We start from the raw sequence: 70429 nt of genomic DNA on the forward strand, positions 1-70429 counted from the left end.
TTTCATACGCGTCCTTTCGAAAATAAGTTAGTATTACAGTTATCTGGTATACGATCAAATAACTATTCGGGTAAAGGGGTAAAATTACTTTGCCCAACTCAACCGCCCCTCACCCCCCACGTCTCCCTCATCCTATTAGGACTAAATTAACAAGTTTGATACTCTCTCTCTCTCTGTAAATTTCATGAGAGGCTATCTTCCCATTGATGGAGACGAGCCACAATGTTAGTGCTACATTTTGCCTCTAGTTTGTGAGTTTTGTCAATTTTTACTCCTATTAGTTTTGTGGTATGCTCAATGCTCATGATACTTTCGTGTTGTTTAACTGCCGTTTTAAGAATATTCCTCAATTTTCAACTCTAACAATATCTCTCAAAAGTCTCAAATTGATTTCTGTCATGGTGTTCATATTTTCAGAAATCTGCGATGAATGATAATTAATTGGTCGAACAAAATTTGCATCGACCTCTAGTTTATTTACTAAATTTGTGCCCTGTTTGAGTTATATATCGGAATTTGGATCTTCATCAATTGATCGCAATAATTTTTTTTGGGATCTTTTTATGATTTTAGTTTTGTGTCGCTTTGGGAAAGTAAAATTTGAAAATTATAATAAACACCTGACGAGTGGTGGATAACTACGGTATACTTGTCACAGAAAATGCGCAATTTTTTTTTTTGGTAAAGAGTGTGTCCAAAAAATTGACAATTGTATATATAAATAAATAAAGGGATTATTTTAACCTCCGCTCAAAAGGTATATTAATATCCGGGAAAGACGTATTGATATTTATGAAAATGCATCAATATCCGTGAGATGTGCATTGATGTCTGAATTTATTTAGACTATTTGGAATTATTGACACATTATCATCTGTTTAGTGGCGCGGAGGTTAGCAAGACCGAAAAAAGAGAGCTGAAGGTGTTGTGCAGTGGTGTGCGTAGCACCGTACTGCGCACATCCGAGCCGTCAGATGTCTCGGCAATGAACGGCTCTCAATCATTAGTTGCCAGGATGAGATCCGAACTGTCGGATGCACGATGAAACGGCTCGAAAATGCACAACGTGATATTGCACACATTACTGCACAGTACCGACCCGAAATCCGTGAATGAGTATTGAAATTTTAATTCCTTTGGCATATTCTTGCGTTAGACTTAAGAGCAACTCCAATGTATTGCGGCTATTGCCAAATGTCAGATGCAAAAGGCAGTCGTATCACCTCATTGTAAAGCTCCCCAATACAACATTCTACAAGGATGACCAAATATCTTCTTTCTTTTTATTTATTTATTTATTTATTTATTTATTTATTACAAGCGATGGGAGCTAGAGAACAAATATCTGAATTACGTCCAATTCCAGTTTCATTAAGAGGGCAAGTAAGTAAACAAAGAACCCCGGCCATACCGGAAAATAAAGTAATTGATCGTTGGATTAAAATGATCGAGTATTGAATGTATCTACCATTTGTTTACCAACCTTCCAGACTTTTCACTTTTTTCTTACTCTGATCATAAGATTGAATTTGACTTTTGAGAAGAAAAAATTTACGGAAACCTGCTCTTTGCGCTGGGTCAAGGTCAGTAGGTCACTAAAGGTGGGCATTCGAAATTTAAGTCTACCATATGTAGGTTTTGCTAAAGATGTCAAAAGAAAACCTACCAAGTTTTGGATGTCTAGGTCAGCCTGCGTGCACCTCGACTAATTTCCGCTTTTAAGGTAACGATCATGCGTAATCCTCAGTGACCCCAATGTTTGAAATATTTGATCTCTATGAAAATAAAACCTGTGAATTTGTGATTTCATAGAGGAGCATTTATTGTTTTCTGACAACTACTTAGTCAACCTGAACCCTCCTCGAGACTCTCTCTCTCTAACCCTCTGTCAGGGCTTCGTTTTTTGCCTGCCGCCGCCGCCGCTTGGGGGGGGAGGCGCCTCCCTCCCACCTCCCCCTGGGCTCCTCTTTCCTCTCTGCGCCTGCTATCTCATCTCTATCACTTTCTTCCCAGATCGAAATCCCTCTCGGTTTTCCCCCTTCGTCTGTGTTTTTGGGCCTCCACCCTCCTCGGCGTGGGAGGGTGTGGTGGCGGGGCTTCTGCCCAGCTTCCTCCGGCCGGAGGTCCCTTGGTTCCTCCGGGAGCCTAGCGGTGTTGGGTGGTCCGGAATGTTCAGAGGCTGTGGGTGCTGGTGGTTGATGATGCAGATCTGGGCCAACTGTGTGGTGGTGGTCGTCGGTGGTATGGTCGTAGCGGTGGAGTATTGTAGCTGCTTTTTCTAATGTTTTTCGCAGGTTTCTTTTCTTATTTTCAAAAACGATCGGAGATGATGGCGATTTGATCGGTGATGGTTTCAATCCAGTGTTAGGGAGGTGGATGCGGCCCCCATGGCTGGGATCTTTTGCCGTCTTTGTGTGCCGAAGTCCGGCCAGCGGCTATTCGGAGTTCTCTTTCGGGCGTGGGGCTGTCAGTTCGTCGCGTTGGATTGCTGCTGCTCGTGTTGATTGTGGTTCCTGGGGTTTAGTTTGGGTTAGGCTGTTTTGGTGGTGGTTTGGTGTCCTTAGGCCCTGATTGTTTTGGTCCTCATTTTCGTAGGTCGGATCCAGCCGCCAACCTCTACATCTGGGAGAGGTCGGCTCGGCTTAACGGCGAGGCTGTTTTTCGGTGTTTTGTACGGCGATGGTGGCTGATGTGGTTAGGGTTGGGGTCTGGTTTGGATGGGCCGGCCATGGTTTTAGGCCGGGTTTGGGTGTTCTGGGCTTTTGTTGTTTATTTTGGGTATGGGTTGGGCTTTATTGTTATTTTCGTTGTGGACCCTATAGACCTTTAGGTATTTCGGGCTTATGCCTTGTGATGTTCATCCAATTTTTTGTTGGATTCCCTTCCCTTATTTCCCATTTTTAATAAATTTCATCTTTTGCCGATCAAAAAAAAAACTACTTAGTCAACCTTCTTGGGTTAACCTATCATGGTGGAGCACTAATCAAGTTGTTAGTATGGTAAAATAGCAATAGCACCCTGGATTACGTAGGTCCAACCCAAAGTGTTTGGCCAAGTTGATAGTATAAGAGAAAGTAACAAACATTTGTTGTCTATGACATACGTGCATTTTTGATACTTAGTCAACCTTCTTGGGTTAACCTATCGTGGTGGAGCACTAATCAAGTTGTTAGTATGGTAAAATAGCAATAGCACCCTGGATTACGCAGGTCCAACCCAAAGTGTTTGGCCAAGTTGATAGTATAAGAGAAAGTAACTAGCGTTTGTTTTCTATGACATACGGGCATTTTTGAATCTCATATAGACTAAATATTTGGGCCACTGAAGGTATTACCCGGTCGTTAATTTTAGAATTTTAAAATTAGTTGAGTATGCATGTGTATTTTTGAATCTCACATAGGCCAAACATTTGGCATTGGAGTTATTACCTAATCGTTAATTTCAGAATTCTAAAATTAGTCGAGGTGCAGCAAGTTTATTCCAACATTTGGTTATAAAAAAAAAAATTTGATCAGTAGGCCCCATGAGGTACCAGACTTTACATCCACAACCCTTATCATTACACATCATCATCCCCTCCTTTTAAACACGCGTGATATTAACAGATAAAGTTTTTCTCCAACAAAATATAAAATAAAATAAAAAACAGAGAGAATTACTAGAAAAGATACCAATTTCCCTTTTTTTTTTAATCAGAAAGAAAAAGAGAGTACTCTATAACTAGTGATAAAGCACTACTCCAGTCCAACACCCCCTGTGACCAGTGCATGGTCCTTCTTCAGTAATCACGTCCACACACGTGTCTTTGCCGTCTTCCAAGGCGGCTACTCATCTAGTACTAGCTTATTGGCATCGGCTTCAGCATCTCTGCACTTGATGGCTTCTTTCTTTCCTTCTGTATTTTTTCATTTTTCTGGTATTAATTTTTTTCTTTAGAAAGGAGAGAATTTTATTACTCTGAAAGGTGAAGAAACGCCTAACTTAGAATGTCGAGACTCATTTTTCGAGATCAATTTCATCGTTCGTTATGGAAGGATTCAATTAAAATGAATATTAATGTCTACTAGCTTCTAACTTTTACATGGTATATCCATGTTCCGATTTTCTTAAATTTTTGTATTTTGTTGGAGACTTTGAAGAAATTTATTAACTTATTTGATTCACTAATTTAATTTGAAAAAAAAAAATACCTATCCACATTGCCCAGGAAAGGTCAAAGCAAGAAAAAGACATCTCCTATCCAAGTTTCACTTTTTTTTAACTACTTCAGGTGTCCAGCCTAGTTTACGAGCACCTCAATTAGTCTTGAGGGACCAATCCTGCGATGTTGTTTTAAAGTCAAAACAAAGGTCTGTATGAACTAATTTTGAAGAAGTTAATAGCACTCGAATGAGGCAAAAAACTCCAGAGACGTTGTCCTGAATTACGTAACTCGCAGCTATAACATACAACTATATTGGATAATTTTCATAAAGAAGAAACCATGATCAAATTCAAGATAATATAGTAATGGTTTACTTCGATCGATTCACCAACCCTATAGAGAATGGTGCTACTACCTCCAGGGGTAAATTCAAAGCATAATAAATACAGGTATAAAAAGCAATCGACAAAAATTAATCCCCACTTGAAGGATTATCAACCTTGTACTTGTCGAAGCAAACCTTAAGTTCACATTACTCGTCCTAAATTTAGAATGACTTCTACCTTCGCATCACCAAAACCTTTTATATCAATTAAAATCAGTTGAAAGAGTGTCTTGTTTTGCTTCCGACATTCTTTCCTTTACATCTTCCTGAAAGTGTACGTATAAATGAAAATGCCATATACAACAACATTTATTTTTTATGATCCACTTTTTCAAGTGTCGTTTTTAAACACACAACTAGCGCCGGGCATGCGCTCAATACTTATCACACCATATTGTTTATTTATTTATTTCAATGTAAATGTTGCATGTTTAATTTTCTTAAAACATATGTAACTATTATTCTTGATTAATATGGTCAATTCCCTTGATCATCGTCGATAACCTTTCATCATAGTTTTGTCATATTTGTTCTTGCTCATAAACTTGAAAAAATTCTAAGTTCAATTTCCTACAATGCCCATTTCTGGTTAAAGTGCTCTTGCAATATACTACTATTGATGAAAAAACATCGAGGGTGGGTTTGAGCTCCCATAGTCCCATACCAAACATACTCTTAACAACATACATACACGTGGTCGCATGGTGTGATGAAACAATATTTTCTAACGGGGTGACGGGTATCTTATGAAGCACTTGTTCTAGCTTCAAGTGTGGCCTCTACTAATGGACGATAGGTTATGGTATCTTAGGATTTGCCAAAGTTTGCGTAAGTTGGCCTGAACACATGTTCGTAAAAAAAAAAACATAAGAGGGAGCCAGGGAGGGCTGTACTCTTAGCAGTATTTATTTCCAACTGAACCCAGGCAGGCGCACGACGCGCCGCTGGTGACCCGGAGAGAAAAGGCGCTTTCGCCGGTAATTAAAATTAAAATACTTACATAAATTAACCACAATATTACTGATTTTTTATTATTAGGTTAAAAAAATCATAAAGTAACACCTCGGATTCTTAGCTATTTCTTGCGAGTTCTCACATTTTGACACCTATTCAAATCCATCAATTAAAAACAAATAAAATAACTCGGGTTTCGCTTGGCGATTTTGGTCTGAGACTTAGGGCGAATTTGCTCCCTTGTAAGATTTCAAGTTCGATTCCCCTTATCAATAACTATTGGGGTCAACTCACTCCCATGCGTAAGTGTGTGAAACCGTTGTGACTGTATAAAATAATTCGAGGTGTGCGCGGCTAGCCCTGGACACCCTATTTAAAAAAAACGATTAAAAGGAAAAAAAAACAAGAAGCTAAAAAGACCGTCCGAAATGCAGCGATCATTCGACGCACAGTCGCACACGGTATCTCTTGAATTTCCTAATTAATTTAACCAAATTACAGTCTACTGTATTTTCTTTCTTAATTAGTTACCATTAAGGAAAACATTTTCTTAATTCCTCGTCCTCCTTCAACCCCCCTTTTTCTCTCTCTTTTCGTTTGGGGTTTCCTTTTTCCATTATTTCCACCAGAAGAAGCTGAAAAAGGTCTCTTCGTTATGGCCGCCTGAACTCCTCTCTCTCTTTCTCTCTACACGTATCTCTCTCCCTTCCTCTCGATTACCTGAGGGTGAGTCTGATTTCCTTGAACCAGCTGTCGAGCAAATAGTTTCCGAAGAAAAGAAACAGTGGAGCAAATCTGTTTTCTTGGATCGCTTTTTGGCTTCCTCGCCAGCTCAGATTGAAAATTTCCAAATTCTGCTTTTGGCTAGTGATTTTACCTGAATTGAGAACACCTAGGTTTGTATCTTTACTTTCCATGGTTTTCTTGTAATTATCATGCTTGGATGACTTTTATATTGATCGATTGTCACAGTCTTCTGCAGCTTCTTCGAATTTGGAGGATTTGAAGGTTAAAGTTGGAGTTTTGAAGTCTTTCGCCTTCAGCTGACGATTTTGATTGACACAGAGTAAGTACCTGGTTTTAAGGACTCCAAAGGTTTCATCTTTTGGGCGGATTTTGAGCTCAGCTTCTCTGTATCCATGTACTTTATTTGCTCAGTTTTTTGACCGGTGAAATGAGAGTGGAATTCAAGTATTAAATTTCTTTTTTCGGTACTTCGGAATAACAAAGTGTAGAGAGAGGAAAAAAAAACTATATATTTTTTTTCAAGTATCCTTTTATATGTTTCCACTTTTTGACAATGTATTCAGAGGGAAGAAATATGGAATTTAGTAGAAAAAGTATATAGAGAGAAAGGATTTCGTAATTATCTTTTGATTTACTTTTGGAATTTTGAGGTGTGAACCGAAGGGCTGATAGGACTGGATTCATGGACTAGGGTTATCAGGATGATTGCGTTTTGGTTGGTTATCGGGAATATAAAACGATTGAGTGATCGTGATTGTAATAGGTAAGTGGAGATGACGAGTCTCTACTTCCAACCACTTTGTGTGCGCTTATGTGCCATGCCCTTACAGGCTTATAGTACTGTTGAGATTGTATGACAAAGAAATTATTAGGCGCGAATTGCCGATAAAGGACCTATGTCTCTTTTAGTTAATCTCAAAATTGCGTATGGTAAATTATTGGAAAAAGCTTTATAAAAAAAGGATGTGAGGTTAGTGTAATTTGATAGATACAATCAACTCAAGAAGAGTGACTGTTTCGACGATTTTACTGTTTAGTGGCAGTCTGCACACGAAGTGGAGGATTTCACTGTTCATCTTAGCTGCCACTCACCCTAAGAAGTGTAACCATGATAGCTCAATTGTTTTCCTCATGTCTTGATTGTTTATTAACGGATACACGCTACTTGATGTATTGTTGCGAATGGTCTGTTCTTTTTATACTTTTTATTCATGCTTGTTCTTGCAGGCAAAACTCTAAATATGGAGAAGAATGAAGATTCTGGTAGCCCTAGTTGGGGTGCTTCATTCTTCATGCAAACAACAGAAGATGTTGCAAGAGTTGTTGCTGCTGCTGCAGCTGCTGCCACTGCAGCTCGTTCACCACGACCATCTGTGGTATTCTCGTCGAAAGACGATAACGGTAACAGTCCGCTGCAGAAACTTCAGCACCATGTTTCTAGAGTGCTGAAAGGCTTCTCACAAACTCCTGAAGTGCAAAATGGAACTTACAACCCTGAAGTACTAACTAGCCAAAAGCGTCAATGGGCAAGCTTTCAGTTGCAGTCCCTGGTATGCTTATTTGTCTCATGTAAGACCCTTTGGGTCCAATTTGCTCATCTCTTCAGCAGTCAGATGCCATTTTTGCTCTCAAATTTGTTCCTATCTTGCTTACATCCCATATTTTCATCACCTACTGCTCATTTGAATTTGCAAAGCTGACACTGTCCCCCTCCTCCATCACAAAAACACAACTAGACTGAATAAATCCTGCAGTTTGAGTTTAAAGCTGCCGCCTTCGTTTCCTGTTTGTGTTGAGATATATGTGGATATGGTGCATTCCAATATCCAGAAATGATGTATGACCATGCCCTTTATACACACTTTCCTGGAAAGGATGATTGGTGTGTCCATTTTTGTTTGTGCATTATGGTAAATTATGTTATTTAATTCTGCAGGATCATAGGCCTTTGAAAGAGCAATCAAGGCTTTTTGAGAGCTTTGTGGTTGTTGGACTTCACCCTAATTGTGATATTCAGGCACTTCAAAAGCAGTACTTCGGTCGAAAGTCTGAAGGTTCGGGTAAATTTCGATGTGGTCAGCATCAGTCACGTGTAGAATCTATCGTTGAACCACAGGTGCTGATTCTTTAATGGAAAACTTGGAACGTAGGTTAAGACAATTGGACTGTTTTGATATGTGATGCCTTCTGGTTTCTATTCGCAGGTCTTATTTGTTTATCCTCCTGAAAAACCGCTTCCACTTAAGTATAAGGATCTTCTTTCATTCTGCTTTCCTGGTGGCTTGGAGGTTGGTTCGTTACGAGATTGGTGATTCTGATCTTTATTCCTTTATGAATTTTAATGTCTTCCACATGTATCTATGTTGTCCCAATTAAGGCATTGTGACTCTCTGATGCACCTTTTCTGATGGAGCTTGAAGAAGAGTCAAATGGTTGAACAATGTACTTAGAATACACAATGAACAAATTTACTAGATTGTTGGCACTAGATTATGGCACTGTTGCATTTGATAACGCTCCAATACTCTGCAAGTAGGGTATGCCTTTTGCAGTTCTGAACTAGATTGTTGGTTGGTGTGTCCTATTTTTTTTTTTTTTTCCTGTAGAGATAGAGTTAACCTATTCCATCTTATATTGTCTTTTTGTTCAGTAATTTCCCATCATTCCATGTGGAAGATACTATTGGGGCTTTTTAAATCTAGCTACTTGTGATTTCAGGTTCATACTATTGAAAAAACACCTTCAATGAGTGAGTTGAATGAGATTCTTCTTGGGCAGGTACTCTAAAGCTTCCCAATCATACTAGCAGATAATGCTGTTGTTACCATCTCCATCCCCACCCTCATCCTCATCCCAAACCTTTTCATCAAGTACTAAACAGATAAAAGTTACTGTTTAATTCAGCTTAGCAGCCTAAGTTTCAACTGTTTATTATGCTTTGGCATGGTATTTATTTCTCCACTGTACTATTTCCGCTATTTCAAGATGAAGTCAGTCTATTGTTGAATTTTCGGTATTTCAAGATGAATTAAGGCTATTATTGAACTTTCCGTATTATCCTCTAGTGCGTCACATATGACTACCAAATCAACTTTGTTTTGTAAATCTGAAAGGCCTAGGCTTTGCAACTAGTACTTGACTAAATCAGATTACATTTAAGTTCATGCGCATCTGTTGCTAGTGACGCGATGATCTTAGTTAACATGGTGCTTGTTTTACAGGAACACCTCAAACAAAGTGACTTGTCATTCGTGTTCCGGTTACAGGTAACTTGTCACATGCCAAATCTACAGCCATGGTAGTATATGGCCATGAGTTCGTATAAATTGCATCGATAGTGTGATTAGCAATCTTCAAAATTCTTCCATAAATGTTTTAAATACATGTTGAAATACTATCGATTTGTGCTAATTTTATGATAATTCCTATTTTTACTTGGTTAAATTGCTGGAGCCCTGATATGTTTATTGTTCAAGTTTTCTTTAAATTTCTGTGTTTGTATTGTGGCTTATACTTGAAAATTGTGGAAGTGTAACCACTGAAATGCTGTCAAAGATTACCTGGTCACTTTTCAATCTGCCCAGCAAGTATCTAGATGGCCTATCATTAGAAACCAACCATGCCCTAGGGGACCTATGCAGTCATTAATTTTTCTTCTTGTGGAAAATTTTAGTTTTATAGTTTGGTTATTTTGTGTTTGGTCTTTATAGTGAAAAGTATTTTATTCCATTGCAAATATGCGCATTTTATTTTTATTCCTTTCAGATATTCCAACTGTTGTTTTTATTCATGTCATTATGACCAACTTTTTATGTTTGAGTTTTCTAAAATACACACTTGGATACTATCTTCTTATCTAGGTTGCTGATGATTCAACATTGTACGGTTCCTGTGTGTTAGTTGAGGAAATGGTTCAAAAACCCTCTGGATTGATTTCGATGATTTCAGGAGGACAACCTTTCCGCTCAGGTTTGAGCCGCCATATACTAACCACACGGCGGTGTTATTGCATTCTTTCAAGGCTTCCATTTTTTGAACTGCATTTCGGCATATTGAAAAGGTAGTCTTCTAGCAGTTACACCTTTACCTAGCTTCGGCCTAATTCATAATATGGAGTACGTATCGTTGATATGTGTCTGTAGTTTTATTATATTTTGTCTGTATCAAATTGGTATATTTTTTTTTCATAGTTGTTTGATTAAGATTAATTTTCTGCCTAGATAACATATCCTGGTGTTTGGGTGAACTCATATTGGAATTTTGCATGGGTTGTTGTACTGTTCAACAGTTTTAATAGGCGTTATGCATTTTGGTTTAGAAACTTAATTTGACTTCTCTTCTTGTTATTGCTCCTCCTCTCCCTCTCCCTGTAGCATTTTCACTGAAGAAAGATTGGAACGGTTAATGAAAGGTATCAGTGATTTAGATTTGGAATCAGCTGAGGGGCATGGGGGAGAAGAAAAGTCTGAAGAAAGTTCTGATGGTACTTTACGGGAACATGGAGCAGACAACATGCTGAATGGAACAGTAGATACTTGCCGGTTGAGCCCAGGCATGTCTATCCCACAAGAAGTTATGGATGAGGGGTGTCACATTGAGCATAACTCGCTCAATGATAACATGCACTTGCTGAAGGAAGAAATGAATGGCAGCTCGATTGATCCAGTTGATCCTGCAATGGAGAAGCTCCCAGTTGAAAGGGAATATGGAGATACACGTGAGATTTCTGAAGCTTGTGACAGTTGCGTGAATGATTTTGTAACAGACAAGCAGTTGGTGGAAAGACATTTGCCGAATGCCGTTCTTCCATTGCTGCGGCATCAACAGTGTGAAAGCTCTGAATCTTCATCAAGGTACATCCTAGTGATTCTTCCATCTCATTGAACCAGTTTTCTCTTGATATGACCTAATATTTCCTCAAGGCTTGCTGCAGTGAGAAATAATTATTTCTTACGTGACTCTTTCCAAGTTAAACCAAAACAACTTCCTTTCTGGGGAAAAGCCTGGAATTTCCTGTGATTTTGTGATTTTGACATTTTGTGATATGTGCAATGGATCAAAATTCTTCTTCATCTGTTCCTCTTCTTCTTTTCATAAAAGAAAAAGAGAATGAAAAACAAATGAAATTTTCTGGAATGTGCCGGACATCCAATTGTCATTGTATTTTGTAGAAGGCCTAAAACAAACTGACTTTAATAGATGTCCATCGAAATAGGCCTGGTTCCATTCTTGGTGTACCTTTGCTTAGGTACTGAAAATGCGCTACCCTTATTCGCATGGATAATATTACCTATTTCTTTTCCCTTGTATCCTAATATGCTTTTCATTTTAGTCTTCCTCTAGTATTACCAGCAACCTGTTCGCAGCCGAGATGCCTTGGGTCCTTGATTGTTTGGTTCTTATTGCTGATATATCACCGCCAAATGAAATTATTTTATGTCGTATACAAACTTTTAGAGCTAACTTGAATACGATCACGAAAATGACCTGGGTGAGATGAGCTACTTTTGATATGCTTTAAAAATTGTGTAATGCAGTTTTCAGGGTTCTCCTGAAGACAGAATTTTTAGAAGTGACCTCGATGAAGCAGAGATAGAAGAGGCATCCTTTTCAGGTCAGGAATATTTCAGCGACCACAGTGATATTCTTGAATGGGCTAAGGTTTGGACCTCTTAATCTCATTGGTAAACTATTCTTGTGAGTGTAAAGTCTTTTTTGGTGGTTCAGTTTTTTTCTTTTTCTTTTTCAACATGTGCAGGCAAACAAGAACGGATCTTTGCAAATTTTATGTGAGTATTATGACTTACATTGCCCTGCAAGGGGTTCAACTATTACCTTCCACCCTTTGGAGCACTTGCATCGTTTGGAATACCATAGACCTGATGAAGCAGTACTTCGTATAGCTGGGTCAACAATTGATTTGAAATCATGCAGCAGTAGCTTGGAATTTGCAGAGGTACACTTATTGGAGTGATGTTTGCTGAGCTAACCATTTTCAACATAATGCCAATAGCTTCTGTTATTAATCTACTCTACCATGCTTGGTTTCCATAGGCACACAGTGTGCTCATGGCGGAGGAGGAGGCCACTGCTTTATCTGTATGGACGGTTGCATGCTTATGTGGCTCCTTACGACTTGAAAATGTAAGTTTGTGCTACAGTTTGGAAATTGGGAGTAGTATTTTAATGTCCATCAAAGGAACATTTCTGTTGCATTGTTTTGTTTCTCCATTACCTTAATTCTTGTTGATTTATGTGATCAACTTGCTGGGAGTCATGTTGCAATTTCATCGGACAAAAAATGCCACCTTTTCTTTATGAGCCTCTCCCTTTCTGGATATTAATGAGATAAATCCTGGGAGTTATTGCACAAAATTGGTAATGCTATCTGAATTTGAAGATGTTGATAACCTTGTGTGTTTCCAAAATAGTGTTACAGTCTATGGATTCATCAGCTAGGTTTTTCAGGAACGTGTAGTGTGCTTTCTTGTCTTCCAATTTGAGGGAGGAAAGTCAAACAAAGTTTAAGGGGAACATATCTGATGTGCAAGATCAAAAGGGAGTCCAAAACAACTTCGATAATATGATGAGGGAAGTCATGACAAGCTTTTAGTATTGTTTGAGATGTCACACAAGATTGTCTAGATGATGAAATGAACTGGTGCAATGAATTCTTTGAGTTAGTGGGATGTCCTCTCTTTGGTTTTGTTGCAAGCTATCACAAATGAACACTGAACTTATTTGGACAAACAATAGATTCTTTTGCTAAAAAATTGGCCAATTAAAACAAGATGATCTCTGGCTGATCCAAATGGAAAATGACTTTTGACATAGTGACACATTCCTCGTGTACTGCGAATTTTAGCACTATACAACGTGATAATTTGACATAATGCACATGTTGATGCTGTCACTGAAGTACTGGATGGTATCGGAAACTTAGCCAATACAAAGCTAATGTAGATACAATAGAAGTACGAGCTATTGGTAGCCTGCTTGGTGCATCGGCAAAGGGTATGTTGGACATAAAAGTATCATATGTTGGATATATAGGGAGCTACCAAACCAAACCAAACTGAGCCTTATGTCCCAATCACTTGGGGTCGGCTACATGAATCCTTTTCTTCCATTGAGCTCTGTCAAGGGCCACTTGTTCACACAATTCCATTATAGTTATATCTTTGCGCACAACAGCATTTAATGTCAATTTAGGTCTACCCATCCCCGTAGCATTGCTACCCAAAGCTATCCTATCCGCTCTCTTATCTACTGCTTCTCCTAGTCTACGGTAGACATGCCCAAATCACCTTAGCCTATTTGTTTATCTTTTTTCTTGGGTGAAACTAAAGAGTTTGGTTATTTGTTAATGGCTTGTTAGCTTCAATAAATCAATCAGTGCAGGTCCATATTATTCTCCCGATTGGCTTTCTAATGTAATCAGAGATTCAAATTACACAATAGGCTCGTGACTCGCCATTTCCTCCAGATTTATGGATATTGTTAATTTCAAAGCTGTAACCCTGTTCTAATGACCTTTGGTTGTTTGAAACTTGAGAATCAGTCTCCCAAGAGGAGCTGAAAGACTTTCTATTTCTGGGACATTTATTTGACTAAGAGAAAAGAAATTGGGAACCCAATGTCAAAAATCCCTAGAGTTTCTGGCAATAATCTCTCTTATGCTAACAGAAAGAACTGAAAATATATGATATTCACCGGTTGGATATAATCCGGTTTTTGGTGTCTTGGGCTATGTTGCATGACTTTCAAAATAAACTAAATACCTGTGTCAGAATATTTGGCACTTGCATAAGGGTGTGCTCGTTTAACTTGAGTACCATGTGCATTACAGGTGTTAACATTGTTTGCTGGGGCTCTACTGGAGAAGCAAATTGTGGTTGTTTCTTCTAATCTGGTACGTACGGTTAACTTGCATCAAATTGTATGGTTTTAGTTTTATGTGGATGGTTTGCTTGCTCAGTCTGGTTGTTATTCTGTTGTAAGCAAGAAATCTGGGCATTGTTAGTTTCTCTGCGGAATGTCAGTTTCTGTGCTCCGCTCGCATAGCCTCTACTTTGACGAACGCCAAGACTAAGTTTAAACCTTAGGATCGACCGTATTCATCAGCGTGGACTATTAATGGCCACACAAAAAACAAAAATCAAGCACCAATCTTATTTGTTGATACTGATTGCTGGAGGCTGGTGCGTGCTTTGACGGTAGAGTGGTTCACACTGCGACACAATTTGTGTTTGAATTGTTTTATAGCTTGTTAAGAAGGCAAAAGAGTTGAAGTGCTCGTATCGTTAATATACTTCAAAGCAACTCCTTGTAAATCGTGGACAATCCTGGATTTGTCATGTTATATTGTCGAAAACACTGACGATAAAAAATAAAACCGTAATGTCTAATTTTGCTGAATGTGAGAATGTAATGTGTGATTTACAGGGTATATTTTCTGCTTTGGTCCTGTCCCTAATGTCTTATTTTGCTGATTTAAGAATGTAATTTGTGATTCACAGGGTATATTGTCTGCTTTGGTCCTGTCCGTAATCCCTCTGATTCGTCCTTATCAGTGGCAGAGCTTGTTAATGCCGGTAATGCTCCTGCGTTGTCCTACTTTTATATAAAATTCATATATGCGAGTATCTTTTCGAGGCTGTTGGATAATGTGTTGACCAATTTTTAACGTTGACCGTATATATGAATTTTCAGGTTTTGCCTAATGACATGCTAGACTTCTTGGATGCCCCAGTCCCGTATGTAGTAAGTTCTCTGATTCTGTGTGTCCCAGCAAGAAGAGAAAATACAGTCTCCAATCTTAGGCTTTTGTGTGTCTCAGTTTTCTTTGCTCTAAAGAATGCGATCTCTCTTACATCAAAATAGCAAAGCACTGATTTTAGATGATGATTATAGTGAAAATGTTTTGAAAATGTGATAGAAAACCTCTCTCTCATTTGTTCTTAGGTTGCATTAGATTTTGCCAGCATTTCCTTTTTTGTTTGGGTGGTGTGGGTATTTGTCACACAAGGTGGGCAGGACACAAGGCTTGGTTTGGTTGAGGTGGGCATGGGGAGGGTTTCGTTCAAGATTCTTTCACCTTTTATGCATACTTGGTAGTGAACAAATATACTACAACCATATTATGTGTATGTACATCCACTAAAACATAGACAATATGGGATGGCAGATGCTGGCTTTGGCTGTTCTGGCTAGTGAATCAAAAAGTTAATAGAACCATTTATTCAACTTTCGAATCTTCTAGTCTTCTTTTCGTAGTGCTGGCCATTGATATATTGCCAATTTTCCATTGATGACATGTGGTGTTTGATCCATAAGAAATTGATTTATCTATTGGACTTGAAGCTTTACTTTGAGAGTACTAGCAGCCATCATTTTGAATCGTGTTTGTATTGCTTTTACATGTTTGTTTTCTAGGATATTCCTTTTTCTTTGTATGCATGTTCCATGCTTGATTTACCGTGTTTTCTTGTTTCTTTTAACTTCAATCCTCACCCTGACTTTAATTTGATGCAAAGTAGGTTGGTGTAAAGAACAAAACCACTGAAGTGCAGTCAAAGTTAACAAACTCCATTCTCGTTGATGCAAACAAGAACCAGGTGTGCATCTCATTTAACCTTCGTATAGCTTCAAAACATGCATTAAGACTGGTATTATAAACATGCCTTAGGAAATTGTTCAGTGGATTTAAATAACAGTGATTCATGTGAGATGCTTTGATCCTTTCTGTGAACTGAATGATTAACCTTGGTAACAGAATGGGAAATGCCTTGATTGGGGCTAATTGGTTAAACATCATTCTTTAGACCATTAGATTTCCTTTTTGAGTACAATGGGACGAGTGTAACTTATCTTTTGACATGGATTGGAAGGCAATGTGGTCCGAGTTCATAAAGTTCTAAGATAAGCTAGTACAGTCATCCTTAATATTATCATGCCCCTACTAGCTTGTTATTCCTTGCTTTCATCTTTGTTTGCTGTTTCTTTTTTCATGCTTTCATTCGACATCTTATTTTTGGCACTGCATGAGGCAATAGGTGAAGTCGCCGACAATACCTCAACTACCCCAACAAAGGCAGTTATACTCATCGTTAAGTCCTTACCATGCAAAACTTGTGGGAGAGAGTTTCTTGGGAAGAAAACGGCCTGTGTATGAATGTACTGACGTGCAGGTATGTTGGCGAATGCGTTGCTCTTCATCCTCATGTTTCAGGTTTATGTATTTTTAATAACTTTATATGGATTATCTTTTATTGTTTCGGTCCTTTTTTCTAATTTATGCAATTTTTGAGTGCTAAGGAGGGATTTAGACTTCATTATCAATCTATGCTTCGCTTATCAGGTATCAGTCCTGGGACGGAAACGTTGGCATTAAAAAATAAATCATAATTTTTTTGTGAATCATAGATGGTAGGAAACACAAACATGAAATTGCTAGCTTTGACAATTCGTTAATACACGATACTCCACAATTTGATTCGTCACCAGCAAAGTGATCTGCCATGACAAAAAAATCCTTACATTGATCCTTCTTACCAATAAAACGATTGAAACTCACTTTTTGAAGCTTATTTTTCAAACATTAACTAAATAAGCTGTGGGATGGTATTTGTTTCGTGTTTTGAAGAGCGAGAAAGTCTACGATTCCTGGTTCAATTAGTCAAAGAAAGAAGTAGATGATGTTTGATGATTTCACCTTTTTAGTGGTTACTTTAGACCAATATGTATTGATATTGTGATCAGTTAGAGGTCATATTAAATGTTTGAGACAACTTAATGGAAATATTACCGAAGAGTCATTCATTTAACTTATTCTTGGCACGGATTCTGATGAGGATTCTATCTCAAAGATGTGGTCTTCAACAGTATAAAACTAGTTGTTAATGAGAATCTGGAAATTACTCATGAAAATGGTGTTGGCTACTACTAGTGATTTGAGTTTAAAGATTTTGGATGTGTTTCTCACAATCAGCATAGATTGCAATGTTTACTAAGGTTAAGATTTGGATAACCTTGTTTACTTTTAGAGTGGAAATAATGCATGTCAAAGAGTTATTTGACCACTGTGATGTGTATTTAAAGTGCAGTAGTTTTAGATAAACTTGCATACAAATGTTCACCTAGAATATATGTATGGCCTCCTATAATGCAGACGAACAAGAAGTTTGGATAGTGGACAATTCGAGGGTTTGTGTCTTGAGAGGATGAAACAGACATACAAATGTTCACCTAGAATATATGTATGGCCTCCTATAATGCAGACGAACAAGAAGTTTGGATAGTGGACAATTCGAGGGTTTGTGTCTTGAGAGGATGAAACAGACATCATTATCAAAGCTACATTATCAAAAGAAGTAAACTACTCGACTAGTTTTGTTTGGAATGGGATGACAGGTTGAAAGAGTAGCAAGAGAACTAAAATGCAAACTGGTGCTTAGCGTATAACAGAATAAATACTTAAGTTTGGTGTTGCTCAGCCTTTGTCCCGATTAATTTTCTTAGGAGGCATAGTTTGCTCTTGTGGTGTTCTGGGGCCATTGGCTTTTCATTATTTCATTCACACTGGTGGCATGTCGAAATTTTTAAAGCTTGGATCTCTGTATTTCCTGTTTCTTATTCCATGATTTCCATGTTTTAGTTGTAGGAGTATTTGATACAACTTAAATAAAGTAGGCATCTTTATTTTGTACTTTTCTTGACTTCCAGAGTACTTTTTAATGTGTATTCATATTGTTTTAGGTTGAGGCTGCCAAGGGTTTCCTGGCAGTGTTGAGATCATACACGGATTCTCTTTGCTCTAACCTTCGCTCTCACACGATTACAAATGTCCAGTCCAATGATGATAAGGTTTACATTCTGACTCAAATTGAATATAGACTCAAAATATATGGTTTCTTGTCATTCTTCTTCTACTTGTTTACTAACTGGGTTTTTTCCTAACAGACGAAGTTGAATTTATGAAATTGCAGAAAAGAATCATATAAAATTATTTTGTTACATACTCAGGAAAGGAATTTCTTTCACTATATTAAAACAGTTGTCTTCAAATTCGGGCTGAAGTAGTAAACGCAAAACGTTAACCAAACTCAATGGAATTTGTATACATGTATGTAGTGTTATTTTTGTCATAGACAGTATTACTAAAGAGTGGCTTGTATACTTGGACCCTGTTGGTAATCATGATTTGCATGTTGTGACTTAGTTGTCCCTTAGCCTTCTGCAGATATTGTCTCACTGCTTACCTTGCAAACTTGACAATGTTGAGTATGTAGGGTCCACAGGTAATTAGTTTTTTAGTGGTGTCCTCAGTCATCTGTAGTAGTTAGAAAGATGATCTTCTATGGAGACCCAATCAGCTTGTTGTATTAATTCTGCAACATTCACTACTCTTTTTGGTCTCGAAATTTGGGTATTATCTCCGTATCACCTCCTTATCACGGGATTGAAGTCATGCCTAAATATTTTATGTTATCTAATCTTAAGGAATGGATGTAAATAGTTTGTTCTGAAATTGACATCATGATATGCTTTTGTTAATCTTTAGGTGTCACTGCTTTTGAAGGAGAGTTTCATCGAGTCGTTTCCTAGTCGTGACCGACCTTTTATGAAGGTATGTTTGTTGCCAACAGCTCTCTCTACATTTTATTTGTCCAATCTGTAAGTGTTTTGGAAAATATATGCTGTTACGTTCGCTTTGGCATTTCAGTTCTTTTGTATGACTGTAAGTAGCGGAAATACTTCTCTTTCTCTTAGTGCTGTTTAAAGCATATTGATTTGTTATTTTCTTCTCTATGTTCTGTGTTACAGCTTTTTGTGGACACACAACTCTTCTCTGTACATACGGATCTTGTACTCTCTTTCTTCCAAAAGGAGTAATGCTGCCATGCAAGGTGGGCTTAGTTTGTATAATTACTTTTGAATTGTTATAAAAAAACGCAAGTTCTATAGCTTGTAATTTTTCTTTTTGATAAGAAACAAAAGTGAGTTTGCTTTCCTCTTTTTTCGTGTTGTGAGCGTTCTCTGTCTTTCTTATCCACTCAAGTTCTCTCCCTGTAATCATACAATTAAATGAAGGACAAGTTTTACAGCAGTTTTGGTATTATTGCCATGAGGAAATTCAGAAAGTTATAGGCACTGTTGTACACCATATTAATTTTGAGTCATTAATGTAACCTTTTTCTTTGTTCTCGTTAATGGGATACTCAACTTATTAGCCCCTGGGAAAGTGCTCTTCCTATTGTGTTGCGATACGATGTTTACTTCCCCTTGTATGGATAGCGTTTCTTTCTTCTCCTTTCCGCCCTCTTTCTTTCCTTTTTGGTTTCTACCCAATATTTTCCAGTGGAGGCAGTCGAACCCCCAACATATGACCTTCAAGCAGAGGAATTGGAAGCTCAAGACAAGTTTATGCAAGTGAAGATCAAAAGCTCACTAGGGAGGTTGTTTGTTCTTTGTAGTAAGTTCCAAACTCTTAATGATAATCTGTTTTGCTTAGCAGTCTATTACCTCTCATAAGTATATTGAATTCCTCTCTGCAGGCCCAATCCTGTTTCTCGAGATCGTACCACATGCTTGTTCAAAACCAATCCCAGAGTCCAAGAATGACCCCTGCAAGTTAGACCGCTAATGGGTGACCGCAAACATGATTTCCCATGTCTTTTGGAGTTTAGGTTGGTCATGATTTACTCACCTTCTCTATTGCCATGTACCTTCAATTTTTTTTCTCTATGATTGAAGGTAGATTCTTGTTTGGCATGTTTTTGGCTCATCGGTTGTCCAGAGAATAAGACTTGTATCTTTTAGTTTGCAGGGTTGAAGAATGGATGCACTCAAATGTGTTCCAGGATTCGAGTTGCTCCGTATCCGTTAGTAGGAAGACAACGGGAACTCAGAGAAACATGGCGCGAGAGAGCCAAAACAGAATGAAAATGGGTGATGTTATGAAAGCAAATGTACCACAGCGACCTGCACAAGATTTCCATACTTGTGCAACTTCATATTCTGACTAATTGTCCAAGTTCTATGGTTTTCTTTCTTTGTTCACGGTCTCAAATTCGAGAACTGTGAAAAGTAAAAGGCGAGGCAGCAGGTAGCATTTTATGAAGCTGAAGCCGTATTATGAACCGTGCCATTGGGGCTTCAAATACTATACCTACTCTCAGAGAGTGCTTTGGCTTCTCGAGCCCCATGAGTCAGGGAGGGGGCCCTGGCAGTAGCCCCTCCTGCTTTTGCCCATTTTCCAGACTCAAAACTCCATAGAGGCAATCCAATCATTTATACTTACCGCTGTGCGACGAGGAGCTTAACATTTAGCGTGGACAACTTAGGCCTCGTTTGGATTATTGAAGACTAATAATCTTGTCAATTTGGCTTATTGACTGAACAAAGGAAGAATGAGTTTACTTATTAGTTTGGCTAATTGCTAATTGGGTTTGGCCCAATTAGGTTGCAATTGGGTTTGCTAGTTTGGATTTGGGGAGTTTTGGGGTTTGGTTCAAAGGTTCAAAAATTTGGTGTAGATCGGGCTTGGCACATTGGGCGTTGAGTTGGCATCTTGCTAAAGGGTGTCTTGGTTCTTAAAATTGAGAGGCGAAGATGTAGGATAAGATTTCGAGAGAAGTTGGTCAATGCATCTCTTTTCCTACAATATTGTTCTGATTTCATTTTGTATCTCGATTTTATAATGATGAATGAAATCATTTTTGCCAGAGAGAAAAAAAAACTGACTTTTTCGGTAAATAAGCCAGTATATCAATAGTTCGGATTATTTTTTTTGGCGAAATTGGGCCTGAGGCCCTAATGTGAATAGTTTGGACATCTTTGTCCGACTATAATCTGATTTTCATATTTTGTTTCTAGGTGGATTTAAAGCAAAAATTAACAATTTCAACTCGAAAGAAGAAAAAAAAAAAGAGTTCCCATTTATAAATAAATCAGTTAGCAAGTTTAACACGTGTAGACGCTGTGCAATGAAAACATAGGTTTGGTTTTTTGTTTTGTTTTTGTTTTTGTTTTTTTCCTTGTTTAAAAAGAGAACATAGACTACTGGTTTATTAATCAAATATTGTTTACAACCAAAATAACTTCTTGTCCCTTTGTTTCCTCATAAGCAAACATAATAGGTAAGATAAAATTATTCGATTATCGAAAGTCTGCACATTCTCATTTCTTCATACCAAAAACTTAGATATTTTATTTGTAAATTGTAATTGAAGTGTTACACGAATTGTAATTGAAGTGTTACACGAGAGAGAGAGAGAGAGAGAGAGAGAGAGAGAGAGAGAGAGAGAGAGAGGGATTAAATGGTGGGAGGATTTTGTGTCGGACCATTAAAGTATTTTGCATAATTATAATTTGTTTGCGATGAGTTTTTTCTATATACATGGAGTTTTTGTCTCTCTACAATTTTTATGAGTGCCAGTTACGAATAATTGCCGACTCGTCATGTCATCATCTCCATCGTAATGAATTCTCCGCTGATTTTCACTTGCGAACGGAATTATGTAAATTGTTACTACCATTTCGCGACTGTTCTATTTTCCGTTCTCGTTTAATCGGTCCAGACATCCTGAATTATAAAAAGACCAAACACGGGTTTAGAATTTTATCTCCTGTAGTTTAAGGTAATTAAGCCAAATGAAATTTAAGAGAATAACCTTAAAAAACACTGAAGATCTTAACAAGATTATGCCAATGCCCTGCCTATCTAATTTTTTTTTTTGATCCGCCCCAGCCTATCTCATTCAACATCAAATAGGTCTAGATCAGCTTGCTATTTTTCTACCATCCATTAATTTCCAAATGCCTGCAATTCATCACAACTCTATGCATGTGAATCCCTTTCCACCTAACCATATTGACAAATTGCCAAAATCATACTACAAAATTATTCACCTTAGGTTACACTTTTAGTAGAGTGGAGCCCACAGACAATATATACAATGTTGGATTAATTATTCTGCTAGCCAGCCCCCATTTTGTTGAAGGAAATTGTTTACTGTCCCATCCTCCATCACATCCTTGGAACAAATTAGGGTTCCATCTGGTGCGGCGGGCGCCGATAAATCGTTACATTTATACCCGCTGCAATCGAAATAACATGGGGCATCGAAGTCCGAATTCAGAATATCAGACAAGAAAACGTCCACCATGTTCACATCCAACATGAGGTCGTCGTCCTCCGACGTCGAAGGATTGTTGTCTTGGGCAGTGAATGGCGATGGAATTGACTCCAATATTGGTTTAACAGAAGCACCGGTAGTAGTTTTCTGTAGCTGTGGGCTAATGAAGACCTTGGTGCACCTCATTGCTCGGGTTCGGACCACTTGGGACTCGTTCATCTCCGTTTTGGGAATGGTAGGGTTGTTCTTCCCCTTATTCTTGGATTTTTTTGAGCAGTGGTCGTCAGCTACCTTCTTGCATAAGTTGGTGTTCCAGTAGTTCTTTATTTCATTGTCTGTTCGTCCCGGTAGCCTCCCAGCTATTAGAGACCATCTGCCAATATTGATCACAAAATAAAATGAGCTCAGAGAACAAATAAACAGTACCCATATTTGATTAACTCTGGTCAAAAGCAAAGCACATGCCAAGAGGCAAGATCAGTGCTTCTGAGTTCTGAGCAATTTTTCTCTTACAAATGGTGCATGAGCTGAAGCTCTTGCCAAGTTATAGTAGTGCTGAGAGTGGGCCCCTTAAAGCAAATTCAACCTTTCCCTTAAAAGTAAATGAAAGGTTGAGATCACGATCGATGGAGCCAGAAATCGAAGTCGGAGGAGGCCAAACAATGGAATAAAATTTGGTTTTATAGTTCTTCAAGACTAAATCAAGTCATTCGAGTTTTATGGAATGGTTTTGATAAATTGAAGAATTGATCTTAAGCAATGTTAGGAGTTCAACTCCTCTTCTAAGGTATTAATCCAACTATTCTAACAATACTGACTTTTGCCGACAAAAAAAAATTGAATATTATTGTTATCACATCATTTGATGATACTTAGTATCATTATGGCACGCATGCACAGCATCATTCACCATGGTGTGGTCATGAAAATAAAAATTAGTCTTAATTTCTTATTATGCTTGAAATTTCATTATTCGAATTTTGTAAATGGACTGCAAAATTTCTGGTCAAATTACAGCATGGTAAAAGTTGTATTTTGGACCAAATGGAAGAAACGGAATTATAGTAAAAATAAATTATAATTTTCCTGGAACTTTTATAAGAGAGAAAAAACAACAAACGAAAAACAAAAAACAAGTGTCAGTGTCAACTTTCTCTTCTAATTATTTTTCCTTCATTTCGTTTTCTCTTTATATTTTCTCTACGTAACCGAAAAGGATAGATCACCAGCCCATTGAAAAGTAATCCTGAAAATTGGCTTTTGCCTACCATTTTTTGGCAGCAGCCAAGAGAGAGAGGGAGAGAGATATCTAGAGAGGGAGAGAGAGAGACCTGTTACCCAAGAGCTTGTGAAGCCTAATGATGAGCTCTTCCTCATCATGAGATATGTTCCCTCTCTTAATATTTGGCCTTAGATAATTCAGCCATCGCAGCCTGCAACTCTTTCCACATCTTTTTAGACCTGCAAGAACTTAAATGACCAATTTAATTTCAAAGACCAATTTTCATTTGATTTCGTGGACTGACGAATTAACCAGAAGGCACAGAGCCACCCAAACATCAATTTTTTAGCCCTTTCCCACTACCCAATCATGCTAATTATTATTATTTTTTTATAGGAAACAAATTTTTATATATTAGAAACTCAAAAAAGGGGATCCAAGATATATGCCTGTCCGCAAATTCGGCTTATCTAAAAGAATAGTTTATGTACTTTTTGATAAAGAAAGACTTATTTTTCTATTCCCATTGCAATAAGGGCATCCCTCTGATGGATGTGAAGTTTACGAAGGTAGAGACTTTAGTCTTCCTACGATCTCTCTTAGAAGAAGAAACTCTGAAACTCACCCGACGACTCTTCTTATGAAGTCAATTGTACAGAGTACATCGAGAGAGAGATCAATTACAGACCACATATATTGAGTGAAAGAAAGAAGAATGTTAAAAAAAAAAAAAAAGTGTTTACGCGATTCAGTCACAGATTGTAACTTACATTAACAAGATCAGAGGGGAGGAGAAATCTTATTCGTGAGTAGTTGTGAAACATTGAGTCATTATACTGTGTTCACTGCTGAGGTCCTTTCATTCACTGCTGAGGTCCTTTCAGAGAGAGAGAGAGAGAGACAGAGAGAGAGAGAGAGAGAGAGAGAGAGAGAGAGACCTGCTTTCTTAGAAAGGTTTCTCCAACTGCCTTCCCCATGGAGCTTAATGTAATCTCTCAGAATTTTGTCTTCAGACGCAGTCCATGCACCTCTGTTCAACCCTTCCTTTGCGCAACAGGGGCTTCTCCCCATCTACCTTGAATATTTTAGGAAATATCTATATTCTGCGCACTCTCTCTCTCTCTCTCTCTCTACTTTAACCCAAGTCTCCACCGGTGTTGGAAATTCAGTGGAGAGCTGTGCTTCTTATGGGGTGGTTTCTAATTGTCATGTATTCCATACGTCACAAGAAATGTTGTCCTTCTATAATGCATAGACAAGAAAGTGGGCTCTATTTGGAGTGACTATTCGAGTACTCCTGCATGCATCAAGGACACGTGATGGTCCAAGTCGATCTTTCTCTTCAAAAGATATTTATATGGTTCCATTCACTCTAGAGCGGATACTACGGAAATATGTGCGGTGGATACAAATTTCGGGACACCATGTGTCCTTGCCCGCGAGTCGCTAAATAATTTTTCTTATTCATATATATGGTCCCCTACGCATCCAACGTGAACTGAGAGGTTTGAAACTAGAGTAATCAAATTGAATTCTAAGGAGTGCTACAGAACAATTAACCATTTTTTTTTTTTTTTCTAGAGTGTGTTTAATTTGAAATTCACGTGCCAAAAGGGGACCATTTTGATCGCACAAGACATTATTGTATGTACAACTATGTTTTTTTGTCGTTTACATTGTCTCAAAAGTTCAACGTGAATTATTTTAATACCGGAGATTGTAACCACCAACTCATCTAAACATTTAAGCTGGTAGTTCGGATAAAAAAACAAAAAAATTATTAAGCCGGTACAGAGATTGGTTATGTCCTTCAAATGCCCCTCACGTGTAGCTATGCTTTCCTCCATAACTAAGCGGGTTGAACACGTGCAAATATAAATTATCAGATATGCTGTGATGTTGAATACATGATTTATTGCACGCTCTGGTATATTAGATTGTCGATCACAAACTCATCTAAAAACTTAATACATTGTTTGAATAGTGTTTTGAAAATTTTTGAATTTGGTTTTTAGGAAATGAGTAGAGAGAGAAATTAGAAAAATAATTGGAGATAAGAATAATGAGTGAAGAGAGATAAAAAGAAATGAGAATAATGATTGGAGTGTGGAAAGAGAAATGAAAATAATAATTGAAAGTAAAAGTAATAAGTATTTTTTGAGTTAGAATTATTTTTTATCTAAATGCCATCCAAACAAGACATAATTGGTTAGAGAGAAAGGTAGGTAATAGGTTCATGGGGTTTGGCCAAGTGGACGGTACGTACAAGAAAGCTGGAGCAGTAATTTTTTGTCTTTTATGGGGTCGCATGTTTGAACTCTATGGAAACCAAACATTCCTTGTTGGAAATTTGAATGGATTGGGGGGCCTTTACTTCCCCATATTCATGATGGGGGTTACCTCTATTCATTGTGGGGGTTATTCCTCTATTCATTGTGGGGGTTTTTCCCCCATTCATTCTGCCATTTACTCCACGTATTGAAGGCTAGGTAGCATTATTAGGGTCAAGCTCTGCCTATAAAAGGAGCATTTCACAGCATAATTCTACACCAATTCACCCAAGAATTCACTAGCATTCTGATATAGTGTGAGAGAGAGACAGACGCCGAGTTAGTTCGCCAAGACGTTCTTCGGTGGTGTTCCGACATTCGTGGTCCGAGCCGGATCAATCCTGGGAGACAGACGCCGAGTAACCTCAACACCCTCCGGTAGGGGGTGAATCTGTTTTAAGGACACCGTGTGCAACACGGGTTTCGGTTCACAAATCCATATTCAGTATTTCGGTTCTCATTTCGGTTTTGTAATTTCATTATATTATAATTCAGTTCTTGTGTAAATGTAATAGAATTCGTATTCTGGATTTCCGATTGAAACTTTTGGGTAACATTCCTAACCTTGGGGCCATTGGAGGATTTGTCCGGTCGTTAATTTGAGGGTCTGAAAATTATTTGAAGTGCGAGGAAGTTCGTTCGAACATCCCGGCTATTAAAAAAAAAATATTATGATGATAGTGACAGGTGAGAGGTGCATAGCAAGAAGTTGGTACGTGTTACCTACATCCAGCTCCCAGTTAGAGTATCCACATTGTAATAAGCAAATTGATATGGATAAACAAACTTAACAAAAATGCTAAGAAAACACATCACATTATAATAAGCAAAGTTACAAGTCTTTTAGCAAATAATCAAATTTCATCCATTCCATAACCAAACTTAACAACTTTTACCAATAACCAAAACTCAATAATCAAACCCAATAACCAAACTTAAAACCAAAAAACTAAAAAACACCCCACATTAGAATCGTCTCATCGAGACGAATAATTTGGTGTGATCGGGTGCGTGATTAAAACTCGTTTGCAATTGAACATAGGTGCATTGCGTATTGTGAGGTTTTTTTTTATAGGGATGCAAAAATAACCAATGTGGAGGTAAAATTTGTTAAGTTTAATTATGAACTAAATAGATAATCAAATGCTGACGTGACACATTTTGATTATTGAATTTGATTATTCCCATTGCGGATGCTCTTATGACACAGTTTAGGAGTTTTTAAGGAATGAAATTCTACCATCACGTGAGTGGTAATAAAAGCGTTTTCACTTTAATTAATCCGAGATCGGTGAGTGGGTAATATAGGCTCAATACAATCCTAGTCCTACGTTTAAGTTAATTAATTTGGTTAATCTTGATTATTGTTAAGAGTCCGTTTTAGAACACCTTCTTAAAAAATAAGTACTTATTTCACATTTTCAAACTTAAAAATAATGTAAATGAAAAATAACTTTTAAATTATTTTTGCACCGTATTAAAGATCTCAATGAGATCTTTCAAATAAAATTCATATTGCATATTTTTAGATTTCAATAAGCCCATTATTTTTGAACTTGAAATTGTCTTTTTAAAAAATAAGTACTTATTTCGCATTTCGGAACGGGGCTAAGTCATTAATTATAACAACTTTCATCTGCCCTTCCTCATTATTGCACCTTTCTTCCCGAATTTCCCACACCCGCATGAAAGTTTGTTGCAGCCCAGCACACGCTCCGCGGAGGAGTCTAAGGCTCCGTTCCAGAACACCTTTTTAAAAAATAAGTACTTATTTCACATTTTCAAACTCAAAAATAATATAAATGAAAATTTTTTTTTCAATTTTTTTTTTACCGTATAAATGATCTCAACGAGATCTATCAAACAAGATCCATATTGATAGAAAAATTATTTACGTAAATACTTAATTTTTGAGCTTGAAATTACCTTCTTAAAAAATAAATAATTATTTTCATTTCCGGAACGGAGTCTAACTCTTTCTCTGGAAGAGTTCTTTTTTTACAAATTCAAACCATTTGAAATACTTTTTATCGGTTTGGATGGAGAACAACATACATGTGGATCCGCCATTTGCTCTGTCTCCTCTCTCTCATGATCAGCCATGACTTTTTGGGAGCCTAAAGAAAAAAATTATAGACGAGGCTTTTTTTGTCGAATTATTATAAGAGGTACTAAAGAAAAGGGGCCCGTAAAATTCGTAATTTTTAGGGGCTTAAAGTGACTGCACCTTGATATTTAGCTCAAGACGGTCTCTCTCTCCCATATGTTTTGATCAGTAAAAGAAAAAATCTTATTTAATTTATCGAAATAATTAAGATGTGAAATTTCTACAATAGCCAAACTCGCCAAAATGCCCCTGCATCAGGGTCGCTAGCAGCTCGGTAATACCAATTGAGATTTTTAATTTGGTTAAAAAAAAAATGACTTGCTGAAGTAGAATTAATGGGACCAAATTAAAGAAAGAGTTGCTATATAATGCTATGACTTGCTCAAGTAGAAAATGGGTTTCTGATGTGGATCCCTAACTACAAGAGCATTCCGCAGGGACCGGAGGATGGTGTTGTGCCCATTCGGATCGTTCGTGTCGGCAATCAATGGTCAGGATTGCAGAGACGGTTAAAATTACGCACAATACCGAACAATCTGGACCATTAATTGCCAAGACAGAGATGGATGATCCAAATCAGCATAGCACCATCCACCAATCCATTTTGCAGTCTGAACAATAATTTTCAAAAACATACTAGACCATACGTTACTAGGACTTCTGGAGTCCTAATAAAACTTTGACGGAGTCGTCAGGATCTGATTTGATTAAGGAAACCATATTCAATACTTTTTTCAGTTGTCTGGGTCAGCTTACGTGAAACTCATCTAATTTCGGAGCTCTTAAATTAACGATCGGATAAACTGTTTAGTGGCCTCAAGGTTTGAAAATTTTGGCCTCTGTAAAATTCAAACATGAAAAATCATGGAGGATGAACACTTAAATTAGTTTTCTCATGTCCACCTGGGCACACTGGGTAACCATTTTTAGTACTTCGACAACGACGAGCAATCAGATTGAGATCATGTCCCCATGATTTAACTAAACCATGCACCTAATTTATTGCATGTAATAGGTTCGAACACGTAGATGGAAGCATTTCCAATAATATATATTTTTTTTTTAGGTTCGATGGTCACGGACTCACGGGTGTTTGAACCAGTTTACATGCACATTAACTAATCTCGGTCTGGTCAAAGGCATGTCATCCAAGCCGGGACTAGGGTACGTGCAAGAAATTACTTTCTTGCGGCTTGACTTAAAAAATCAATTCCTAACCAATTGTGTAAGTGCAAACCCACCAACCAATCGGACTAAATGTTGGGGCTATATCCAAATTAGTCCAATAATTAAGGAACGCCGTGAAATATGCGCTAAGGTAAAATGTATACCACCACGCACCATCCGTTTAAAATCAACAGGAAAGAAAATTAATTAATACTCCCTTCGTCCCTTTTTGAGAGCTCCATCTCGTAAATTTAATTTTTATGGAGGCATCATCATTTTTTTTATAGAGGTATCATTGTTACATTTTAAAAGTTATAAATTTTCCTACTTACCCTTCATAGAGATATTATCAATACATGCCCTTTTACTCACTAACTTTTCAAAATAAAATCTACTTTTAGGATAAAATGAAAAATGTACCTACTTTTATCAACTAACTTTACAAAATGAACATAACCCAAAATGAAATACTGAACTCTAAAAAATGAACAAAGAGAGTACATAAGTTAAAGTTACGATGTAATGGGTTCAATATTGTGTCATTCAAAATGTTACGTAGATTACAATTAGTTATCACACAATATGAGTTACTCCTTGTCTCCCAACCACCCAACAAAAGTGAATGATAATGTCCCTACCGCATAATTTGTCGCTACGTAAATGGTTAGGAGTACGACATATTCAACGTGTTCTACGGGAACATTGACACGTTGAGTACTAATTAGTCAAAGAATCCTTGAATAAGGTTTAAGCCCGAGGGTAAAGTTTGGCTTCACCAAAAGCTACCCCTGATAAAGTTTACTGAGGTAGGATCATTAAAAACTACTCCTAATAACGTTTACTAATCTTAACGATTCTCCTCAAGTAATGGAGGGCCAAAAATTTTGTTGACAAACTATCAAAACAACCCCGAGGTTCTTTTGCAAACTATAGATTGCCCTCTCACATTTGATAAAGTACAAATAAACCCCTATTGCGAAACAAATTACCTCTTGTTGTGATGTAGACGTTAGGAAATTTGACAAAATTTGTGTGACATCAACAATCCTAATTAGAATGGACCACATTGTCTTTTTGTAACTTGTGAGAGGCTGCAAATGTTTGAAAATAGCTTTTCACAGGCTACGAAAAGATAGTTTAGTCCATTGTAATTAGGATTTGATGATGTCAAATAGATTTCGTCGAATTTGTTAGCTGCTACATTACGACAAGGGAGTAATGTGTTATGTGACAGGGGGTATTTTCAAATTTCCCTAACTTGAGGAGGAAATCTGTAATTTTTAAAATCTCAGGGGTGATTTTAGTAATTTACCCAATAATTTTTGGATCTTGATAATTATATTGTGAAATACATCACACTCACGTGATGGTTGGGTTTTCACCGACCTCAAAAACCCTATGTTCATAAAATAAAAAGTTAAGAAAAATGAGAGTAGACAGTAGTGGACCAGTGGTCCATCTAGTTTAGAAATGGTCCATCGAGTATTAAACCTCATCGCGGGATTTCCCTCGTTAGAGCATCCACATCGGTCTCTATTTTTTTTTTTTTAGTAAAATTCCTTATTATTTCTCAAAAATAAAAAAAGAAATGGAAAATTTGGTGCCACACAAACAACGAAGATACTACTTACACAACAATCCAAACACAACAACTTGCACAACCTCTCACATATATGTGAGGTCTACACATAGTAGTGTGTGTGGAGTCCACATATATGTGAGAGGTTGTGTAAATTGTTGTGTGAGTATCATTTTTGCACAAACAATGCTGAAGTTTTCTCAAATTTGGCAAATGCAAATTCATTTGCCATATATATGGCAAAATTGATGGCAACATTGCCATTTGTGATTGAGAGAGAGAGAGAGGAGAGATGTGAACGCAATGACAAAATGACATTCAAAGATGAGAGAAAATATTGAGGATCATGTCAATCAAAAAAAGAAAATATAGAGGATCATATCTATAATACTATTCACCTTTTTAAATGGCATTTTTGTCCTTATGAGCCTTTTCTAATAAACTTTTATACCAACCATATATATACTTATGAGAGTACCAAAATAAGTTTTTTTTTTTAAATTCATAACGTGATTAATTTAGAGACAATGATTTGCGGTTGAAGTGAACATGAATAATAACCTCTATGATCACTTCGACTAAGAAATATTATTTTAATACTCTCGAATAGAGTGTTGGGTTGGAAAAACTCTAAAGATAAATTTGAAATTTGAAAAAAAAAAGAGAAAAATATAGGAGCACAGAGAAACACATACAAAGAGGATTGCACAGAAGTATCGATCGGTAATTTAGCATTCAAACTTTTTTTTGGGTGGAAGAAGAGTATGAACTTCATTAATGAAAGAGATTACTACCTACCGGTTGCATCTAATACTACTAGTAAAAGACAAATAAAATGAATGATATATTTCTTTTTCAGACTTTTTTTCCTGGAATTTTCCATCTGCATTATTTTTGTCTTCTTCAGTGAAGTTAGGACTGCCTCCCATCTTGGAGGCAACACATCACATGAAAAGGACAATTCAATTAAGAAACAGAAGAATCAAGAGGAGCAAACGGACCACTTTTGGGAGGTTGAAAATTTATTTACTAGTACTATATAAATATATACAGTATGAGCTAGCCTCTCCAAATTTTATATGGCTCAACCAATTTTCCAAAGAGCTTGGGGGGTTTGTGTTGTGGTCCTGTCAAGGCTAGGACACAATCGATATATGCTTTAGTTCACCTACTTTTCAACTGCATAAGACAGAAATCATTGAAATATTGGCCACGTGATATGTGTGTGTGTCCTCAAAAGTTGCGAGTTCGTTGATTTTATGCCGTTAAATCACTGGACTATTTTCGGTCGTTAATTTCAGGACATCAGAATACGTCGAGATGCATGTAAGCTGACTCGGTCATTTAATTTAAAAAAAAAAATCTTTTCGTTCCCACATCGTGTAAGCATCATCACATAGGATGCGAATAGAATTCCATAACATTTTTATATAACTATTACATTTTTATAAATTTATGTGAAGATGTTATGAAATTTGTCTATTTCATTGGTTGCATGCCGTTCACCCGCTGACCCGCACGTGGGTTGTGCATAAAACATTTCGGGAAAAAGACAGGCATTTTTTCAATCTCTTCTTCGAATACTATACACCACATAGTACAATATTTTGTACTGATTAGGTGAAGTCACAATATTACTCTTAGATACTAGGCAAAGAAAGCTGAGAGGTCTTTAGCCGAACAGCATTAGAATTGAAGTGCACTTAAATTGTAGGAGAAAGGAGGTCAAGAGTTCAATTCTGCTTAAGGTGCTAAGCTAAGTTTCATTCGCTAAGATTTTTGGTCTTTACCGGTTACCACAAAGCCAAAAGCTACATATATTGTTCCTTAGATTTTTTGTCCATACCCTATAGACAACACTACACTGTAGCATTTCCCAAACCAACCAGCCACCATAAAAACCTAAAGTGAAATGTTGATTTTGCCATTGAAGTTGGAGTGATGCTATATGTATCGACAGGAGGAGGAGAGAAATCGTACCGTCGGTGGGCCGTCTCCAGACACCAAACGGCCGATCCGAGCCGTCCAAAAATTCTTAAAAAAAACCCGATGGGGCTTACGCGAGAATCAACGGCATTTAAGGTGTGTAGGGTGCTTGATCCGAGCACCCTTTTTTCATGTATATACACGTATATACATATATACACAAAAAATGGTGCTCAGATCAAGCATCCTACACACCTCGGATGCCATTGATTCTCGTGAAGGCCCCATCGGTTTTTTTTTTATAAAATTTTTGGATGGCTCGGATCGGCCATTCGGCGGCCATCGGTACGACTTCTCTCCCCCGGTCAGTACTTATATCATTTTTGTTGAAGTTGTAATCATATCTTTTTTTCCAAATAAAAAATAAAAATAATTATTGCAAATGAATAAGTTCTTTGGATAAGGGCAAGAAGGTCATTTGGTTAATAACACTCATAGACACTAAAGTTAATAGAAACAACTTTTTAATAACTTATCGACACTAAAGTCAAAAAAGCCAACAAAATCCAAAAAGCCCTTAGCGAAATTTAGGCTGATTTTAGCCGAATGAAAAAAAGTACGAAAAGATAACATAAAAAAAAAAAAAAACATAATGAAGGACACTAGTCGCTTCTACATTTCACCTCAGGGAAAAAAGAAAAAAGCAGTGTCAAAATCAGTTATCATTAAAAGGTAAGACACAGAGAGATGCTAATTAATCATCTCAGATTCTTAAAAAGGAGATAGATACCCTTTATTTCATTTCACCACAATCATTTGAGGGCCAAATTGGTTGATAACTTAGTTTTGTCAAATATCATGCGTGGGGGTTGAATTATTTTCTTGTCTTCTTAACCAAAAAAGGTAAAGATCATGTGAGGGGTTGAATTATCATGTTAGGGTTAGGGTTTTGTGGGTCTGGATCTGTCGGGCGGGTCCTCTTTGGCCTGTTTGGTATTTTGGGTTTTGTTGTTTATTTTGGGTATCGGGCGTGCTTATTTGTACTCCTTCCGTCCTAAATTGGATGTTAATTTTTGATATCCGTGCCAATTTCAATTCCTTATATCTTTCAATATGGATATCAAAAAATATGCAATATGGATCTTGTTTGATAGTTCTTGATTAGTTCTATTATACAAAGTTTTCAAACTCATGAAAAACACTATAGATCGAAAGATATAAACAATGAAAAATGACACGAGTTTCAAAAATTGTCATTCTTTTTGGGACGGAGGGAGTATTATTTTTGGATTCCCGTGTTAGACCTTAGGGGCTGGGCTGGGTTTAGACCCATGTCATGTACTGTCCAACTTTTTGTTGGATTTTCCTTTTCCCTCTCCTCATTTTTAATAAATTTTTGCCTATAACAAAAAGATGTAGCCAAAAGCCAACACAGTTGCTGATAAAAAATAAAAAATAAAAAAAGCCAACACAGTCAACAGTTGATATTGCACCGTAAAAAAGGTTTGAAAAAACAGCACTCAAAGTAGAAAAAATGAAAACCACCATGTGGGTATTGAAGGGTAGGTATAAACACCTTTTAATTTTTCTTGGGATGCGAAATGAAAAACAATCGTGTTGTGACCAATGAGGGATCGGTTCAGCGGGACAGAGGGAAGTACAAGAGTGGGGAGGTCGAGCCTCCCTCAACCTTGTTAAAGTCACGGTAGTTATTGAGTGCAGAATACATATTAAAGAGTGGTTATGTAGTGAAAAATAATTACTCCTTTTTATGTATGTAGGTATGTTTTGCCGAGTATTAATAAAAAGTGCGTAGCTATATTTTTCTGGAATTTTCCATCTGCATTATTTTTGTCTTCTTCAGTGAAGTTAGGACTGCCTCCCATCTTGGAGGCAACACATCACATGAAAAGGATAATTCAATTAAGAAACAGAAGAATCAAGAGGAGCAAACGGACCACTTATGGGAGGTTGAAAATTTATTTACTACTATATAAATATAAACAGTATGAGCTAGCCTCTCCAAATTTTATATGGCTCAACCAATTTTCCAAAGAGCTTGGGGGGTTTGTGTTGTGGTCCTGTCAAGGCTAGGACACAATCGATATATGCTTTAGTTCACCTACTTTTCAACTGCATAAGACAGAAATCATTGAAATATTGGCCACGTGATATGTGTGTGTGTCCTCAAAAGTTGCGAGTTCGTTGATTTTATGCCGTTAAATCACTGGACTATTTTCGGTCGTTAATTTCAGGACATCAGAATACGTCGAGATGCATGTAAGCTGACTCGGTCATTTAATTTAAAAAAAAAAATCTTTTCGTTCCCACATCGTGTAAGCATCATCACATAGGATGCGAATAGAATTCCATAACATTTTTATATAACTATTACATTTTTATAAATTTATGTGAAGATGTTATGAAATTTGTCTATTTCATTGGTTGCATGCCGTTCACCCGCTGACCCGCATGTGGGTTGTGCATAAAACATTTCGGGAAAATAACAGATGTATTTTTTCAATCTCTTCTTCGAATACTATACACCACATAGTACAATATTTTGTACTGAAAAAGGAGGTCAAGAGTTCAATTCCGCTTAAGGTGCTAAGCTAAGTTTCATTCGCTAAGATTTTTGGTAGTTACCACAAAGCCAAAAGCTACATATATTGTTCCTTAGATTTTTTGTCCATACCCTATAGACAACACTACACTGTAGCATTTCCCAAACCAACCAGCCACCATAAAAACCCAAAGTGAAATGTTGATTTTGCCATTGAAGTTGGAGTGATGCTATATGTATCGACAGGAGGAGGAGAGAAATCGTACCGCCGGCGGGCCGTCTCTAGCCATCGGACGGCCGATCCGAGTCGTTCAAAAATTCTATAAAAAAAAAACCGATGGGGCCCTCACGAGAATCAACGGCATCCAAGGTGTGTAGGGTGCTTGATCCGAGCACCTTTTTTTCATGTATATACACGAAAAAGAGTGCTCAGATCAAGCATCCTACACACCTCGGATGCCATTGATTCTCGTGAGGGCCCCATCGGTTTTTTTTTTATAGAATTTTTGGACAGCTCGGATCTGCCGTCCGGCAGTCGGAGACGGCCCGCCGGTGGCCGTCCCCCGGTCAGTACTTATATCATTTTTGTTGAAGTTGTAATCATATCTTTTTTTCCAAAAAAAAATAAAAATAATTACTGCAGATGAATAAGTTCTTTGGATAAGGGCAATAAGGTCATTTGGTAAACACCACTCATAGACACTAAAGTTAATGGAAACAACTTTTCAATAACTTATCGACACTAAAGTCAAAAAAAGCCTATAAAATCCAAAAAGCCCTTGGCGAAACTTAGTCTGATTTTAGCCGCATGAAAAAAAGTACGAAAAGATAACAAAAAAAAAAAACATAATGAACGACACTAGTCGCTTCTACATTTCACCTCAGGAAAAAAAGAAAAAAGCAGTGTCAAAATCAGTTATCATTAAAAGGTAATACACAGAGTTGCTAATTAATCATCTCAGATTCTTAAAAAGGAGATAGATATACCGTTTATTTCATTTCACCACAATCATGTGAGGGCCAAATTGGTTGATAACTTAGTTTTGTCAAATATCATGCGTGGGGGTTGAATTATTTTCTTGTCTTCTTAACCAAAAAAGGTGGAGATCATGTGAGGGGTTGAATTATCATGTTAGGGTTAGGGTTTTGTGGGTCTGGATCTGTCGGGTGGGTTCTCTTGGGCTTATTTATTTTTTTGGACTTTGTTGTTTATTTTGGGTATCGGACGTGCGTATTTGTATTATTTTTGGATTCCCGTGTTAGACTTTAGGGGCTGGGCTGGGTTTTGACCCATGTCATGTATTGTCCAACTTTTTGTTAGATTTCTCTTTTCCATCTCCTCGTTTTTAATAAATTTTTGCCTATAACAAAAAGATGTAGCCAAAAGCCAACACAGTTGCTGATTAAAAAAAAAAAAAAGCCAACACAGTCAACAGTTGATATTGCACCGTAAAGATTTTCCGCTTGACCAAAAAAAAAATATTGCACCTTAAAAAAGGTTTGAAAAAACAGCACTCAAAGTAGAAAAAATGAAAACCACCATGTGGGAATTGAAGGGTAGGTATAGCACCTTTAATTTTTCTTGTGATGCGAAATGAAAAACAATCATGTTGTGACCAATGAGGGATTGGTTCAGCGGGACAGAGGGAAGTACAAGAGTGGGGAGGTCGAGCCCCCCTCAACCTTGTTAAAGTCACGGTAGTTATTGAGTGCAGAATACATATTAATGAGTGGTTATGTAGTCAAAAATAATTACTCCTTTTTATGTATGGAGGTATGTTTTGCCGAGTATTAATAAAAAGTGCCTAGCTATATTTTTCTTGAGGAACAGTATTCTTTAGATTAGATTTCATGCTTGAATTTCTAAACTATATGCAAAAAGGAAAGTGTTAGAAAACATGACAAGAAATCATGAAAGTGCCCTGAAACAAAAATGAACGGCTCAGATTTACAACACTGTCATGGATTTTATCAAGCCCCATGCAAAAAAAAAAAAAAAACTTAAAAAATTAACGACTATTTGGATATGTAAAATTTTAGGCTCTTGGTTTCCGCCTCTCCTCTAGACAAATCCTCGCTCCGTCCCTAGGGTCACTGGTTGGAAACTTGCATGGACTCAGTTTAAGGCACATGTTTAAGTTCCCATAGCCCGTCATTGGGGTTAAAGATACTCCTGACATCACCCACCCGTTGTGAGACCTTAGCTTCGATCCCTACACACTCTTGGCGGAGGTCACGCATACCATAAAAATAAAAATAAAGTTGCGGGACCATTTTAGCCAGCTAGCCAAGTCTGAAGGCCGGAACCAACGGTTCTGGTCTTCTAGTGTCGTTATCAATGCTATTTGACATGTTGTATCATCACGCAATAGATCTCTGATAGGGAGTAGGGACGGGAGTTTCACCACAGATTTTATTTTGATGATTCGAGCCTTCTGGGCCTTATTCGTTTTGGCGTCTGAAAAATCACTGCGCACGGTCTCTAATTTGTATGCACTTCACGTAGATTATTCACAAAGAAACAAGATTAATCATGTATTATGCTCTCTCTCTTTTTCTAGAAAATTGGATTACGTACGTTTTCTCAAAATCAAACTATTAATTGTGTCATCAGAAAAATGAATGTTATGCTATTATGCAATAAATGTTTGTAGGTTATACCGATTGCTCAAGGAACAATGATCTGTCCCATGAAATTTACAAAATGAATGATTTCCCGAATCATCGATCACTTATCTGAATAGCGCTCTATAGAAAAACTTAGTTATAGTTAATGATGCAAACGAGATGAGCCGAGTTTTGGAGTATTTGAGTTTGGCTCATTTACTAAATTAACAAGCTTAAAACTTGAGCTCGATATGCTGAGCCCGATTAATTAACTAACTGAACTTTTATAAACGAGCTGAGCCTATACAAACGGCCAAGCCGAGCCTCAGAGTGTTAAGCTCTACTCATTACTACACGAGCCTAAAACTATAAATTGAGCTCGGCTTAATTACTAAATGAGTCAATCCAGGCCGAGTCTCAAACTGCTCGCAAGTTGCTCGATCTGTTAGAGCTCTGGTTACAGCGCCGGATTTAAGAAGAAGGGTTCTTTGCCCCCTGAACTTTGTATGACCCCGGCAACTTTCATGTATGCTGTTTCTTTCCCAAACTAAAGACAAACCAATTTAAATAAGGAAATTGATTTTCGCGCTCCACTTTTCTTAATCTATGTTATTATCTTTCTTACAAAAAAATAAAATAAAAGTCTCTTAATTCTATGAATGTTGATCAAACAATATTTTTTGAACTCGAACATGCCCCTTGATTCGAGCAAAATTTCTGATTCTGTCTCTTAATTTTTAGAATGAGCCACCAAAGGGATTTGCATACCCAATCATTTGTTTTTCTTTTAACAAAAGAAATTAGTCTTTAAGGGATCAGATGACAAAAATTAAAAGGACTATATAAGGGCACAATGAGCAACAGACATCTCATCTAGGTTAGCACCATTACTCTCAACAATCATATGTCATACAAGACCTATAAAATTAACGAAACATGATTTGCGTACCACACTATTGTTGCATGCGGTGAAACGTACAATCGTTAAACCTGATGGATTCACATGTACAGCCATAGATATAACGTCCTGATATTTGGAACCAATTTTTAACAATCACATACATGGAATTTTTAAAGTTTGGAAGGAATGGACGCCTCAACCTCCAGTCTCTTCATAATTTCTTGTTTGTTAATTTGAAAGTCAGCTACTCTCTCTCTCCTTGTTTGTTAATTTGAAAGTCAGCTACTCACTCTCTCTCTCTCTCTCTCTCTCTCTCTCTCTCACATCATGCAAAACGTTGCCTGAAAGGGACATGACGGCTGGTTTGGAAAGGGAGATTAAAAAAAACAAAATAGTATGAGAGAGGCTGGACAGACAAAAGTACGCTATTAGTAAACGCGTGATTGACGTCTAGTGCATGTATTGCCACAAGCGGCAAGCGCTACCTACGTACGTACGGACGCATGGCTAAACGGCCCAAAATTAGCTTTTTCTATCGTACCGTGAAAAATGATTGATCATTGATTGAAGAACAATCTCATCACCAATGAAAAGAAATGCATCGAGTGAAACCTTCATATATTTTCTTCTTCTTTCTTTTTCTTTTTTTCTTTTTTCAGTGAGAGTGAAACTTTATTGGGATATCTCGAGAAAGTTACTGTCAGGAGTACGATGTGTATTAGTCCGTTGTTACTGTGTGCAGAGCGCCCAATCCGTGTAAGAGTAACTGCAGAGAGACTCCACTACGTCATTTTGGCATGATATAATTTGAATGCATGAACTCAAGTTTGCTAAAAGCGTAAGCCTTTAAGTAGATAGTGAGCTATCCGATATTATATTTATCAATTGTGGCACTTAACATTCCGCATGTTCTAACAATTACATCAAGAAATTAAATGGAAGCAAAGACGATTTGAGTCATGTTGTAAAGTTACGTAGAGCCTTTTGTCGATAGGAAGGAAAATAAAAAATGGTTCTCTAAATAGAGTTTTCAAATATAAAAACTCATCAAGCTGAATTAACAAGACGATGTCGTCGTCGTCTTCTTCTTCTTCTTTTTTTTAAATGGAACTGGCGTGTATGCAATCCCTTTCCCCTGAGGTAAGGCGTTACAAAGATAATGGAACTGGCTTATACATAAAATATGATCATCAAATGTGGTCACGTAAATATTATCGTTGGACCACTGTTAAACTCTGGGATGTGGTGCGTGTCGAACACAAGTGCATATGGCCTATGGTTTTCTGGATTTCCATAACACAAACAATCCAAAAGAGCTAGAAAAGAGTGAGGTTATGCCTGTGAGCCGATGAACTTGTTTACAGACACACCGAAGAATTTGTAAGTGGAGTGGTAGCCAAGTAATTGGCACCACGTACTCCAATGCATTTGATAGAGTTCAAACCTTATTAAAAAGTTGACTTTAGCCGAGGGAAAAAAAATTTGACACACCGGAGAAATTTCATATTTTGCAGTGATATTTCACAGTTCATAGACTAGTACTAGTTTATAAACGAACTTGCTTAATTACAATTGCTCCATCATCTGGTGGTCCACTCCTCCTCTGACTCAAAAAAAGATGCAAGTGTCTTGAGCTCCAAAGCTTCCTGTGGTTGAAGAGGGTAATCCCCACCCTTCCAACTTTCTTGCATTATTATCTCATCTGTTGAATTCCTCTGCAAGTCCTCAAAACCCGAGAGACGAAAATCCGAGTCGTTACTCCCTTGGTGAAACTTGTCGTTGAGAACGTCCGAAATCAACAGGTCATTGATGTCGAAATACGTCAAGAAGTTCGATGAATCGTCTTGATCAACTAGCTGGGGAGAAGTGGAATTAGGGCTCTCAGTGGGAATTGCTTCGTTTTTATTGACTGCTGGATCGTTTGGTTGTTGTGGGGCGACTGGTTTTGTGCAGCGAACGGCCTTAGTTCTGATCACATTGTGTTGTTCTGTTCCAGTGGCAAGTTTGATTGCAGGGGATTCTTGGTTTTTCGATTTCTTGTGTTTTTTCATGGAATTTTCAGTTCTTCGACATTCTGCGCTCTTGCTTAATTTGGTGTTCCAGTAGTTCTTGATTTCATTGTCTGTCCGCCCCGGTAGTCTTCCGGCAATGAGTGACCACCTTCACCAACAAAATCGGTACGGTAAAATTAACACGTCGCTTGTTTTTCTCTCCTTATAATTAGGTGGAGATAATCGCTAAAAATGTTTTCAAACATGTTTCTCCTGTCTTGTAAACGATACATAGCAAGGTTTTTAGATTGGGTAGCGGCAGTGGAGGTTTCGAATAACATGTAGCGAGAATTAGGTATAGTGATCGTGAATTTTAAAAAAAAAAAATTCTTTTGGCGCTTGAGCACCTTTAGCAGCCATAGAGGTCATGTAGCAGCCATAGAGGTCAAAAAATCAAAATGATATCTATCGGAAATCGGTTGATACAGATGTGAATTTTGAATATTAACTATAATGGTACGTAGATAATGTGATATTCTCATTTCCATGATGTTTGGAAAACAAATTAAGTTATGGCATTTTCCATCTAGTCATTAATTAAGGGAGTGTTTTCACCAACCTAAAAGTTGTGGACTATGATTTTTTTGTTTTGTCATTATTAAATTTTTTTTTCCGCTTTTCAGTTTTATGCCAAACTTTTATGTATTATTATTTTGTCTCGACGAGAGGAATATGAAAAGTAAATACATTTTGACTTTTACCCAATTTTTTTGAAAAATATCCATGAAAAAAGTGGAAAAACTAACTTTTTGAACGTTTTCTTGGAGAATTTCAAAAATAGTTATATAAAAGTCATAATTTTTTATTTTTTCGATTCCTCTTATCAAGACTAACCAATAATACATAAAAATTTGATACAAAACTAACAAATGCGAAAAAAAATTTAAATAATGACAGAACAAAAAAGTTGTACAACCCACAACTTTTAGGTTAGTGCAAAAACCCCTTAATTATTAATTATTTTTTGAAAAGCCCTTAGTGTTCATGACTGATAGTGACTTTGTCGACTTGAGCGTAAAATTAATCCGGAGATAATATGCCTTCTCTAACAGTACGTAGTTGACATTAAAAGTAAGAGACTTGTCAAATTACATATAGATTATTTCCTTATTCTGGTTTGAGAGAGAGAGAGAGAGAGAGAGAGAGAGGAGAGAGAGAGAGAAGAATACCTGTTACCAAGCAGCTTATGTAGTTTGATCATGAGCTCTTCTTCTTCATGAGAAATATCCCCTCTCTTAATGTCTGGTCGAAGATAATTGAGCCATCGGAGCCTACAACTCTTTCCACATCTCTTCAACCCTAAATCAATGACATGGAATTGCGTTGTTTCAACTATATATCAAGAGGAAAAAAGAGAGGAAAATAAAAAGTACTAATTGTCAAGTGTTGGGTTCGTGAGGCTTGAGTCGCCTTCGGATTGCCATTTCGCTAGCTAGCTTAGGTAATGTAAACCCTAAATTATCAATATTATTGAAAAAACGCGTAAAAATCTATGTATCTTATCTATTTGCGTTCTCTACATGATTGGCCGATTTCATCAGGGAAAAAAAATGGACAATTCTTCTGTCGTTAAAGAAAGAAAAATTACATTGGCAGTACTTACCAGCTCTTAGAGGCAGGTCTCTCCACTTGCCTTCTCCATGGGTGTTAACGTAATTGGTAAGGATCTTGTCCTCTCTAACTGTCCATTTCCCTCTGTTCAGTCCTTCCTTTGCACAGCATGGTTTTCTTCCCATTCTCTTTCTCTCTCTCTCTCTCTCTCTCTCTCTCTCTGAAGCTGGTTTTGCTTCTGCAATGAGACGGTTGTAATCTATTTATACTGTGTGGTATTGTTTAAATGAGTGGCAGTGATAGTAATGCCACAACATTAAATAATAAAGATAACAGTCCAAAAGTGTTTTAGACAGTTTCGAGTGGTTATTGCTGTAAAGAACTTGTTAGTGGCTGAGCCGTGAATAAATTTCTATCATCATTAAATAATTAGGCTTATAGGGATATATTTTCATTGTTTGAGCCCATTGAAAGCGAAACTTCAATCTAATAGTACTGGTTTCATCACATGCTTTTTTCAGGGCCAATTATTTCCATATTGCTCAAAATCAATTCATCTGCTCTCATTTTTTACAAGAGAAAATTTTCTTTACGAAGGTGCTGTAAATTAAGATGTTAATGAAATTTTTTCAGGGAAGAGTTAATTGTGATCGGTCATAATTGAAAACGAATCTCAGCTATTAATTGTGCGAATAGACGGCTGAGATTGCGGCGCTCCGCGAAAAAAATATCTCTTTTGACAATTCCACCGGTAGAATGCAATCACCATCCAGACTGCATTCACATTAATGATAATTTACACTCGTACGCTGTCATTGTAATTAGGGCAAAATCCACTTTTACCCCCCGTGGTTCGGGCCATATATGAATATACTCCCTATGGTTCAAAAGTATGCACATGACTCCCTGTAATTTTACAAATGGGCGAATAGACCTCTTGCCGTCATTTTTTTTCATCCATATTAATGGAGATATATCTCATACGTCTCTAGAATATAATCTGAGTCGTTCATAATGTATTAAATAAAGAATAGAGTATCTTTGTAAAAATTCATCTCAATCAGGCATCAATAGCCCAGTGATCTAGTTTTGGTAAATTCAAATTTGACATTTTAATTTCATAATAAAATCGATTCGACCATGAAATTTTGCAATTTTTGATGGACTTGAATTTTGGCAAAGATGTAGTACTCATTAAACTCTACAATATCAACCATTCAGATCCAATTTTTGGTATAGGGGATGGTTTGGTTAGATTTAAAAAAGAAGAAGAATCAAGGGAGATGATGAGGGCATATCGATCTTTTAATATTGTGTCCATTAATATGGATAAAAAAATATGACGACATGGGGTCTATTCACATATTTTTAAAGCCATAGGATGAAATTAATTTTCTTTTCATAACTCAGAGTTTCTGGGCCAACTTGTGCGCGTGCACCTCGTGACTAATCTCTGATAACCAATCTTAATGTCCGCTAGCAGGCGCACTCAATTGAAGCCGAAAGAATGGCCCGCATGAACAGGCCCCATTAGAATAGATTAATTGTGCATTAGAAGCTTCAAACCTATAACCTAAGAAGAAGCAAATTCTTAGTCTCAGATCTTTACCACTGAACCAACTCCAAGAGTTAAGTCGGTGACCTTAATGTCCTCAACTGTTAAAGAAATTATGAAAATGGTCCCTCAGAATAATCCTCTAAAAGTGGATGTTGTGTCCAATAACAAAGCAATTAGTCTTCAATTACTTTCAGATGGATCATGTATATTAATTTTAAATGAAATGATACAAACTGTATTCAAACCAATGGGTCTCACTAGCCATCATGCAGATAGGAGTCCACAAAATTTTGTTGCGGAACCCAATTGGAATTTTAAGGAAGGTTTTTGAAAGTAATGAGTAGAGAGATAGATAAAGAAAATTTTAAAACTCCAAAACGAACAATTTTTTGGCTAAATGGGATTTACGTGATTTTGTTCCCGGCCAAATTACAAGATAGAAATGGTGTTTGAACGATGGTTACAGGGACAGAGAGGTGGCCGTGGATATTGAGGGGTGTTTGGGAACCTATTTTTTGGCTTTTCATTTTCAGCTTTTTGGCTTTTTGGATTATGGCCAGAATGTATTTTGAGTATGGTAGGAGTGTTTGAGAGATTTGTGCAGAATGTATTTTGAAATTGTAATAGTGTTTGGTACGTAGATGATTGTCGAAAATGAATTATGGGTTAAATTTTTACCATATTGCCCTTTGTCTTTATTATTTTCTTATAACAGGTGTAAACATGCCACATTCGTTTTATTATTATTTTAATTTATTATTCAATAGTTTAGAATGTTATATGTTTATTATTCAAGTCTCTCTCTCTGGGTGTAGCCGTCTGGTGTGAAGTGTGAACAGGTGAGGAAGAAATATGGAGGGGGTAAAATTGGTAAAATGAAGGGAGAAAAGTGGGTATTTTGGTAATTGATCACAAAATAGGAAAAGCCAAAAATGTGAAAAACACCTCCATACCTGATTCTGAGTTTTTGCTTCTAAACCAAAAAACCCAAAATCCATTCTCCCAGAATTCATTCTCATAATGGAATGTCAAACACCCAAAATGAGAAAATAAAAATCTAAAAATAGGAAAATGGGATTCCCAAACACCCCCGACATATTCTAGGTTCCTTGACTAGAGTAGTTTTTTTTTTTTTTTTGATCCGCTTCGACTAGAGTAGTTTGTCTTCATAGTTTTTGGAGGTCAAATCTTCTTTATCAAAAACGGACGAGCACCTATATTCCCGTGTAATTTTAGTTCCAAAATTGCACAAAAGTCTCGTACTAAGCTCCTGAGAACAGAGGCACAGATAGATACTTTTAGGTATGGGGTGTTATTTTTGTTGGAGTACTAGATGCTCATGCCCCCTAGCTATGACCTCTTAACTGTTTATCTTTATCTTTGAACTTCTTGCCTTTTCTGCAAAATAATAAATTGAGTCTCACTATTTTTTTTCCTATAAAAAAGAAGAAAATACTACATTTTTTTTAGAAAAAAAAAAGAAAAAAGAAGATGGCAGAGGATCAAAATGGAGAGATTATTCAGTGCCCTTGAGGCACCACGTGACGATGTCCTAGGTCTCTTCCCCCCACACATTATTGTAAGGTTCTCATACTTAGTCTCTGATTCTATATAAATGTGTGATTGAGGAGAGGTCTGGACATCACGTGACGGTGTCTCAGGCGCATTGAATAATTTTTCTCCGGGATCTGGATTGATTCTGTGAAGTGACTAATTATACAAATTGTCTGTACAATTCAACCTAGGGGGCCCTATAGTTAATTAGGCTTGTCTCGGACCATGTGTGAGACCATTTAACTTCGGTTGCGACCCCGATCACCGATATGTCCAAGAATCAAGGATGGAGCCAGAGCTAAGAATAAATGATGGAGCCAGGAGGAGGCTAATAGGGGCTGTCGCCCCTACAAGTATAAAAAAACCCCTACTTTTACATTGAAAACAAATTTTTTATCATCAAAGAAATTTTTTTGATATTCATATATTCACTACCTTACACAAACATTCTGGCTCAGAGGGCCAAGAACCCTCCACCACCACCACCACCCGTTAATATGGAGTACATACACTTGATACTTTTTCTTGAAAAGACACTTGATACTAGAGTATCACATAAATTTGTGGTGGTGAAAAAACATGGTACATCACTTGGCGATATTTATATATGGAAATGAATAGCCTTGCTAGGAAAACACATGAACCACATGAAAATTGACACACACACACATTAAGGGCAATTATTGGGTACTCCCCTAGCCCCCACAAATGACAGATTGCCATCACAGAATGTGGGTTACTCTTTGTCTTCCAATCATCTAACAAAAATTAAGGATCGATAATGTCCATATAACATGACTTGTCGTTACTTACGTAAATGATTGAGAGTACAACGAAAACAACGCCACGCGATACCCCGGAAATGTTGAATAATTGCTCCACAAAGTCCCATACACTGCACGGTACGTGCTTTCATTTGGACTTCGTCGGTAGAGTGTTTGTGTGTGTGTTTGTATACTCTGAGTTTCTAACGACGTTGGGTTTGTGATCTGTAGTAACCATTCGTTTTTGGAAGAGCTGTAACTATTCCACGGCTGCAGCTTCTCTCTGTTCTTGGGAGTGGTGCAACGGTATGGATCAGGGGGCGTGTTGCCCCTTTGAAGGGATGCACCGTGCTGCCCCACTGGGTGCGGTCCGCTCCGGTCTTGCTCTAACTGATCAGAAACGTTCCACATCGTAGAGCTCGTTAAGTAAAACAAGATAGCAAAAAATAAGCTTGATCATGGGTTCCAGTAGTTTTGATCTAGTATTTCGGATATATTCTTTTCAAGATAAAGGTGTTTCGATTAGGCATTCTATGATCAATAATTCTCTAAAACAAACACTTACAAACACACTCATATCTTTTGGTGTGTGGCCCACACGCACTGGAGGTGTAGTGTGTGTGGGTATCAATGTGAATATGAGTGGATTTGTGTAAATGTGTGTGTAAGTGTTTGTAGTTGTATAATGATTGTTCTATGATATCCGATCGAGCTAATTTTTTTGTGTACTTGTTTTACTCAATGAGCTTTACAAATTAAACGTGTTAACGAGCTCTACAAAATAAATATTTCAACAAGCTCTACAGAATGAGACCAGAGCAAGCCCCACTCGGTAGGGTAACTGTAGAGACCCGTAATTTCATCATTTAATTTTTGGTATTTATAATGCAATTGGTCTATAAAAATAAAATGTATATATATATGAATTTAAGTTTTGAACAAAATGTTGTTAATGTGTGAGGGTGTATGAGTTGGGGGTTATAATGTGATGTTTGTTGAATAGAGGGGTGTTAGTGCATTGGGGCTATATGTATCAACACACACAAAGAGAACACTTCACTTTCCCCTTTTCTTTTTTTTTAGCCGAAGCTCTCTCTCCCTCCTCCCTTTCTCTCGGTCTCCTCTCTCACTCCCTCAACCAAATTCTTGCTACTCCACCATCAATCCTTGAAAACCCACGCACATCTCTTCATCCTCGGCCCTCGGATCGCGTGGGAAGAGCTCAGTGGAGGCATATTTCGGATTTGGAGGCTAGGGTTTGGTTTGAGCTCAAAGCTTGGTCTTGATACTTGAGGTAGGGATCTCCTGCCTTCTTTATATGTGTTAAGTGTTGGTTTGATGTGCAAGGATTAAGTTTGATCATCTATTTTGAGTCTTGAATAAATCTAGTGTATGCTGAAAATTTCGTGGGTTCTGGTAATCTGTCTTTTTGGGGCCTTTCTGCTAGGAATTAATTTTTGGTATCTTCATAACTGTTAAAGTACGTTTCAATACGAAGATTTCGGTACCAAGATCATGCAAAACCGATAATCACACAATTAGTTATGAATTTTTGAATACTGGCTGTTTGCTGGATGTGCGAATCTGTGCGTGGCTGTCTTCTTTTAACTTTCTGGGCATGACGAACATTTTGGGTGGCTTTGGGTCTTTTACAGGAGGTGCATATTTAAGTTAAGAAGAGATTGGCATTGGAATCAATTAATTTGGTTAAGTATACAATTTTTGGTGAATTTCTAAAGCTGGGTTGGTTGATAGGTGCGAAAATGGTTGCGAAACTGTTTTTCTTTTGATTGTTGGGTTAATCTCCTCTCGTTTCTGAACCTGGGATTTTTACTGAGCGTAGGGCTTGTCGTGGTGCAACTTTTGGGTTTGGTTTTACTATTTTTGGGTTTAAGATGAAAGAGTTATGATTTTTCAATCAATTTTACTTATTCCCGCGTAGAATCTGACAGCACCGGCGGACTTAGGTAAAATGGCCATAACTCCTAGCTCGGGACTCGAAACGACACACCGTTTGTTTTGGTAGAAACTAGACACATAGAGCTTTCCAACGATACATCCCATGCATCATGGGTATGTCCGAGCGATAACAGATTTGCATCCAAAGTTGACTTAAATCCTGCCTTTGTACCAGTTTTTACTGTTATGTTGGAGCTATAATTGAAAGGCCGTAGTTAAGTTACCCGAACTCCGTTTTTGATGTATGATCTATGGATTCAAAGGAGAAGTCTACTTTTCAATGGTTTAAGGGTCGTCCTTGAATTCATGTTGTTTAATTGGATATGGTCAAATGTAAATGATTAATTTCGCCAATTCGATATGAGGGGGATACGATGAGTTGATCTAGGTGACTAAGTGTTGGTTAAAGAGAACTAGAAAGGATAAAGTTGATGTTTTCATTTGAGATATGATGAGGTGGTAGGATATATGGATTTCAAGGAAAGGTTTGGGAATAAAATGGAATATGAATAGTGAAATGAATGGTCCGCTTAGGCTTTGATTGTTTGACTTGCTTCCATGAGAATGAGGTCTTATAGGATTGATTAACACGTCGGGTTACGTATTGACTAATGATTAGTTTGTTAATGAAATAGAAAATGAGAAGTGTAACAGTTGCTATGTAGATAAGTATGAGTTTCTTGCACGACATTTGTACAAACGATACAATTGAGAATGTGAACGATGCGTGAACTTTCAAGGCCTAACCTTCAAGGTGGGTGCTTGGCAGGGGAAGCGGGTCCCATAACGCCCGGCAGGAGCTAACGCTCGTATTGAACTTTCAAGGCCTAACCTTCAAGGTGGGTGCTTGGCAGGGGAAGCGGGTCCCATAACGCCCGGCAGGAGCTAACGCTCGTATTGAATTTTCAAGGCCTAACCTTCAAGGTGGGTGCTTGGCAGGGGAAGCGGGTCCCATAACGCCCGGCAGGAGCTAACGCTCGTATTGAACTTTCAAGGCCTAACCTTCAAGGTGGGTGCTTGGCAGGGGAAGCGGGTCCCATAACGCCCGGCAGGAGCTAACGCTCGTATTGAACTTTCAAGGCCTAACCTTCAAGGTGGGTGCTTGGCAGGGGAAGCGGGTCCCATAACGCCCGGCAGGAGCTAACGCTCGTATTGAATTTTCAAGGCCTAACCTTCAAGGTGGGTGCTTGGCAGGGGAAGCGGGTCCCATAACGCCCGGCAGGAGCTAACGCTCGTATTGAACTTTCAAGGCCTAACCTTCAAAGTGGGTGCTTGGCAGGGGAAGCGGGTCCCATAACGCCCGGCAGGAGCATTCGCTCACGAGAACATAAATGAGAGTTTGAGGACGAAAGACAATTTTGAAGGAGGAGCAATTAATGTGGAACACCGATGACGCTATTGGTAACTTATGACGAAATTCAAAGGAGTCATGTTCATTCTCTACTAGAGTTGTTATGTTTTGTTTACCTTAAAACATGGAGTTGTGGTGTATGAAAAGGATTTGGGATTTGGGATTTACGGGTGAGTTTCCTTATTGTCGAGGTGCGGTACTATTCGATGTGTCATTGTTATTTCGTACTCTAACTATGCATAGTGTGTGTATTCTTGGTGAGAGGTTGGCTCGTTATTTGAGACAAGAAAAATGATGCTTCCATTAAAGAACTCAGATTAACCTTTAGGTCTCTGAAATGTGTAAATGAAAAAAAAAAAAAAAAAAAGCAAGGGTTGATTTGGGTAACGCCGTAACTGTAAGCTTAGATTTTAAAAATATTTGCGTGTGTAGGTGAGAGTGTCTATGTTTGAGAAATGGAGTTAAATACTTCCCAGCATGAGTATGGTATTTTGAGTTTCACTTTTGATAAAACAAATATGCTTTTGAAAAATGTTTTTCCTTGATGTCTGTCTTCACTTGTGCATATAATTTAGGTATGGATATCTCTACGAGCTAGTGTAGCTCATTCTATCCTTTCAGGTACTCGTCATGACACTTAGCTTGGATTGCATGGAGCGCATATTGAGACGTCTCTTGAGAGCTTCATTGAAATCATTAAGGAGGTGTTTTATCATCTAGTCTAATTCATGTTGTGTACTTTACTCACAATTGAAGGTTGTATCTTTTGGTTAGAACATATGTAAAGCTAGGTATAAACTCCTCTCTTTGATTATTGTGAAGCCCTTTTAATGGAATACGTTTGGGAGACTTTATGTAAAAAAAAAAAAAAATTAGAGAGAAGAAGAAGAGACTTTGATTCTTTGTTTGGATTGGCTTGACATTTAATGGTAAATATAGTTGAGGAAAAAGATTTTTGTTTACAGAAAATATATTATTATTTTAGTAGAAAATCGAGGGCGTGACAGTAACACCCCCCGTGATTCCGTTCTGGCTGAACCCTTGGTTAATGGAAAAGCCTTTAAATGAAGGAAATTGCACGGTACGTGAGTCTCTCTCAAAACGACTCCAGTAGGGTAGTTTATTTTCTAGAATTAAACGATTTTCATGCTCTCCATTTTACAATTTTTACTTCTTCTTTTTTTTTTTTGTATTAATTTACAATATTGTCATTGAATATGTGAAAATGCATATTAACAAAGGGCAAAATAATAAATTCATGTCAATAAAGACAAAAAAAAAAAAGTGAAGATTGTAAAAACGAGAGTGTGATAATCACTCCCTTTTTAACACGGCAAGAAGCACATGGAGAGAGGTGAGAATCACGACAAAACTCTCGCTATTTCGGGACACACACTTATCACATGGGCAACCAAGATACCATACAATATTTTACATAGGAATCTAAACAAACATACTAGATCCCCCCCCACCCAACCCCCAAAAAAAAAATAAAGAATAAAAACAAAAGATGCAATTAATAATTCTGGACTAAAATTTTGTACAATTTTGTTTGTTTCTCTCAATTTGTTTGCCAGGCATGTGCAAGGATGTTAACGGAGTTAGACAAGGCGCGCGTAAATTGGCCGGCCATGAACATCCGATTATTAAAGAGATGAATTTATCATGCATGTTTGTCACATATGCACTATTTGCAAAACAAGTACGTATCTTCTTTTTCATTTAGCCCTCGTCGTCCTGAGGAGGCCTTGTTCGTTTGGGAGACTCAAAACCCCAGAGCACAATCTTCAATAAATTATCTACATGTATCTCTCTACACTCATTACTCTCAAACATCTCCCTCAAAGCCCAAAACGAACATGGTTTATTTGCAACGATTGGACTTTGTAAATCAGAACTCATCATTAATTAATATTTGAAAGATAACAAAAAGACTTGTTAAGAGGAAGGTATGTGTATATCTTCAAATAATTGTTTTTTTCATAGTCTAGATAGTACTTGTTACTTCCTACTATGGAGAAGAGTTATTTGAGCATTATATATTGAGAGTCATTTTCGTACTTGATAGGTAATTACTACTAATGATTAAGAGCATTATTAATAAGAGATAGATATGCTCTAATGTGATGGTTCAATAATATGGTGTCGCAGTCTCAACCCTATGGTCTAGCTATCCTTCAATCTGTACATGGTTTCACCAAACCCTAATGCCCTCATCTTGTGCATTTCTCACCTACTCGATCTCTAAAATAGTACGTAAAATGTGAGGTGAGGGAGGATCAGTCTGCCCAAATCAGAGTACGTCCTCATGTTTGTCCAATGGAGAGTCCTATTATTAAGAGAGATTCATGTAATAAGACTGGGAAATTACACTTTACACCATAAGATTTTTTCCAAAAAGCCTAATGCGAACTTCGGTCTGGTATTTTTTATTTTTTTATTTTTGCTAAGTTTTCATCGTAATCGGAACTTTTGAAACATCTCGACGAAAGGAATTAGAAAAGAATAAAAATATGGACTGAAGTTGAAAAAAATTCATGTAAGATCATATTAAAAAACAAAAGTACCAATTGTGTAGTAGTATTACTTTTTTTTTTTCTAGTGAATTTTTTCGCTTTTGTTTATAATTTTTTACTTTTTTAGAATCATCTTGTTGAGATGAATAATTAATCCAAAAAATATATTGCGAATCTAGTAAAATTTCAGAAATGACGAACAAAAATACCAAAATAAAAACCTAAGAAGAAAGGATTATGATTTGAAAGTAGATCCACTAAACAATGGGAGCTAGATATATAAGCATTATTACAGTTAATTAAAAATCAATAAAGATATGTACACAATATCTATATAATAAAACAGAGCTGTGTTTGAATCCAAAGACAACCAACGCTCCAGATTTATCCCTTCCTTCCTCATAAATCAACGCCCTCCATTCTAAAAAATGACATGCCCTCCATTCTACAATGGCATTTTGGTAGATATTTGATCCATCCAAGGGTTATCATAAACCGCGTATCGTGGGAAACCCTAGCTGCACCCTCACTCTCCCGCTGGCCTTTTTTTGTGTGGTCTCTCCCGCTGTCTCCCTCTCCCTCTCTCTCTCTCTCTCTCTCTCTCTCTCTCTCTCTCTCCGATCGACCCACCACCATAGACCCACTGAATCCCAGTCGCTCCTTTCTGGCGATCCCGATTGGACACCATTAACACCACCGACCGGTGCAACGATCACCACTGTAACCACCACTGTTCGAGGTTCCCAGAGTTCGAATCGATGGCATGTAGTTGTTCTTCTCCCCAAACGGTTTGTAGATCTTTACATCTTTCACTAAAAAAAGTATGGGTTTAGGGTTTGTTAATTCCCATGGCATAGACTGAAAAAGCACCGATTACATACTTGATTCATATTGTCGTAGGTACGAGTACTTCTCAGGTTTGGGTTTTTCTCTTTCCAAGGGATTTCTTCTATTTCCGAACACCGCTAAAGTAGTGGAACAGCCGAGGTCAAGGACTCAAAGGTAACCACTCTTCCACCATCACTGGTAAACAAATGGGTATCATGTGGATTTTATTTTTCATTATCGCTTTCCATTTGCGTAAAGATTTGATTTTTTGGGTTTTTTTTTCTGCTTCTTTATCCTTAAAAATAAGACCAAATATAATTTTTTTTAAAGTTGTTTTTAGAGTTTTAATTGAGCTTAGCGTTCAGTTCTGTTGTTTCAACATGAGGAGCATAAGTTAGCTTAGCGTTCAGTTCTACTGTTTTTTATTCTTGCTTATGCATACTTCCTGGCTTCACATTTCTTTGAATCTAATTGGAAACTTACCCTTGCTTAGTTTCTTCCTGCTCAACATTGACTGAAGTTGAGTGTTGTACTAAGTTGGTTTTTTGAAAAAATAATACGAAGTAGTTTTTATGCAGGTAATCTATGCAAAAGTGTTTCTTTAGGATTGATAATTTCATCTGGCGACAAAAGCTTTGGAATTAACCAAGTCCATTGGAACTTTCAAGCCATTTAGGATGGGCTCTAAGAACATGTACATACTTCATGGCTGAGGAGACATCTTTGCCTCTACTCCAGTTGGTTGATGCTTGAAGATTGCGTTTCCTTCTCCATAGTCTTTGCGAAAAAATTGTATTTCTTTTAATTTGGTTTGTCTTCACTACCTTCTTTCTCCCGTTAGCTTATAAAAAAGAAAAGGACCTAATCATTGTTAACTACCCACTTTGCAGATTGTGAAGGATGCCAATCTAGCCTTTAACTCCTTTCAAAAGTCTGCAACGACTTGCCGACATGGATAACGTGACTATTTTTGGCCAGGTAAGATGTTCTATAATTTTGTAACGAAACAAATTGCTTTCATATAATTTTCCAATAACACAGTTTTATTGCTCAACAGAGATACGTGAATTGAGGAAAATGGTAGCCAAGTTTTCTTTTTCTATTTTAATAGGTACAACACAGTTTTATAACAACTTTGATGTTATGAACTCTACTCTGCAATTATTAACAGAAAAATCGAAGGCAAGGAGAAATGGCTCAACAAAGACAAAATGCAACCACAAAAGGCAAGGAAAAAGATAAGGCAATTCGTTCCGACGGAAAAGAGAAAAATTGGGTATGATTCAAAGAGTTGAGTAGGTCAATAATCTGTCATATTTATGGGACTATGCGAACAGAAAGATCATTCCATATAATATTTTTGGCAGTAAGTTCTTTGGATATTTGATCGGTCTGTACGCAAATTATAAATTTAGTGATCTTCTGTGTCTAATGGGAAGAATAGATTTGGATCTAATTGGACAATAGGAGTTTTTAATGGTTTGAGAACAATAGGTTTGTGTCTAATGCCGTTATATGTAATTTGAGTAGGCAAGGACAAATTGCACATCATAAGTAGAAAAATCATCCCTTTCTCCCACCTTTAACATTTGTCATTTGATAAATTCAGCTCTTGCCAGGTATAATTGGTTGATTATAATAACCATCCAATACTGTCATCACCAGCGCAAAGATCAGCACTTTGCTTATCGGTGGGTAAGTTTTTAATCGCACTCTATGTTGGGCATTGATTATGAGCTTCAGTTTACTAATCTATCCCTTATCTTCCCTCTTTCTGGTAGACCCTAATGACTCTGTGGGTTCATTTCTCTTAATTTCTAGCCGGGATGGATGGCTTTAAAATTCCATTTGAGGGTTTGACCTTTGAGTTTTTTTTTACCGCATTCCAGGCCATATAAGTTTTTTTGAGGATCCATTTTTTTCATTTGTCAATACCTCAGTTGAACTATGTTGGTGGATTCTTTGGTATCATCAAAATCCTATTGTGGTAATTTGATGCAATTGAAAATAGTTTCCAATACTCCGGAGTATAAGTAGCAGTGAGTTCATGAAAATCCTATTTGTTATGGGTTATAACCTTTTTTTTCTGTTGACATGGTTGATTCATATGCCTTTGGCCCAGTTTTGCCCCTCTATTATAACTTACTGTAATATTCTGCTCCAAATTTTTTTTTTGTGTAATACATTTTTTATTGTAGAATACGCTTATTCTTTTTTCTTGATTATGGAGTAGACTTATGTCCTACAACACAATCTGTCTCTGAAACATCCTCACCCATGAACAAAGCTCTCTCCAAGAGCTCCAGCACAACATCTTATCGATTTAACGGGAACAAAGCTCTCTCTATCCAAAAGTTTTAGGGCCCTGATAATCCTCACCTTATCATTAGCAATAGCGGACAACCTTCTTATTGATTGGTAACTTTGTTATCCTAATATGTTAATTGGGCATTGATTATGAGCCTCAATCTATTCAATCAAGGTGTCTATTTTTAACTCTAGAAGATCAACTATTCAAACTTTTTTATGGCTATAACATAACGGCTCTTTCGATGAGCATGGCAGATAACCATTAAGCGCAACTGCTGATTCGATATTTTATTCCTGCTCTGTCAAGAGAATTATCCTATTGCTTTTAATTTTATCTGAGGCTTATTGATGTTAATTGTCTTGATGCTTCAACTATGTTTAGTGTTCTGCTTAGATTAACTACATCTGGATACTTGACTGTGTATAGATGAGCAATGCCTATTTTCAATGACCAACCCTTAGTTCAGTGACTAGCTTAGTAATCTTAGTTTCATAGTGTTGTTTTTGAAAATACCGAGGACATGCATATTGCATACATCCATTTTCCATTAATGAGATTTGTAGTGATGCTTAGCTAGGGTCTTGCTATTAAATCGTTTACTACCCAACTTCAATCTTTATTCATGCAATCCATTAGTTCTAGAAGAGTTCTTATTTTGGTTTGGTTTGGTTTTTGGTTTTTCAGGTATGATTGATTTTGAAGACCATAATAGCCGTGATAGGATTGCTGGGTCGTAATTATGGGTAGTTACGGTAGTCAGTTAAAGTTGACAGATTGTATGGATGCCTTTAGGCATGGATAAAACAATGAAACTCTATTATTTTTTTTGTTTTTAGGTACTTTTATTCTTTCATTCTTTCCGAGTTGTCATAAATATGTGCAAGATTAGTTGGACTATTTTTTCTTACATGAAGATATTTTATGATTCTTTCATTCTTTTCGGGTACTTCTATTATTTTATGAATATGTTTGAGTTATTATTTTTTGCATAGTTGAATTTGTAAGACAGGGGATGATATATTGCACACAAGTTCAGTATTTATTTACATGTGCTTATTTTTCGAGCCGTATATGGCACGTGAGTTAAGTATTTATTTGCATGTGCTAATTGTTCGAGCCGTGCCTTGAGGCACGGGCATGCGCTAGTTCTCACATAAGTGTGGCCTATCGAAATTGACAGACGTACAAAGTTCTACCATCTCTTCTAAGAGCAATCGCATCAGATTCTTTAGATTTTGGACCAAATTACACCTTAAAAATCCACTTTATTACTTTAGCTGGTCATTTTTACAATGTCCACTGCATTAGACTATTTACTCTCACTCTCTTCTTAATTAAATATTTGTATTTAGCATAAAATGATTAGAAAAATAAGATCTTTGCACCGGTTCAAATGAATTGAAGAATAGAGGACTTAACTTTTTAACCATATTTTTTATATATGAAAAATTATGTTTAAAAATTAAGTGCTCCAATTTTCAATCTATTTGAATCGGTGCGAAGATTTTATTTTTTTGATCATTTTATCCTAAATGGTCATAATGAATTTTTGGCTCTAGGTCTTTCAATGAGCACCCTAAGAGAGCCTTAACTCATATGATGAGAGCCTTACCGATATCGAATTGAGCTAATTTTTTTAAGGAACCTATACAAAAATATTTTAAGAATGACTTGCAGTTTGAATCATCTTTATTGGATCCGTAATGGATCCAAATAAATATTAAACGTTGGATGAACAGTACGCATTTCACTATTGCTAGAGGGGGTTCGTTGCTAAAACAAATATTTTATTTAGAAATGAGTGAATAGTGCCACGCTTCTCTTAAAGAGGCACTGTAGCAAACATTAAGTTGACCCAGCCAATGACGAGGCTGATAAACATGTATTTTTAGGGTAATAGCTCGTTAAAGTAACGTAAAGAGCCAAGCAAAGAGTCTAGTACAGATGCTCTAAGTACATGGATTGGTGTTAGGACAGGATTCACTTAGGTCTTTTATGGCATTCAATATTTTCTTTGTGTTAATTTGTTTTTAAAAGCGAGAGCTGCTATTGGTACCGACCGGGCCATAGGGAAAATGCACCGACGGCCACCGGACGGCCGTCTCCGGCCACCGGACGGCCGATCCGAGCCGTCCAAAAATTTTAAAAAATAAAACCGAGTGGGCTTGCGTGAGAATCAATGGCATCCGAGGTGTGTAGGGTACTTGATCCAAGCACCCCTTTTTCGTGTATATACACGTATATACAAATATACACGAAAAAAGGGTGCTCGGATCAAAAAAAGGAAAGATCGTTTTGATATGTCACTTTCAAGAGAAATAGACAGTAACAAAACAAGTTATCAAATATCACACAGATGGCTTCTTGTATGCCAAAAAAAGCCAGAATGTTATTCCTTCGTATTATGGTGATTGCGATGCGCAATTTCAGCACAGATTTGATGACCCACTTTTTGATAAGTATTTGCCAGCAATTTTTTTTTTTTTTTTTTGTAGCTTTTGGAAGCAACATATATATATTTACTAACACAACTACCTCAAATTTAATGAATTTTGGCCAGAAATGAATTTGGTTAGTTGCGATGGGATACCACGTTTTCCAGAAGGGTAAATTTCAGATACACCCCTTGTACTTTGGTCATTTTTCAACTACACCCCTTCTACTTCATTTTTAATCATTCACACCCCTTGTACTTAAGACTGGTTTGGAACTGTTAGTATTTCCGTCCAAACTAACGAAAAAGCAGGTAATGGCTTGTTGGCGGAAATTTTCCCTTCTAAAACATCTTTTCTAAGACCAAATTGCCCCCCATAACCCATTTACATCCTATATATACCATTTCTCCTCAGGTAAGAATGGAAAACAAAGCATCACCCACCCATTTCTCCACAGGTAAGAATGTAACTGATGGACTTACCTCATTGCTCGATCATGTGTTTGTTAATAGAGAGACTTGAAAGAGGTTGTTGAACCTTAATTTTTTTTTTTATAAAAACTCTTTACAAATTCAAAGAATCATACCGGTGCATTTTCCTTTCCCTTGCCAGTAGTTCGTGTACTTTTTTTTCTTGGGCTATTGAACGTTCTTTTCGTAATAGATGTAAGAGGCAGAAGGAAAAAAACAAAAGAATACTCAAGATATTGGAATGAGCAAAATAAATCCAAAGTAAAAAAGATACGAAAGACAAAAAAAGAATTGAGAGAATTTCATTTGTTTGTTAACAAATTTGGTATGCTTCAATGGTTAAAACCTAAATGCAAGCTGGTATACGTTGGCAATTGGTTAGGAAACTCAACCTTTGTTCAAGCCAGTGGCAAAATACAAGCTCTTGTTGTGCTCGCCTTTCATGTGAAGGGCGTATATTGAAGGAAAGCAAAACAGGAACCATGTAAAGGATGACCACAACTCACAGCTCTAGGTAAATGCCCTGTTTGGCTCAGGGAGACAGAATTTGGTAGATTTTTTAAAACAACAGATTGGGGTTTGAATGAAGATTGTATACCGTCTGCCTACTTTAAACAACTATGTCAAACACCTTGAATGCAATTTTAATAGTGAACTTTCAAGTATATCTCAGATCCAGTACTTGTGATCCGTGATGAAGTATTTAAATTGCCCACTGGGCTAATAATAAACACACTAGAAGACAAGGAAAACACGTATTTCTGTGTACTTTTTATACCCTTTAATACACATTCACACACTCATTATTGTTAGCCCATTGGGCTGATTTTAGAATTTTCCAACTACCAAATATCACACAAATGGCTTCTTGTATCTCAAAATAGCCAGAATATTCTTCCTTCCTAAACATTGTGATTGCGATGCACAATTTCGATCGGCACAGATTTGATGAAACCACTTTTTGAATATTTGAAAGCAATTTTTTTGTAAGCTTTAGGAAGCAACATATTTATTTACACAACTACCTCAAATTTGATGAATTGGCCGTAAATGAATTTGGTTAGTTGCGATGGGATAACTCATTTTCCAGAATCGTTTACCTTAGCTTTCATTGTTTCTACAATTTATATAACAATGGAGAGCGGTTTTGCAAAATGTCTCTTTGACAACTGATAAGTAGGACACACCTAAGGAGCTCAACACTACCAGACTTGCGGATTTGGGGAGTGCGAGCTAGCTCCACCAAATCCCTATGGGGGCTTACGGGGAGCGGAGCTATAACCTTCCAGCTCCGTCCCCCAGACGAAGCTTGAAGGGAGTCCAAGGACCAGCTCCGGCCCCTAGCTTCAACGGGAAGCATGACGTTTATGGTATCACATGAGAAATATACTTATTCCGATAAAGATGCCACGGCAAGAAGGATAAATCCTAAGGGATAAATGAAGGGTAAGATAAGCCCAAAATGCCAAAGATATGCATGATCATAGATGGGTATGGAATTCCTAGCTAAGGCAGGAATCCCATGGACTCCTAGCTAAGGCGGGACTCCACACTCCTCAGAGAGGAGATCCGGAACCTACGAGGTATAGTCCTACGAGGACTCAAACTCCAATTACAATGCCTATAAATATAGCAATCGAACTCCAATACCAGGTACGAACTCTACAACAGAGAATCTCAATTCCTCCACCAAATAACAAGGATTCTACTGACTTAGGCATCGGAGGGTGGTAGGCACGCCACCACACCGGTGACTCAAGTTATCAGCTTTGTTTTGCAGGTCTAGGTCGGAGCTGTCATCAAAGCTGCTTCATCAACAACCGTCCTCCATGGCAAATTGAATTTTAAAGTTGAGTCCCACTGACTGCAAGGATAATTACCTCATTGGTAAACTTTTGCTTTTGAAGTTATATAATTAGATATACAGTGTTCTGACCTTTCTTTGTAATCTTTCAAAGATTAATTAAAAAAATTTGTTGTTCAAAAAAAAAAAGTGTTCTGACCAAATTCATCAATTTGTCTTTACTTATACGTACTTGGTTCCAAAATGTATATCAAACAGAGAGTAATAGACAAATGGGTCATAATTGTTAGTCTAAAAAGAAATGACGACATCATCTACGATAAATAATTATTGAGTGATCTTAGGGCACCGCCATTGCAAAAATGCGTTAGCTACATATGTGACTTCATTCACTCCATAGCCAAGCTATAAAGTGTACTCAAAACTTGCAGCGGCATCAGACTTCTTACTTTCCACCAGAGCAGTGAAATTGGAAAAGCATGGTGGTATGTTTCATGATAAATGATTATAGGATAAGTCCGAGATTTGAATGTGGTTAAGATGACATATTTGCCGAGGTATGCTTCCCTTAACCTCATTGGATCGAAGAATAAGGACAAGCAAACTTGTTAGGTGTGTCCCCAACCATGTTGGTACTTTTCCTGTGAATCTATTTCCTCTGAAGTCAATAATACCCAGCATTGTGCATCTCTTAAGAGAAGAAGGCACTTCCCCGGACAAATTGTTATTGCGCAAGTTCAATGTTTGAATTTGACTTAGCGAGCCAATGGAGCTCGGAATTTCCCCGTACAAATTATTGGTTGCCAAGCTAATGATAGATACTCTTTTGAAGCGGGACAAACAATATGGAAGCTCTCCTGATAGTCCATTATTTGAAAGATCAAGATATTTGAGCCACTCTCCAGTTATTGCGCATAAGAAAGAAAGCGAGCCTCTAAACTTATTCTTGGAGAGATTCAAAGATGATACACTCTGAGGAACTAGTGGTATTGGACCAGTAAGAAGATTATAACTTAAATCTATTCCTATTCCTATTCCTATTCCTATTCCTGGAATATCCTGAAAACTTAAAGAAAGATCCGGCAACAAGCCGTCAATCTGGTTATGTGAGAGATTTAGAAAATTCAAACTAGGCGATAGATCCTAGAACCAACTAGGAATATTACCTGTGATTTCATTACTACAGTTATCAAGCACAAAAATTGTGTTTTGAGTTCAAAGCCATTTTGGGAAATGAGGACCCAACTTGCAAGATGACAACTTTATGTTAAAAAGTTGGAAAGGGGGAACCCAATCAAAACTGAAATTAATAGTAAGTGCATTATAAGAGAAGCCCAAATCGGACAAACTGAAGAGATTGGAGAAGTGGGCTTTAGAGATTATGCCTTTTAATGAGTTGAAAGCACAGGAGAAAGTCACAAGTTCGTAAAGCTATCCAATGTTTCTGTCTATAGTCCCATTCAACTGGTTGCTTTCAAGAAATAAAGCTTCGGAATGAAGGAAACACTGAAAGATCTGGGACTGATCCTATAAGTTGATTCCTCGACAAATCCAAATCAACAAGACTCAGATAGTTTCCAATGTTTTTTGGGAATGACCCACTCAACAGATTATTACAAAGGTTCAATTCTCCCAACAGAGAAAATCTAGTGAAATCAGGCAATGGGCCTTGAAGTCGGTTGTCAATTAAAACCAAACTCTCTAATGAATTCTTTGCCCCAGACAACTTTTCCAGAAACTTGTGAAGCTCTTCCGTTAGATTATTAACTGACAGAACCAAAGACTGCAAATGACTTGAATTTGCGAAGGATTACAGATGGCCACCTTCAAGTCGATTCTGAGGGAGATAGAGGTTTGTGAGGGAAACCATGTCTCCGAAGGCTTTTGGAAACAAACCTTTTAACTCGTTCCTTGCGAGGTTGATATCAACAAGGCTGCTACTAAAGTTTAGCAACCAATTGAATATCGAAGAAGATAGACTATTGTAAGAAAGATCAATGAAGGATAGGGACATAGAATAGTTAGAACGGATCGAGGATGAATGAGTGACATTAGGAAGGGAACAATCAAACAAGTACAACACTTTGAGGAGAGGGAGATTGCTGATGGATTGAGCCCAACCAGTTGCTTTACTGAGTGAAACCCCATAAAGGTCAAGGTGACTTAGTAAAGAAAGATGAGAAAGCCACTCAAGGTTTTGGCTATTCAGCATAAAATTCCCGCAGAGAGCAAGGTGCCTCAAGTTGGAAAGGTTGCTAAACTGATGAGGAATTGGGCCAGAAAAGTCATTCTCACTAAGGTCCAAGTACCTCAAATGGTGTAATTCAAGCAATGAAGGGCTAATCTTACCTCCCAGATCACCACGAAGATCGAGCATGGTGACGTGACTTGTAGTAGTATTGTGGTTGCTGCAGTGGACCCCTTCCCATTTGCAACAGTCTTTAGTACTCCCCCAAGAAGAGAGACGACCATAATCGTCGATAAGATCTTGCTTGAACTTGAGGAGAGCTTGTCTCTCCCTCTCTATGCACCTGATTATTTCAGCATGATCTCCAACTCTTGATCCCAAGGTGGAGAGTGCAAGGTTCAAGTATGGTAATACCACAAGGAGAAAAACATGGAGAAGTTGAAGAGAGCTTTTGCGCGTGATGATCATCTCCGTAGGGGAAATTAAGAACAAGAGGCAGCTGTAAAAACACAAAGCAAGCTAATGATATTTTGCAGTCTGTTTTTTTAGGTTTGTTAACCAATGGAATGGCACCCATCTTATATAAAGGTCGTTGTTCAACCAAACAAAAAAAAAGATTGTTCAGCACACAAATTCCCCAAGACGCGCGTTATGAGGAAAGACTTGGAGACAACAATAATGTCAGTACTACAAATTATAAGCATAACCACAATTGTTATAACAACACAAAAAATTGGCATTTTCTTACCATAATGCCAATTTATGGTGTTGTTATAACATTTGTGGTAGCATTATTTAATTTTTGATATTGTACGCATATATTTGATTGGAATACAAATATTTTGGATTCTGGCACGAATAATTATGGTTACATAATAATAATATTTTTTAATTATGGGTAACTTGCTAATGACCTGTTCAATAGATAAATTTTAAAGTACAAGCGTAACTAGCATCATAAATATGCATTAGAAAATCAAAAATCGGCATAATGAAAATCACAAATTATTATAATTTAGATATACAATATATCCTATGTACCATAGCTTTCTCCTTAGTTTTTTATTATTCCTTCTTGTTGATATCAACCTCGCAAGGAACAAGTTAAAAGGTTTGATTCCAGAAGCCTTCGGAGACAAGGTTTCCCTCACAAACCTCTATCTCCCTCAGAATCAACTTGAAGGTGGCCATCCGAAATCCTTCGTGAATTCAAGTCATTTGCAGTTTTTGGGGTTCTGTCAGGTAATAATCTAACGGAAGAGCTTCACGAGTTTCTAGAAAAGTTGTCTGGGGGCAAAAATTCATTAGAGAGTTTGGTTTTAATTAACAACCGGCTTAAAGCCCATTGCCTGGTTTCACTAGATTTTCTCTGTTGGAAGAATTGAACCTTTGTAATAATCTGTTGAGTGGGTCGTTCCCAAAAAACATTGGAAACTATCCGAGTCTTGTTGATTTGGATCTGTCGAGGAATCAACTTACAGGATCAGTCCCAGATCTTTCAGTGTTTCCATCATTGCGAAGCTTATTTCTTGAAAGCAACCAATTGAATGGGACTATAGACAGAAACATTGGACAGCTTTACGAACTTGAGGCTTTCTCCTGTGCTTTCAACTCATTGAAAGGCATAATCTCTGAACCCCACTTCTCCAATCTCTCCAGTTTGTCCGATTTGGACTTTTCTTATGATGCACTAACTATTAATTTCAGTTTTGATTGGGTTCCCCCTTTCCAACTTTTCAACATAAAGTTGTCATCTTGCAAGTTGGGTCCTCATTTCCCAAAATGACTTCGAACTCAGAACACAATTTTTGTGCTTGATATCTCTAGTAATGAAATCACAGGTAATATTCCTAGTTGGTTCTAGGATCTATCGCCTAGTTTGAATTTTCTAAATCTCTCACATAACCAGATTGACGGCTTGTTGCCGGATCTATCTTTAAGTTTTCAGGATATTCCAGGAATAGGAATAGGAATAGGAATAGATTTAAGTTATAATCTTCTTACTGGTCCAATACCACTAGTTCCTCCGAGTGTATCATCTTTGAATCTCTCCAAGAATAAGTTTAGAGGCTCGCTTTCTTTCTTATGCGCAATAACTGGAGAGTGGCTCAAATATCTTGATCTTTCAAATAATGGACTATCAGGAGAGCTTCCATATTGTTTGTCCCGCTTCAAAAGAGTATCTATCATTAGCTTGGCAACCAATAATTTGTACGGGGAAATTCCGAGCTCCATTGGCTCGCTAAGTCAAATTCAAACATTGAACTTGCGCAATAACAATTTGTCCGGGGAAGTGCCTTCTCTTAAGAGATGCACAATGCTGGGTATTATTGCCTTCAGAGGAAATCGATTCACAGGAAAAGTACCAACATGGTTGGGGACACACCTAACAAGTTTGCTTGTCCTTATTCTTCAATCCGATGAGTTTAAGGGAAGCATGCCTCCGCAAATATGTCATCTTAACAACATTCAAATCTTGGACTTATCCCATAATCATTTATCATGAAACATACCACCATGCTTTTCCAATTTCACTGCTCTGGTGGAAAGTAAGAAGTCTGATGCCGCCGCAAGTTTTGAGTACACTCTACAGCTTGGCTATGGAGTGAATGAAGTCACATACGTAGCTAACGCATTTTTGCAATGGAAAGGAAAAGACCAGGAGTACGGCAAAAATTTGGGACTGCATAAGACCATTGATCTTTCTAGCAACAGATTATCTGGAAAAATTCCTGAACAAGTTTCAGGTTTTGCAGGGTTGCATTCCTTGAACCTCTCGAGAAACACTTTGACAGGAAAAATCATACAAGAGATCGGTCGGATGGAAATGTTGGAATCTCTTGACTTGTCTACGAATAGACTTTCCGGCAAAATTCCTGAGAGCCTTGCTCATTTAAATTTTCTAAGCTTTTTGAACTTGTCAAGTAACAATTTGTCTGGCAAAATCCCATCAAGCACACAACTCCAAAGTTTTGATGCTTCTGCATATTCTAGGAATCATGAACTTTGTGGGCTTCCACTTCCCAACAAGTGCCCAGGAGAAGAAAAAACATCAGAATCTCCCAATACTGCTCATCCCAAAGACAAAAACATTCAAGAAGATGAGGATAGTTCCATTACTCAAAGTTTTTATTTTAGCATGGGGCTTGGGTTCTTCTTCGGATTTTGGGGAGTTTTGACACTATACTTTTCAATAGTCGGTCTCGAAATGCATTTTTCATGTTCCTGAACCACATAACGGACTGGATCTATGTGACTATGACATTGAACTGGGCTAGACTACAAAGGAGGCCTTAGATCTTATCGGTGAGTATCATTTTTAAAATTTTGACTTCCCTTAATTCTTTTGGTTGATCACTGTATAGGAGTGAAAAACTTCTTTTAGCATCCTATTTAGGATTCAATCACACACATTGCTCATGTTCTCTGACTGTATCAACGTAATTTCTAACCACATTGCATGTGCAGGTCATGTTGCAGAACAAGACTCTTTGGTCCTGAAATTGCTATGGTAACTTGTACAACTACCCTAGTTTTTACATGCTAAACGGCTTGCAATTTAATTTGATAATTAGTGGGATCATATATCATCGTCACATTAATGGATATATCCTTTTTCCCTTTTCTTTTTTGACAAATCCGTTCATTAACAGATTGATGGTGACGTAAATTTAGGTTTTGCTATATCCAATTGTCACATTGATTGTACCGTTTTTCTGTTTTTGCTTTCATTTTTCGCAAGAAACTCCCAGAAAGGAGTTTACAATAGAGGTTGCAGAGCTTTTGCTACTTCTCTTTTACTAGACCTTCCATATATTTCCCAAAGGAGTTGATACTAGTTTTATGCATCATTGCAATTAAATCATGTGTTTGGGAGCACTTAATCATCTATTTTGTACTATGTATGTTGTGAATTGTGGATAGATTTGGCATACTTAGAATACTACATGGCACAATCTGAATACCACATGCTTGGCTTCTTACTATTTATACAGATTATTGATAAGGATTGCTCTGATTTGCTGCAAATGATGTTTTGTTGCGGCACATTTCCAAGAAAATATCTAAATTGACTATTTTTTTTATAGGATCTCACCGGTTCTCCTGAAAGGTTGATCAGCGAGCCCATGCTTTAGAAGCACGAGCCTTAGTTGATTTTGTTGATTGTCTTGGGGATAGAAGAGTGGTTGCTTCACGCACTACAAATGGTTCTTCTTACCCTAGACTTGCTAGTTTTCCCTTTTTGTGTTTACGTATGTCGTGAAACTGATATCCTTGCCATTAATGAAGTTATCCCCTTTGAGATTTTATCTATCTATCTATCCGTATATATATTAAAAGAAGTGTTCATGGAACATTTTTTGGCTAAGTATCATCTTGACCCCTGCACTTTGACATCAATCTCACTTACAGAAGTACACTCTTTTATGAAACCATCGCCATGATTAATGTGCAGATAATGTTTGGGACTGATTGAGTCCTTCATATGCCCCCAACTCACTGTCTATCTCTCTGTTTATAGTTGGGGCCTTGCTTTCCTACTTCTCAAAGGTTGAAGCCAAAAAAATAAGTCTCTCATTCATATTTTAGCTGCATTCATTGGTGCATATGGAAAGCTGCCAACGAAAAGTCGTCTATTCTCATCCATCCCAGAACTTTACATTCAATCCTCTTCCATGACCTCCGACCTTCATAATACCCCTAGAAGACAACATGGTTCTGATATTTCTGTTGAAAAATGTATGCATTATAATTTGTGAAAATTTATATGCATCTCTATTAATTATTTTGATGATTAATTCAATGATATTTTTATTCGGCAAATACAAAATTATCGAAAAGTCGATTCCCGAATTAAATATTTTCGTGACCTTGAAATATAGCATAAAGTCTCTTGGATTCATGATTTATATTTACAAAGACTTTATTGAGCTCAATACATGCTTTAACGGTTTATTTAGATGAAATTGTGAGCCACAGGTTGACGAACCGGCTGACAAGCCGGCTGTCTGAACAGAAAGCTGTGACAACCGGACGACCACCCGGATGACCACTCTATCAAACGGCTAGTTTCCAACGGCTAGTTTCAAACGGCTAGTTTCCAACGGCTAGTTTCAAACGGTTTCCAACGGCTAGTTTCCAACGGCTAGTTCCAACGGCTAGTTCCAACGGCTAGTTTCCAACGGCTAGTTCCAACGGCTAGTTTCCAACGGCTAGTTCCAACGGCTAGTTTCCAACGGCTAGGAAGCATATGGATGGCTATATAAGGCATCAAGAACTCATTAATGAGTACACATACACAAGCTACAACATTCCATATTATTGCAAGAGCAAATTCTCAAAAGATCAAAACCAAAAATTCTCATTGTTCTTCCACTTTCATATTATTCTTGAGAGAAAATTTGTACAAGTCGTGAGCGATAATTTTCATACCTTCTTCACATACTTGTATTTCCTAAGTGAGTGTTTGAGTCAAACACTTGAAAGCTTAGAAGACCAAATTCGGGTTGGAATTTGGGTGTTATTGTTTTTGAGAAGTTTTCGGAGAAAATTCTTGCGGTTGTGCTAGCTCCTCGGGAAAGCTAGAGGCATTCGGTTCTTGTAAGCACCCGCAAGACTTACAAGTTGTAATCTTTTAAAGATTAGTCTAACCTTCAAGTAATTGCTTGAGGAGAAGTGGAGTAGGGCCGGACCGTGGACAAATCCGGACCGAACCACTATAAACGGGTTCTATCTCTCTATCTCTCTATTTTGATTGCATACTTATTGTTTGCATATATTGTTAGAGATAAATTTTTATTGGTAATTATTACTAGCAATCCTATTCACCCCCCCTCTAGGTTGCATAATTTGGGTAACAATTGGTATCAGAGCCTCGGCTCTTGTTTGTAGATTTAACCATCTAAGAGTTAAGATCCATGGCAACCACTAGTAATGTTTCTTGTATCGAAGGTCAATCGTCCAATAGACCTCCCTTGTTCACCGGAGAAAATTACTCTCATTGGAAAAATAGAATGATGATCTTTATTCAATCCACGGATTATGATCTATGGAAAATTATCAAAAATGGTCCCATTATTCCTACTAAGAAAGTTGGAGAAGAGACTATGCCTAAACCAGATTATGAGTGGAGTCATTTGGAAAAGGCTTCAATAGAAAAGAACTATAGAGCTATGAACCTTCTTTTTTGTGCTATTACTCCCAATGAATATGATTGTGTTTCCGCATGTGAATCGGCTAAAGAAATATGGGATAAGTTAGAAATGTCACATGAAGGAGATAGTCAAGTTAAGGAGTCCAAAATTGATATTCTTGTGCATAGCTATGAGCTCTTCAAAATGAAACCGGATGAATCTATATCTCAAATGTTTGCTAGATTTGCTAGTATTACTAACGGTTTAAAAGCTCTTGGAAAGATTTACAGTCAATCCGAAATGACAAGGAAGGTGCTCCGTTCCATGCCAACCAATTGGGACACTACCACCTCCATCATCCTACAATCCAAAGATTTCTCAACATACACGATGGACAAGCTCATGGGATCTCTCATGACGGAGGAAATGCATCACAACCTCAAGGGTGAAAAAGAGAAGAAAGTTAAGGATCTTGCCTTCAAAAGTACAACAAGCAAATCAAAAAGCAAGGAGGATTCAAGCAACGAAAGTGAGGATGATGAAATGGCGCTCATCACAAAAACGTTCAAGAAACTCCTCAAAAATAGAGCATCTCACAAAGGCAGAGGATTTTCAAGAAAAGATGGAGGCAAAGAAGAAAATAGTAAAAAGGATCCAATCATTTGCTACGAGTGCAAGAAGCCCGGCCACATCAAAAGTGAATGTCCATATGCAAAAAAATATTCAAAGAAGGACAAAAAGAGAGCTATGATGGCCGCATGGGACAATAGTGACGATAGTAGCTCCGATGAGGACGATGAGCAACAAGAGGTCGCTAACTTGTGTTTCATGGCCATCGAAGAAAACGAGGTAGATCTCGACTCATCCTATTCCTTTGATGAATTATTTATTGCCTATAAAGAGTTGAAAGTAGAATTTGAAAAGGTTGTTTCTAAAAACAAATTTCTTAAAAAGGTTGCTAAAGATCTTTCACTAGAAATAGATAATTTAATTGAAGAGAAAGATATTTTGGAGGAAGAAAATGAAAGTTTAAGAACCTCTTTGGAAAAAGAAAAAGAGTATTTGAAGGATACTTCCAAAAACGAATCTTTAGAAAAACAAATTGATGATTTAACTAATTCTCTTTCAAAACTCACTAATGGAAAAGAAAGTTTAGACATTCTTCTTGGAAAACAAATGGTTTCTTTTCACAAGGCCGGAATTGGTTATAATCCCACTCAACACAAAAATCTTTTTGAAAAAGATGTTCCTCCTTCTAGCCATTCTAAATTGACATGTCATTATTGTGGTAAAATTGGTCATATTTCTCCTACATGTCCTATGAAAGGATACTCATCTTCTAATGCAAAAAAGGTTTGGGTTCCTAAGAACCGTATCAATGCTAACCTTCAAGGACCCAAGATGATTTGGGTACCAAAAGTCAAGAATTGATGTGCTATTGTAGGTATGCTTCAAAAGTTCTCTCAAGGAAGGAAGTTGGTACCTTGATAGTGGATGTTCAAGACACATGACCGGTGACAAAAGGGCTTTCAATTCTCTTTCGCCTAAAGATGGTGGACATGTCACATTTGGAGACAACAACAAAGGCAAAATCATAGGAATCGGTGATATAGGTAATTCTCCTATTATTGAAGATGTTTTACTTGTTAGTGGTTTAAAACACAATCTTCTTAGCATAAGTCAATTATGTGATAGAGGAAATCGTGTTATCTTTGAAAAATCCAAATGTATCATTGAAAATGTCAAAAGCAACAAGACACTCTTCGTTGGACAAAGACTTGAAAATGTATATGTTTTTAATCTCAATGATTTAAGTAATTGTGATATAAAATGTTTTTCCGCTTTGAGTGAAAATAGTTGGCTTTGGCATAGGCGCCTAGGACATGCAAGTATGGATGCTATTTCAAAACTCTCTAGAAAAAATTTGGTAAAAGGTCTTCCTAAAATCAAATTTGAAAAAGATAGACTTTGTGGTCCTTGCCAACAAGGAAAACAAACCAAGGTTTCTTTTAAGTCCAAAAATGTTGTTTCAACTACTAGACCTTTGCAATTACTTCATATGGATTTGTTTGGACCAACTCGCTCTCCAAGTCTTTGTGGAAACTATTATTGTCTTGTTGTTGTTGATGATTTCTCTAGATATACATGGGTGATGTTCCTAGCTCATAAGAATGAGGCTTATCC

General features: G+C 37.3%; 5 protein-coding genes and 2 long non-coding RNA genes across 12 annotated transcripts; 4 read left to right on the plus strand and 3 right to left on the minus strand.

The window, feature by feature from the left end:
- The first annotated feature begins 6051 nt into the window (after positions 1-6051).
- LOC131325340 (uncharacterized) lies at positions 6052-20424 on the plus strand. Of its 4 annotated transcripts, none has more exons than XR_009199662.1 (23): positions 6052-6379; positions 6456-6549; positions 7458-7780; positions 8167-8346; positions 8435-8518; positions 8949-9008; positions 9452-9496; positions 10091-10290; positions 10604-11083; positions 11768-11891; positions 11989-12186; positions 12285-12374; positions 14080-14142; positions 14750-14824; positions 14943-14993; positions 15770-15847; positions 16286-16420; positions 17988-18095; positions 18793-18858; positions 19056-19138; positions 19591-19704; positions 19787-19918; positions 20052-20424. XR_009199662.1 is itself a non-coding variant. In XM_058357543.1 (20 exons), exons 3-20 carry the CDS (start codon positions 7472-7474, stop codon positions 19122-19124), a joined length of 2415 nt encoding a protein of 804 aa, XP_058213526.1. In that variant the 5' UTR covers positions 6052-6379; positions 6456-6549; positions 7458-7471; the 3' UTR covers positions 19125-19442. The 4 variants fall into 4 exon arrangements, 2 of the variants coding, with proteins under 2 accessions (XP_058213526.1, XP_058213527.1); XR_009199663.1 differs by having other exon boundaries at positions 19600-19704; XM_058357543.1 differs by lacking the exons at positions 19591-19704; positions 19787-19918; positions 20052-20424 and having other exon boundaries at positions 19056-19442.
- A 1650-nt stretch (positions 20425-22074) lies between these two features.
- Positions 22075-24808, minus strand: LOC131325341 (transcription factor MYB1-like). 2 transcript variants are annotated; one of them, XM_058357545.1, is made up of 3 exons: positions 24530-24808; positions 23701-23839; positions 22075-22742 (listed from the first exon to the last, which is right to left on the minus strand). In XM_058357545.1, exons 1-3 carry the CDS (start codon positions 24660-24662, stop codon positions 22202-22204), a joined length of 813 nt encoding a protein of 270 aa, XP_058213528.1. In that variant the 5' UTR covers positions 24663-24808; the 3' UTR covers positions 22075-22201. The 2 variants fall into 2 exon arrangements, with proteins under 2 accessions (XP_058213528.1, XP_058213531.1); XM_058357548.1 differs by having other exon boundaries at positions 23701-23830; positions 24530-24803.
- On the plus strand, positions 23862-24801 carry LOC131325342 (uncharacterized). The gene is made up of 2 exons (XR_009199664.1): positions 23862-24444; positions 24498-24801. It is a non-coding gene; the product is annotated as an uncharacterized LOC131325342 (long non-coding RNA).
- Positions 24809-40252: 15444 nt separating the features above from the next.
- LOC131325343 (transcription factor MYB1-like) lies at positions 40253-42680 on the minus strand. Its single transcript, XM_058357549.1, has 3 exons — positions 42426-42680; positions 41992-42121; positions 40253-40931 (listed from the first exon to the last, which is right to left on the minus strand). The coding sequence occupies exons 1-3, from the start codon at positions 42556-42558 to the stop codon at positions 40352-40354; spliced, it is 843 nt and encodes a 280-aa protein (XP_058213532.1). The 5' UTR covers positions 42559-42680; the 3' UTR covers positions 40253-40351.
- Positions 42681-52608: 9928 nt separating this feature from the next.
- LOC131325344 (uncharacterized) lies at positions 52609-56147 on the plus strand. Of its 2 annotated transcripts, none has more exons than XR_009199665.1 (4): positions 52609-53077; positions 53794-53881; positions 54075-54179; positions 54523-56147. It is a non-coding gene; the product is annotated as an uncharacterized LOC131325344 (long non-coding RNA). The 2 variants fall into 2 exon arrangements; XR_009199666.1 differs by lacking the exon at positions 54523-56147 and having other exon boundaries at positions 52653-52863; positions 52976-53077; positions 53482-53881; positions 54075-54367.
- A 3754-nt stretch (positions 56148-59901) lies between these two features.
- On the minus strand, positions 59902-62579 carry LOC131326820 (receptor-like protein EIX2). The gene is made up of 6 exons (XM_058359706.1): positions 61820-62579; positions 61541-61690; positions 61214-61308; positions 60497-61021; positions 60156-60214; positions 59902-59983 (listed from the first exon to the last, which is right to left on the minus strand). The coding sequence occupies exons 1-6, from the start codon at positions 62577-62579 to the stop codon at positions 59902-59904; spliced, it is 1671 nt and encodes a 556-aa protein (XP_058215689.1).
- Positions 62580-62762: 183 nt separating this feature from the next.
- On the plus strand, positions 62763-64617 carry LOC131326821 (receptor-like protein EIX1). Its single transcript, XM_058359707.1, has 4 exons — positions 62763-62791; positions 63295-63353; positions 63491-63828; positions 63976-64617. The coding sequence occupies exons 1-4, from the start codon at positions 62763-62765 to the stop codon at positions 64615-64617; spliced, it is 1068 nt and encodes a 355-aa protein (XP_058215690.1).
- Positions 64618-70429: the final 5812 nt, after the last annotated feature.

The sequence above is a fragment of the Rhododendron vialii genome, chromosome 5a, assembly GCF_030253575.1.
Source record: "Rhododendron vialii isolate Sample 1 chromosome 5a, ASM3025357v1".
Lineage (NCBI taxonomy): Eukaryota > Viridiplantae > Streptophyta > Magnoliopsida > Ericales > Ericaceae > Rhododendron > Rhododendron vialii.

Excerpts from the sequence above, each read along its gene's own strand:
- LOC131326820 (XM_058359706.1), bottom strand. The coding sequence starts at position 62,579 with ATGATCATCACGCGCAAAAGCTCTCTTCAACTTCTCCATGTTTTTCTC. Across the intron at positions 61,691-61,819 it reads CGCAAGGAACGAGTTAAAAG|TTAATAATCTAACGGAAGAG; the intron begins GTTTGTTTCCAA and ends TGGTTCTGTCAG. Across the intron at positions 60,215-60,496 it reads TTATTCTTCGATCCAATGAG|ACTAACAATTATGACCCATT; the intron begins GTTAAGGGAAGC and ends ATTTCTTTTTAG.
- LOC131325343 (XM_058357549.1), bottom strand. The coding sequence starts at position 42,558 with ATGGGAAGAAAACCATGCTGTGCAAAGGAAGGACTGAACAGAGGGAAA. Across the intron at positions 42,122-42,425 it reads AGACCTGCCTCTAAGAGCTG|GGTTGAAGAGATGTGGAAAG; the intron begins GTAAGTACTGCC and ends TCATTGATTTAG. Across the intron at positions 40,932-41,991 it reads CATAAGCTGCTTGGTAACAG|GTGGTCACTCATTGCCGGAA; the intron begins GTATTCTTCTCT and ends TTGTTGGTGAAG.
- LOC131325340 (XM_058357543.1), top strand. The coding sequence starts at position 7,472 with ATGGAGAAGAATGAAGATTCTGGTAGCCCTAGTTGGGGTGCTTCATTC. Across the intron at positions 9,009-9,451 it reads ATGAGATTCTTCTTGGGCAG|GAACACCTCAAACAAAGTGA; the intron begins GTACTCTAAAGC and ends CTTGTTTTACAG. Across the intron at positions 18,096-18,792 it reads TCCAGTCCAATGATGATAAG|GTGTCACTGCTTTTGAAGGA; the intron begins GTTTACATTCTG and ends GTTAATCTTTAG.
- LOC131326821 (XM_058359707.1), top strand. The coding sequence starts at position 62,763 with ATGAGGAAAGACTTGGAGACAACAATAAT. Across the intron at positions 62,792-63,294 it reads GACTTGGAGACAACAATAAT|GTGGCCATCCGAAATCCTTC; the intron begins GTCAGTACTACA and ends ATCAACTTGAAG. Across the intron at positions 63,829-63,975 it reads TTAATTTCAGTTTTGATTGG|GATCTATCGCCTAGTTTGAA; the intron begins GTTCCCCCTTTC and ends AGTTGGTTCTAG.
- LOC131325341 (XM_058357545.1), bottom strand. The coding sequence starts at position 24,662 with ATGGGGAGAAGCCCCTGTTGCGCAAAGGAAGGGTTGAACAGAGGTGCA. Across the intron at positions 23,840-24,529 it reads AAACCTTTCTAAGAAAGCAG|TTCTTGCAGGTCTAAAAAGA; the intron begins GTCTCTCTCTCT and ends TGGTCATTTAAG. Across the intron at positions 22,743-23,700 it reads CACAAGCTCTTGGGTAACAG|ATGGTCTCTAATAGCTGGGA; the intron begins GTCTCTCTCTCT and ends CAATATTGGCAG.